Source organism: Euwallacea similis, chromosome 7 (assembly GCF_039881205.1).
Source record: "Euwallacea similis isolate ESF13 chromosome 7, ESF131.1, whole genome shotgun sequence".
Lineage (NCBI taxonomy): Eukaryota > Metazoa > Arthropoda > Insecta > Coleoptera > Curculionidae > Euwallacea > Euwallacea similis.
The window spans coordinates 817,896-888,482 of NC_089615.1; the positions used below are offsets into that span (position 1 = coordinate 817,896).

The following is a 70,587-nucleotide window of genomic DNA, read 5'->3' on the forward strand; positions in this document are numbered from 1 at the left end:
TTGTGCAAATTGAAACAAGTTGTGCGTACTACCGAAGTTATTAATAATTCACACTGCTGGAAGTATTATGTAAATAATTTGCCTGTTTACACTACTGGATTGTTCACACTAGCGCGCGCCTACTGCACTTATGTCTGAGTAGCGTTTCATTATTTTATTTATTAAAAATGTATTTTGCACTATTACGTTTGTTGTTACTACAACTGTGACCCATCATTTAATTCAGAAAATCAAAGGCTTTCTAAAAATGCAATAAAAATTTACATACGTAATTAAAGAAATGAAGTTAATGATGATTCTCAAATTTCGAAGCGTTCTATTTAAAATCTAATGACGCTATCTTATAAAGGAGCAAAAGTGCCCATGAGGAAGTAAAATTCGTAAAAAAAATCTTCAAATAACTTAAAAAAAAATAAAAGCAATTTGTGGAAATATCTTTTTTTTTTCGATTATACTCCGCGAGAAAATGACAGGACTCTTCTAAATTTTCACTGTTTCTTGAAAATAACCTGATTGACATATTATTTGAAACATTTCAACTGTTTATATGAAAAAAGGGTGCCACAAAATGATAGGAAACATATAAATAAACAATTATTTTATAATGATCGGAAAAATATTTCACACATTTTTCTTAACATTAATAACGTGCGGAGCTCCCCTTCTTCACTAGAACTTCTAACATTCGCTTAGGTAAAGATATATATAGTTTATTTATAAACGTGAGAGAGAATACATTCCAACTGTGTTCAGTTACCTTTTTAAGACCACTTATCAAATTAAACTGTCTACCACTTCGATATACATCACAGGCTAACTTCCCCATACATTTTCTATAATATTCAGATCCGGAGATCTTGCCGGCCACGATAGAATTTTAATATTGTGTCATTGAAAATAATCTTTTACCACTTTAGTCGTATACACTGCTGCATTATCCTGCAGAAAAATGAATCCGTCTCCACTAATTCACGTTGCATATTCGATATTTCTTGATCAATTAATTCAATGTAGTTCCTATTCTTCAGTTTGTTATTAATGAAACGAATATTCGTACTTCGTTGATAACCAATTCCTCCCCAAATCATAATTCCTCCACCTCTCATTTGTCGTTTTTTTCTGAACATGGGTTTTTTCCACAGGTCATGGAAATAGTACGCCCACCCATCTGATCCATCAAAAGTAAACCTCTTTTCATGTGTAAATAATACTTTTCTCCATTTTTACACCTCCTAATTCGTTTTCAGGTAAAGTTCATCCGATCATTGACATATTTCTTTGTTAATGGTGGCTTACTTTGAAGTTTTCTTCGTTTTAAATGATCAGTGTGTTGCAAAATGCGTTGTACATTCCATGTATTTGTTAAGACACCTGCCTCTTGTGCAATTTGTCGTGATATATGAATTGAATTAAACGCGATCCTGATAATTTGACGTCTATTACAGTCATTTCTAACACAAGGTCGGTCTTTACTCTTCTTCCCACCATATTATTCAGGATTGTCCGAAAAGTTTTTTATAACATTTCTACTTCTCTTTATTAGTTTCGATATTTTATTGGTATTTAAGTCATCTTTTCTTAAATTTAAGATAATTTTACATTCAGTTACATTCGGCTGAGTGCCGCGGCCCATTTTGACTTTTACATTTGAGTTTTACAGTCGCTTTTTACTAATATTAGATCACAAACCCTTTTCATCTTAAATAAACCTATCTGTCGAGAGTTATTTTAATACTATCCCATCATTTTGTCTCACCCTTTTTCATATAAACAGTTGAAATTTTTTATATAATAGTAAACTACTGACACTTTTTTATCTAAATAAGAAAGGAGCAACATTTATGGGGATAGGTACAGAATTTTTTCATTCAGATTATTTTTAAGAAACAGTGAAAATTTAGAAGTGTTCTATCATTTTGTCATTTTGAGAAGTAATCGAAATTTTCCAAATTTTAAAACAGCATTTAACAAATTTTGAAAATGCTCATCTTCGCCCCAATTTAAGCGACCTTATATCTTTTATGGTTTTCGAGATTCCAATAGTATGCAGTAAATTTGAATTACCCTGTATATTATGAAAAATTGCAAAAAAGCGCACTATTAATGTTAATAAAATGAAAAAAAAGTTAGCACCAGTAAACTAGGAAAGGAAATCATTGATAGAAAAACGTTGCTTTTCAGAAAATATTAGCTGCATATTAAATTATCAAGGTTATGAAGGGAAAAATTTATTGCATTTTTGTAAAGACAGCCCATAATGACATTGAAGAATACAAAGAAACAAACATAAAAAAGAAAGAAGAAAATAACCAGTTGCACATAAGTATTATCTTCATAAATTTCTAGAACTAGGACAGTAAACCAGTTGCCGAATTAAAATTAAAAGATATTAAAGGTTATACATATGTATATGTAAAGTGCTCCACAAAAAGATAGCTCCACCCATGTTTTTTGGTAATTTACGAAAGTGTTTAAACTTTTCTTAAGTTTTTCTTTTGTATCATGTTTGTTGACCAAAAACATTAGGCTCTGCAAAGAACCATTCATATCCGCTTCCTTATACCGTAATAAAGTATACTAAACCGAAAATCGGCTTCCACATAATGATAGCTCCACTTAGCTTTTGTAACTTATCGATGTGTTTTTGTTTATATTGTTATTTTTGACAGCGTAAAAAACTGTTTTGAAAGATCGTGTTTGGTTTGGTTCAGTATTTTTTATAATGGGACGTGGTCCGTCTTTAACTGAGGTGGAAAGAGCAGATATTTTAACTCATCATCGTTATGGACGCTCAAATCGTTGGATCGCTCGTGAAATGGGACGTAATCATCGAGTTATTAATTGTTTTTTGAAGGATCCAGTCGCTTACGGTACGAAGAAGTCCCCAGGACGGCCGAAAAAGCTTAATGCCCGTCAGAGAAGACGTATCATTAATGCAGCTTCAAATGCTACCGTATCGTGCAGCACCATCAAAAAAGATCAGGACCTTAATGTGTCAATTGAAACAGTTAGGCGTACGATTCGTCAATGTGGCTTTATTAAACGCTCAAAAATGCTCACAGCACCAGAATTGTCTGACGTTCACAAGATGCAACGTCTCGCATTTGCTCGTGCTAATGTTCGCACTGATTTTACAAATGTAAGTTTTCAATGTTACCAGCAATGTTATGTAATTATTTAACGCCTTTCATTTAGTTTATTTGGTCTGACGAGAAAAAATGGAATCTCGACGGCCCTGATGGATTCAATTCATATTGGAGAGATTTGAGGAAAGAACCTCGAATTTTTTCACGTCGAAACTTTGGTGGTGGCACACTAATGGTGTGGGCAGCGTTCAGCGTGCACGGTAAAGTGCGTTTAGCATTTCCATCCGCTAAAATGAATTCAAAAGAATATCAAGAACTGCTGGACGCATGTCTTTTGCCTTATCTTGAGGAAAATGACGGTATTGAATTCCAGTATCAGCAAGACAATGCACCAATCCATGTGTCGCAATCAACGAAAGCTTGGTTTAATGGAGCACAATTGCCACTGGTTGACTGGCCTTCCCGTTCACCGGATTTAAATGTTATCGAAAACGTTTGGGCGATACTCGTACGTCGTGTTTGCGCAAATAATCGCAAATATTGTACCATTGAGGAGCTCAAAAATTTAATTGTGCTCGAATGGGAAAATTTAGATAATAACCTTCTTGTTCGGCTTGTAGATTCTATGGACAATCGTTTATTTCAAGTAATTCAGAGGAATGGCAGTGCCACTGATTACTGAAATGTCGTCAATGTTATTATTTTATTGGTAATATGTAAATAAATTGTTGTTTTTGAAGTGGAGCTATCATTATGTGGAAGTCAGTTTTCGGTTTAGTATACTGTATTACGGTATAAGGATACGGATGTGAATAGTTCTTTGCAGAGCCTAATGTTTTTTGTCAACAAACATGATACAAAAGAAAAACTTAAAAAAAGTTTGAACACTTTCGTAAATTACCAAAAAATATGGGTGGAGCTATCTTTTTGTGGAGCAGTGTATGTACTATCGGCCACAAAAGTGGTCGACCACGCTAAGGTTCAAAATCGCTTGACGCGTATTCCGAGCGAAGGTACCTTATCAGTTCACAAAAAATGATCCACAACATAAACGTGTCTAGCGAATAAATTTAGAATTTTACATCGAATACCAAGTTTGCCGGAATATTTTCAAGATGATAATTTCAAATAAATCATTTCTGCTAGTAATTGTGTGAAAACATCACTATATTAACATTGAATTTTGTAAATTGCAAAAGTTGATATGGCTATATAATTGTTTAAGATGAAAACGAAAAAAATACATGTTAAATTCAATTATAAACAAGACCAACAATTTACAAAACACTGTAGTACAACTTACTAAACTTCAAGACTTTTATTAACAATAATATTTTGCTGGGAATTAGGAATTAACTAGTCCGACTGTTTCTTACCTCTCACTTAACAATCAAGTGATTTCTATGTCGCAAAAGTTCTTTAGACAAAAGATGACATAAACGGCGTTTTTCGTAATGCGTACGTTAAAAGGGAAAATTTCAAGACACATTTTTTTCGAAAATACAGTACGATCGAGAGAAAATAAGCTTAAAATTTATATAAATAAATGATTAAATTAAAAAATAAACAATTCTAATAGCGGGTTACTCCCCCATTGGCGTCAATGACGTCTTGTAGCCTCCGGCCCATTGAACCCACAAGGTTTTGGCACAAGAGTGAACCTCTAACCCCATTCCAAATTTGGTTGCAATGTGCCACCAAATCTTCGGTAGTACGTTCATTGTTATTGTGCCACCTTTGAACCACTAGGCCCCATAAATTTTCTATGGGGTTTAGGTCTGGTGAATATGCAGGCCAGGGAAGATTGTTTATGTCTGGATGCTCGTGATACCCGTCCCTCACGATGTTTGCGCGATGTATCCTAGAGTTGTCATCAGCATAATTGATGACAGGCATTTCTGCCACAGGATACAAAGTACGAACAGAAGGAAGCATAGCTTCGTCGAGCATCCGAACGTACTCAATAGAATTCGCCCTTGTTTCAAAACATGTTATGCAGGCAAATGAATTATCAATCAAGCTATATGATTATAAATTTTTGAGGCATAATAATTGCATTTTTTGCTTGGCACTCCAAGAGCGGCCTAGCTTATTGAGAGAAAAATGCAGAATTACTTCTTTTAAACTAAGACATAAAAAATTCTATCTTGTGATACACCGTTGTAAAGGGGTTATTAAGAACTTTTAAAAACCGCCGAAACATGCACGGGTCCGTATTTGAAAAACTCAAGTTGTTGTCTCATTATCTCAAAAGCTAAGGAACATTTAAAATGTTGAAATTTACTGGTTTGTACACATAAGAAAACTACGAAGTTCTTGTATCAAACGTTTTGATGAAAAACCTTTAGTTATCGATTCATTTAGAAAATTAAATTCGACCTAATTTTAGTTTTCTCACAGTAACTCAGAAACTAACAATCATTCGGCAACATTGTTTTCGGTTCTTAGAAGAGTATTAAATTTGGCACATTTCTTCCAATTTAACCGGCCCTGTAACTCTTCCCGTTTAAGAGATAGCAATAATAGCACATCGAATTTGGAACACCCTGTATAACACAGCCGACATCTCACAGACTTTTCGCTCAACTCAAGATGAATTTCTTGCCAGAAGTAACAATATAAACAAAAAAACGTCCCCAAATTTAAGCCAGTGATAAAATTACCTTAATTGAAAAAAAACAATGTGATTACGTACCGTAATATTCAACTCATGACTAATTTCGGAAACATTGCACCCCTGTTCATACAAAAGCACTATATTATTTTTAATGTTATTGCTCAGATTTGGAGGCATTGTAGCCGAACGATGAACTGAGAAAATACCAAAAAATAAAATTGTCTCAATGAATTGGGCCAGCAATACATGTTTTTGTGCAAAATATTGATGTATATACACAAAAAGGAGGATCCAACAAAAAGTAATATAGGTCAAGTGTGACAAAAAAAGGTATCCGACCCACAATACCGCAAGCGATTTTGATTTGAAACTGGTCGACCACTTTTGTGGCCGATGGTATATGCATCTGTTTCCGGTAGCAGACCATATTTTATACAAATATCATTGGCAACGGAACGACGGAAACATGGATGGATACAATGGCAATATTGACTTTGAACTGCAATCAGAAAAAATATATTAAATTTTAATTAAACAACAAAGAACAAGATGTTTTTTTTCTCTGAGATGCATTTAATTCAATTTAGTTTAATGTTTTTTTTTTATGAGAATATTAGTTTCATAATGAAATTTATTAAAAAATTAATTTCATTCATATCTTCAATGACTAGATAATAAATTATTTTTGATTTAAAAAAATAGATTGTTTTTCTCAAATATTTGAGAACGATTTTATTGTTGATTGAATCTTTATTGCATAATGGGGTCCAATTATAGCTACGTTTCAAAACCCAGACACTATAGTGATTCTTAGGTCTTCCAATGCATTTTTAAAAGGTCAGAAAAAATAGAATGAAATGTTCGAGCGTTTGGTTTCTAACTTGTGGGATATTTAACAATATCAAAATTATCAGATGGAGGAAGCTACTGAAATAGTATGGGTAGGAAATACTAGAGATAAAGAGCTAGAGGAACGATTGAAGGTCAGTCTTTCCTTTGTCATGGATATAAACCTCACTTTATGTGCCAGATCACACAATGTATATTATCTTAACGAATAAACTGTTACGCTTCTATAAAATCAAAAGGAAACAAACACAAAAATTGCGCACTATAGCATCTACGATGTTGCCACATTGTAAACCTTGTGGTTAGTCACGGTGAATAGTGGTGATGCCGAAGCGCTTTTCGGTTGTAATTAATGATTTGAATAACTTACTAATAAATAAAATCTATCTACCCTTGAATGATCAGCATTAGAATTGCGCATCTTCGTCATTCAAAAAAATAATCTAATCATTAGGGAACGGATCGGTAAATATCTTCATTCAGCTAGACTGATTCCTAAGGGGTCCTTGTCTGAATCTGCACCCAGGTATACACACCTGCAGACTGGATCGGGGCCTTGAGAGCAAATGGTTATATCCAGCCAACAGAAAAGCTTACGGTTGTATCCACCAGTATATCCCACATTCTCTAAAGCGGTTTTTAAGATTTTCACGTTCCCGCTATATTTAATGAAAACAATCGAGTCAACTGAACCATCCCCTTGCCAAAAATAAATAAATAAATAATTTAAAAAAAAGACCAAAATTAGTTAACGTTTGTCATTGAATTTGAGTTTAATCGTTAAATTCTTATCCAGAATTATCTATTTCATATTTGTAACTCTTAACTAAGCAGTTGTGTGCGATTTAATAATACTTCAACTAAACAGAGAGAATAAATATGCATGAAATAAATAAGAAAGAAGAAAAAAACAGGCCGCCCTATTCATTAAAGGAAGACCAAAAAATTCTGCGTTACATTCTGGATGGTAATTATCAAGACCTCATTAAAGGAGATGGACTATGGAAGAAAATGGAGATGGAAAGAATATGTGACTTCAGAAGCTGGCAGAGTATGAAAAATCGGTTTATGAGAAATATCCTAGTGAGTAAAAATAGGCCTGAATATGGCTTGACTCATGAAGAGAAATTATCCTTAAGAAATATAAATCAATTGATGGCCATACCTAACTCAAAAAAGAACTGTGTGAGTGTCTCTAGATGTGATTCTCCATTGGTTGTAAACAGGAGTGACACACAGGAAGATAGATCTGCCAAGTCTGTCTCAATACCAAGGAACATAAGAAACAATTTAATATACTCAGTCGAGGAGGATAAGAAGTTAATTAACCATCTTTTACACAATTGTACCTTCTTGCAAGAAACTCCATATGAAAATGATGGTTGGAAAACCCTTGAAGCAGAGAACGTTTGTTCAGGGCGAAGTTGGCAGAGCATGAAAAATAGGTTTCTAAGGTAAGCAAGTAAGTGGTACTAAGGTCAACAATTGTAACTTGGTTTGGAGTATAATTTTTTTTAAAATCTAATATCTGTTGCGTCTTGAGCAATCCCTAAATGAGTTAAGGACAATCCAGGAAAGGAGGTACATACACCATAACTGCAGGGAATACAGGGCCATTTTTATTTTTTTGTGATATATTTAAAATGAAACAAGATAGAGTACACATCCTATAAAGATCCATTAAAAATGAATCACCTCACAAAATATTTCCTGCATCTTAGATATTAATAGGTCTTACTATCTCTTTACAAAGAGATGCTAAATTACTATGTTCTTATTGAGTCCTTCACATGGAAGTTCTTTGTTACAGAGACATCTATCCATCAATCATCAATCCCATTTATAATCTAACTGAAGAAGAAATAGCTTGGATCACAAATTGTTTGTCTTCCAAACCAGACTCTGAATCCAACAAACATAGTTCTTTTGTGGAAATATTGAGTAGCTCCGATGAATCATTGGATGCATCACACATTGAATCAGATGCAAATGCCCGACTTGGTTCTAAACAAAGTCATGAAACCAAAGCATCTTCAACTTCAAGCACTCAATTTTGCAAAAAGTCACCACATGCACTACATAATGCAAAAGTTTTAAATCCATTTGCAAAATCAGCATCAACTTCATTGAAAAAATCCCAAAGGAATCCTCTTGCAAAAAAAGTAAAAGTGAAAAACAAAGACAATGGCAGTCAAAAGAAGTTGAAGTCAATTCATGTCGCCTCAAGTAGCAAGAGTTGGGAGCCAGTAGACTCTCTTGTTACTCCCAGTGGTACCAATGATTATGTAGAATGTAAAAAAGAAGTGGAAGTTTCGGGGGTAAGTTCCTCTGACAGTGACGAATGTAATGAAATTCCCAATGATTTTTATTCTATTGACATGAAGTGGACAGACAGTGATACATCTTAAACTCTGAAATATAATCAATCTCAAGAATAGTCGTACCTCATTAATTGTCTACTTTAAATGACGAAGATTTGTTTATTAATTACTAATAGGATAACTTATTAATAGGATGTGTAATAGAATTACAGCCCTTTAAACTCATCTAAATTTTATTACAAATAAATATGCTAATATTGCAAAAATGTAATTTTATAATAACAATTAACAGAATCGGGCTCACAAGAGTACTCATACGTACGTAAATTGCAGAAAAAACATTAAATTTAATAATAATTAATATTTGGTTGGGCCTCCTTTGGATTTTATAATACTTTTAATCGGCATACTGTTAATTATTTTTTTGTATATTCTGTTTCAGTATTGTTCCAAATATCAAGGAGTTTTTACTTTAAAGTGTCTTTGTTTTTAATCTTGTGCTTTTTTAGTTTTATTTTTCATATGTGCCTTGAGATGTCCAATGGGATTTATACCTGAAATTTGGAGAGGAATAACTAAAGTATGTACTGTAGTATACAGTTAGTAAAAAAAGTATTTGGACAAAATGATATAATGTATGTTATCACATATTAAATATTGCCTACAATAAAGTATTAACTTTTATAATATATATTTAGAAAAGTATACTCTATATGAATGTGACGTAGTATAAAAACAATGAAAAACTGATTTAAACATTAATGAAAAAATTATATTAAACAATGTCCTACAAATAAGTCACAAAAAAAAGTATTTGGACAAACAGAGAAAACAGCTTCAGTTACTTATTGAAAAAAAATTAATATTTTTTGAATTCTTTGATTCCAGCACTCAGGAGACAATTCGGCATCAAAGTAACTAACTTTTGAATTATAGATGGCTGAATATCTGCCCATTTGCGTTGTAACTGTTCAATGAACAGAGCTCTGTTAGAAATTTTGTATTTTGCCATTCTTTCTTTCAGCACTTGCCACAAATGCTCAATCGGATTAAAAACCGGTGATTATGGGGATGTTTGCAAGTATTTAGGGATGTTACACAGAATCCATTCTTTAGCAACTCCTGAAGAATACTTTGAATCGTTATCTTGCTGAAACATTCAATTATTTCCCAAATTTAATTTGGCTGCATTAGGTTTTAAATGTGATTTTAGAATGTTAATATATTGAAAACGGTCCATTATTCCATTAATGACTGCTAAATTTCCTACTCCACCAGCAGCCATACACTCCTAACAAATCATCGAATCCCCTCCATGTTTCACTGTAGGCTTCAAATTTTCTTTGTTCACTGCGGTGTTGGGCTTTCTTCAAATGCGGCAGTTTCCATCACTTCCAAAAAGATTTATCTTGGTTTCATCAATGAAAATTACTTTCTCCCAGAAATCCAGAGTCTTGTTTATGTAAGTTTTAGCAAAATTCAAACATTTTTGTCTATTGGTTTCACCAATAAATGGTTTTTCCTAGCTATACGTCTATGATAATCTTTTGTCTTAAAAAAATTTCGTACAGTTTGGGCGGTAACGACTACTTGAGGAGCTCTCTGACGATCAGTTGAAAGAGTTGGAGCATTAACTCGCGGATTTTTTTTACTGAGCGAAGAATAACATTTCCATCTCTTGGTGATATTTTCTTAGGTCGCCCTATACGCACTTTGTTTACTATAAGGCCTGTACTATTGTATTTTTTTATTATGTACCCAATCGTAGAACGTGGTATTCCGACAGTTTCGCCGATTTCTCTGCAGGTTTTCTTTTTTTTATGCAATTTAATTATAATTTCCCGTTCTTCAACTTTTGTTCCTCGTAATTTTTGAGTCATCACGTTAAATAAAATTATATGCTACCAGTGCAACATACACTAATAAGATTATGCATTGAAATAGAATTGTAAACCGTTCTACAAGTTTATGCATGTTTATGATGATTCACGTAAACTGTTTAAATACTTTTTTGCCAGCGATATTCGAGTTTTTTAAGTTTTTTTTTAATATGTTGTTAAAGAAAATATTCGATTGGATTTTTACTATTATATATTAATTTACAAAACACTTCATTAAATTTAAAGTATAAAAACCATTTGATTATAGTCGGGATTCTAGAAAACTCTACATAATACATGATAATTTATTTTGCCCAAATACTTTTTTACTAATTGTAACTAAACATCAAATATGCACAATAAAAGGGAGATCAAAAAGTTTAAAATGTTTTGCACATTACACATAACATTAAACAATTGCTTCTTATAATTATAAAAGTATGTGTTTCTAGGAAGAATGCTAATAAAATAATAAAAAGTATTCAAATATACAGGGTTCCCCATATTAGAGTATCCACTTTAAAAGTCAAATAAAAACTTTATAATTTGAATAAAGAATTTTTTTATTTGACTAATATAGAGCTAATTCTATGGGATTTATTATTAATTTAGATAACTATTCAATTTTTAAAAATCATGTTTTTTAAATGCCCTCCATCAACTTCTTTCGTAGATCAAGATATGTATTCTTTGGGATCACATGTTACCAAGTAGGCCCCTATCTCAAAACAATAACTAGAAACACCAACGATAACTTTTCCAGTAGTTTACAACTTTTACTTAAAATCTTTCAATATTATGGATTATTCAATTCAAGAGCGTATTTTTTCCGTGGAAGTCTACATTAGAACTGGTTCAGTGAAGGAAGTTCAGCGTTCATTTCGGAGGCAATTTGGAAACAATAATAGAGGTAATGCACCAACACGTAAAACAATTTCGACATGGGTTCGTCATTGGCGTGAAAATGGCTTTGTGCAAAACATGAAAAAACCTGAAAGTCGAAGATCGGTGCGTACATCTGCAAATGTTGAACGAACGAGAGCTGCTTTCACAAGAAGTCCTAAGAGATTTGTTAATTGGCAATCGCTTGCCCTAGGAATATCGAAGGGAAGCCTCTACAGAATTCTGCACATGGATTTAAAATTTTATCCCTACAAATGCCAAATGGCACATCACCTTAGCAATTTAGATAACGAAAGGAGGTTAACATTTTGTGAAGAATTTTTAAATCAGCGTCGAGAAGACAGATAATTTGCTAATGAGCGACGAAGTAAATTTTTACTTGGACGGTGTTTTAACCAGCAAAATTTTAGGTGCTGAGGGTCAGAAAATCCTCGCGAACTCTTTACCAAAAAACTCCACAGTCCAAAAGTCGTTGTTTGGTATTCCCAGAGATGTTCAATCGGGTTGAGATCTGGTGACTGAGACGGCCACTCTAATACGGAGATGTTATTATCATTCAGCCAATGTTTTACTGATCGGGATGAATGTTTGGGGTCGTTGTTCTGCTGGAAACGCCAAAGTAAAGGCATATTTTCATCAGCAAATGGCAGCATATGATTCTCAAGGATGGCTTGTATTGAAACCGATCCATAATTCCCTCAATTTTGACCAATGGTCCAACGCCGGATCGAGAAAAACATCCCCATATCGTTATGCTGCCACTATCACATACAGTGGCGGCCATAGAAATAGCACACTTCAAAAATTTATTTATTTCTATCAAACTGTAAACAAACTCTTGGAATAAAGGTTTACCGAAAATGTACCAGTCAACAACAATAAAAAATACATCGCCAAAAAATAGGTATTATTGTTTATCTATTCTTAAACCTACTTTACCATTTGACCGAAGAGCACATAAATAGCACACGATATAAATTTATTGTTTAAACTTATTTTTTTGGCGTTCATTTATTTTCTCAGATAGGAAATTAATTAGTAAGTAGCTCTATTTGTTATTTAAAGCATTTAAATTGATTGTTTTTAAGTGGGTAGAAAAAAGCACTGCAGTGCCGAGAAGCGTGCATTAATAATACAATTGAAAAATGATGGAAAGAGCATAACTGAAATTAGTAAAAGTTTAAAGTGTTCAAGGAAGCTCATCTACAATGCGATAAAACTACATATGCAGATAGGCAGTACATCAAATAAAATTAGAGCAGCCCGAAAGAGAAAAACTACTGAGAAGATGGATAAAATTATCCAACGTTTAAGCAAGCTTAATCCTTTTTGGAGCGCGAAACAAATTAGGCAGGAAATTGTAACAAATTACTATATAAATATGTCAATAAGAACCATAAGACGCCGATTAAATGAAGCGAACCTTCGGGGATGTATTGCCAGAAAAAAACCGCTTGTATCTAAACGAAATCTTAAAAAGCGACTACTTTTCGCTAAAGAACATATACCAAAAAGTATAAATTTTTGGAAAAACGTGTTGTGGAGTGACGAATCTAAGTTTAACCGATTCGGAAGTGATTGTAAATCTTACATTCGTCGTCCTCCAAATACTAGTTTTCATCCTCAATACACAGTCAAAACTGTAAAGCACGGAGGGGGTTCAATCATGATTTGGGGTGCAATGTCCTGGCGAGGAGTGGGTCCTATTTACAGGATACAAGGTAATATAGACCAATTTGTGTATAGGAACATACTTGAAAATGTAATAGAACCTTATGCGGATGAGTTTCTACCGGTTTCATACAGATTTATGCATGACAACGACACAAAACACACTTTACGGCTTGTGAAATCGTGGTTCCAGAAACATGCAGTGGATGTTTTGGATTGGCCACCTCAAAGCCCGGACTTGAACCCCATTGAGAACTTATGGGAACATATAAAAACAGATCTCAAGGGGAAAAATCCATTTAATCTTAATGAATTGTGGGAAAATATCCGAAATTCCTGGTACGCTATTCCGAATAACATTTGCGAAAAATTAGTGGAATCTGTACCATTTAGACTTAAAGCTGTCATTCAAAATAAGGGTTTTGCTACGAAATATTAGTTTTTAAAGTTAATTTTTAGTTTTTTTTTCACAATTTTTCAAAGTGTGCTATTTAAATGCCTCTAGATGTTAGAAAAGATTTTGTTTTTCCTAATTTTTCATTTTTTCTGAATTTTTTTTCTTTTATAATTTCTGTATCTTTCATAGAAATATAAGTCATATTGCATTTTATTTTATTTATTTGTCTTTAACTTATTTTAAGTTTTCTATGAAGTGTGCTATTTCTATGACCGCCACTGTATATGTTAGTTTTTGATATTTGGAATCAAACCTAACCCCCGCAGGTCGATGAATATAACTTTTCCCATCAGAATTAAAAATATTAACTTTAGTTTCATCACTGAAAAGAACAGTATTCCACTTTGAAGATAACCAAAACAAATGAAGAGTACAGGCTAAAAAGGATGATGGTCACAAAATGAAAGTTTCCAGAAAAATAGATTTTTAAATTTGAAACTCTTACACACGTTATAAGGAATGATGCTGTTAATAGTAACTAATTTTTAAAATGACTGCATGTGTGTCTAAATTTTGTTAACAACTTTATTTGTGACATTTTTATGAAGTTGGAGTTAAAAAAAATTAAAAATAAAGTAAAACCCCTAAACTCAGAAAAATAAAGATGAGGGTTCTCAAAATTTTAACTGCAATAAACATTTTTTTATTTTAATGTGAGTTAGTTATATGGTAAATTTTCGAAATAGAATTGGACTTTAATACTACAGAAACATTTTAAGTCTTTTAGATTTTGATATTTTGAAGCATTGATTGTAATCCTATCCTCTTATTTTAAATTTGGGAGTTCAAACTCTCCGCAACGTAGTTCTGGTAACATCTTTTTCCTTTTTTAGAAGTTTGTTGTGTTTTCTTTGTTGGTATTACAATGCTTGAAATGAAGGCTACGTTGTAAGAGATGCGGTGATTTATCATTCTTTGTTGTTCTTTTCTTATTACTAATTCCCTAAGTGGGCGAGTCTCAAACGCACACTTTGCCACATAATAATTCTTCGGAAGATCAGTCTGACTTCGGAAAATGTTTTCTTTCTTCACAACTAATTACCTTAAAAGGGCTTGGCTTTACGTGGGCATTCCGAATTTGATCATCCCAACCAGACGGAAGTTTTGGTGTTAAAATTAAGCCCATATTAGGATCATACTCCATGTAACTGTGTCCTCGAATTGGAAAGACCATTTTTACACACTGAAGCAGGCCTAGTTTATGGACTACGTGATGAAGCATTCGAAACAATGTGTAGTTTTTATTTTGTTCGCAACAGGAATCACAAAATATAACAAGTTCTTGTACCTCCAGTTTCAATTCATTAAGAATGAAATTAAAAAGTATAGACTACTTCATCTGATTCTTTTTTAGCCACAGTTTCCATATACGTGTAAAACATTGCCTCATCACTAGCTAAAATATGATTATTCAACAGGTAAAATGATAATTGTCGATTGTAGTAAACATCATTGGTGCCAATATTTGGCAGTGGCAAGTTTTTTTGAAAATCCATCGCAATTGCTTCAACGTGATGATATTTTCGTGCTCTTTTACGTTCCAATCGTTTTCTGTCGTAAAAAGCTTCAACCCTCTTAAGGTGAAGTTTTTGATTTATATTAAGCACAGACAGATTAGAAACCTGTGCAGGATCTGTTATTTTGCTTTATGTTCATCGTAAGTGCTACACGTGTCCCTACGCGGATAGCCGAAATTAATATTAAATTTTTTTACAAAGATGGAACGATAAGTTTCATACGAAATAACTTTTGCCAGATGTAATTCCTTAAACATCATGAACATTTTCTTAACGTTCAATTCCCCTGGAAGGTAGATTTTTTTAGATTTGTGAAGGCTATAGTGTGACTGCCTCCCTTTAAAAGATTCAATATGAAACAAACTGTATCAGCTATTTCTTGCGATAGCTTATTTAGCCTATTCGAATGTAGACCCCGACCATCTTGTCCAACACGTCTATGTTTTACAAGCTTTTATTGAATATGGTAAAGGCGTTTTGCAGAAATTCCATGGAGTGACAGCATAGTCTTGTAGCAAATAGGAATTTCTTTGGTACCATTTTCCCGCATCACACGAACCTTTTAAATGAAATTTGCAATAATTAGGGATGATATTAACGATAAAATAAAAATATTATTTACCTTGTATTTGTAGGAAAAGAAATGATAATTTACATCTTCATCGTTTCCTTGTCTTCTACGATGCCTTTTAACTAATTGGGATGTGATTAGACGTGTTAAATGCAAACTCTGCTCATTGTAAGATTTCAATTCATTGAATCGTACAACAATCTCTACACGGTTTTGAAATCCAATAACTTCAAACCACCTTAGTCTTGAACATTGACAACTGTTGCCAGTTTCATGGCTTAGTAATCTTAGTTCTTTGGATGCATCAGAAACGCGCCCTAATTTTGGTCTTTTTTTAGTGCTTGGTATCACATAATTCACAAACATCTTAAGCCAAGTTAGAACACACACCTGTCATCACATAACAAAGATTTTTTTTACAGAGAAGAGAAACATTCCGAAGGTACTCGGTCTGGTTGCCTGGTGACCAGGCTATGTGGGATTCGGCCCTAACAGGGCCGCCTACCCATTAAAACCTTCCTCTCTTCACCCTGGACTCCTCCTAGAACCGTCGTATGGCACTACTTTAAGGGGGGGTTCATTCAACATTCAATCATGTAACATTTCCCTATTTTTACATAAAACTTTTTTTTTACTATTTGATTTGAGTTAAAAATTTTAAAAAATCCAAAACATACATACTTAAATTATCGTTTCACTCATGCTAGGGGTCCTATTTGAAGAAAATCATTTTTTGGCATTTTCGTATTACTCTAGTTTAATTTATTTTGCAGACCACCTTGTAGATGATTATAAAAATGGAAATGGAGAAGAATGAAGTGCAATGTTTTGACGTTTTACTGGTCAAATTTCGTTATTCTACCTTTGTTAGTTCCAATATAACAAATTGTTTTTACACAGAAGATTTTTGCCTATTTTTATCTTCGAAAGTTAATATTTTAGGGTAGCAGTATGTTATATAAAGTTGACCTGAAATTCAACGTAGAATCATAAAAAAAATAAAAAACATCATCATTCCATTTAAAATAGCGAAATTGTTATCAATTTCCGGTATTTCCGGAAGTACCGCCATTTTGAAAATATTCTTAATCAATAGATCTTGGGCTCAAATAGCTACATACCAAATTTTACCTTTTTAGCTTCCGCGGTGCTCTAAATACTTCTAATGGGCACTCAGCTAAAGACACCCTGTATACTCCATGGCATCTACGGCTGATCTTTTCTAAACCCGTATTGTTTATCGGATAAAAGGTTTGTATTTGTCAGTTCTTTCAGCAAGCGTTCGGCGATCAGTCTTTCATAGAACTTTCCTGCTGTATTGTTGAGGCAGATGGGCCGATAGTTCGGCGCATCTACAAGCAAACAAAGACTAACATGACATATTCTACCTCAAAATAAAATTTAATTGCTTTATTAAAATCTGAATTGCACAGTTAAAAATTCAGGCGCGAAACAAGTAGAATTTTGGACTCTCATCCGTTTTGTACAAAACGAGTGGAGCTTTATCTTTTTTCGCCTGTCTAACATAGAACTCTACACTGTCTAACTAGAAGGGAAGTACCGATCTTCGGCCACGATTTACTGTACATATCACAAAAGATGTTTTTTTATGGACCTTCATTCTTTTTAGCCTGTATTCTTCAAATGTTCCTAAGCAAATTTAGTTCTTGCTCTTCTGTTCTTCGTAGAAATTAAGGGTTTCTTTGCTACGATCCTTCCTACCAATCTCATTTCGCACAACCGACGACATACAGTGCGATCACTTATAATGATGTCACTATTGTCAATGATTTGTTGCTTTGTAATCCTGAAGGACTTGCCAGGATCTGCAGATATTTTTTTAATCCGTCGATCGGTAGTGGCATTCGTTTTTCTTGGACGGCCAGGTTTTAGGTCATCTTTTACATCCCCATAAGTGTTAAATTTTCTTAAAATTTTGGAGACGACCCATTGGCTGATTTTTAACATTTTTTCAATGTCTGGCTGTAACCATCTCGTGACAATTGGACTATTGAATTTCGAAAATCTTCCAAAAAATGCTTTATCTTTGGCATATTTCGTAGAAAATGCACCACACAATCGGACTGAACAACTGATAATGCCCTCGTAAACAACAAAACTACATAGTATTCCATACTTTTGTCCAACAAAAAAAATTGTATTTAAAAACAACATTCCTAAGCCAAAAATTATATCGTCAATTTAGGAACATACTTTTACCTTATCAACAAACTTTGAAGACGAAAACGAAAATGAATACCAAGAAAATGTTGTTTTAAAAACTAGTTTAAAATAGACAAAATAAACAAAAATTGTGCCAGTACATTAATTTTATTTAAATAAGTAATCATTCTGTATGAATATCCCTAATGTTTATAATAACAACGTACTGCAGAGTCAAATAAATAAAATTACTAAGGACATATAAATAAGAACAATTTCACCTACCTAACATTGTAATCTTAAAAAAGTACATTTATTTAAATGTTGTTATAACACAATAAAAATAAACTTACATTTCAATTAACATTTCGTCAGATAACTTTTACTTCTTATTACTTCATGACATCGTTGAGACAAAGACTCGATTAGCTTTGGGCATCGTTCTTGCTGTATTGTGTACCAAATTGCCTGAAGTTCTTTGCACAAATCAGATAGATTTGTTATATTTTTATTCCTGAGTGCCTGTTTTACGTCCCATTACAAATTTTTAATAGGATTCAGATCAGGACTGCAGGCAGACCACTTAATAATAGAAGTTTGATTCTTCGTCAATCAGTTTTCCATGATTTTCGCCGTATGTTTCAGGTCGTTATCGTGTTGAAATTGCCAGATAACAGGTAGGTTTTCCTCCGCATACAGTAGCATAAAGGAGGCGGTTCGCGTTGAGACCTAGACAGGAGACTGAGACATTTGTCTCGGTCTTCAGTGGTCTACTGTGTATCGAGACAGAAACGCAAAACTGCAACAATAACCATTGTTTAGTGAGTATCACGTATTAACGATTCGAGATATTCGTATATCAAAAAATTTAGTGAAATAGAAAAGTGTACAGTTATTAAGTTATTATCGGAAGAAGAAAACGATGACCTGCTATTGTATTATTGTAAAACAAAGCAAAGAATGCTTATCAACAAAATATATACAACTAGAGGCCAAGAGGGATCGTTTTCACTTTTGATTAAGAACCATTTCTTATGTGAAGAAAATATCTTCAGGATGTATTTTCGGATGAATAAAAACCAATTTGATTACGTATTGAATTTAATACAGAAGACAATATCAAAAAAAGAAAGAATAACTTTAAAGGAAAAATTAGCATTAAACTTAAGGTACGTAATATGAATTAATACTAAGTATTTATTAGAATTTTCCAAAACTTGTTAAGATGTTGATGGTAAATCATTCAAATTATTCCGAAATTGGTCATGCAAAGCGTGCCGAAACTGAATCGTCGAAACTTCCTGCAATTCGTGAGAAGTTGATGATAGATTCATCAAAACGTTCTCAAATTGTCGTAAATCAGACGGACCTTCCGATAAGGAGTTGGAAATAGATACGGTACTTAGCGGAGAATATGGAGTGTTCGATAAAGAATTTGAACAATAGGAACGTCCACTTTCTTCATCGATGTCTATTATCTCGTATTTGGTAATTATATTAAATATTTTACTTTTGGTCAATGACCTTGAGCGCGTGCTCAATTTCCTGAGGGACACTTCAATATTTTTCGAAAATGATGATATAGTAATCCCTCATTATCCGCAGGAGTTACGTTCTTATTAAAATGGCGGATAATGAGGCTAGAGATTAGACACCAAAAGAATCAAATTTTTAAAGAATTCAAACTAATATGAACATACATATAAGAATATGTAAACATTATGTAAGTATATACATATATGTTATTTTATTAGTAAAAACATAAATATTGATGCAAACATAAAATTCGTTACACAGAATGACATAGATATGCACTGTATACATTTGTATATGTATATAATACATATGTATATACATACATAAAATATAATTATTATTATGCAGAAAAAAACCCGAGTTATGCAAGTTTGTTTTCTTTTTTGTTCAAGTTCCTTTTTAATTTCTTTGTAAGGTCCCAACAAATGATTTATTCCCTTCTTGAAATTTAGTCCTCTTTCTACACTTGGATCTAACTCGACAACGACACTAGTTAGCTGTTCTGCTAATAAAAAGACATCGTTAAGTGATTTCATTGAGAAATCTGGTTTAGAAATTTCTTTTTCCTCTTGATCTTCGACTCTTGATTCGTCAGGTATTGAGATAATGTCTTCTAGTTCTTTCAAAATTAGTTCTTGTTGCTGATCATGATATAAGACCATTTCTTCTATGTCGGATTTATTACTATCATCAAAACCTTCGCCTTCTATATTTTGTACTACGATTACTACGTCAGCTATCACCCCGTTTATATCTAATGACTCACCGTCAGCTACAATTTCTGGCCGTAGTTTTTTCCAACAAGCATTTATGGTAGACGGCTGAATTTTATTTAAGTACTCCTTGATATTATAAATGCATTCGGAAATATAATTTTTCCAGCTTTGGGCTACTGTTAATTGACTGATCTTCCATATTCTTTAAGAAATTCCTAAAAGTTCTTCACGCGTAGTAAGCCTTAAATACTGCGATTACGCCTTGATCAAGTGGTTGCAAAAGTAAAGTGGTGGTAGATGGTAAAAACATCACTTCAACATTTGAGTGATCCAATTTTATGGACTGGGGATGTCCTGGAGCATTATCAGTAAACAGTAAAATTTTAAAAGATATGCTTTAGATTTTAAATAAGCCTGCGTTTCCGAAATGAAACACATTTTGAACCAATCGTTAAAGATTTCTGCGGTAACCCATGCTTTGTTATTAGCCCTCCAAACACTAGCAAGTTGTTCTTGTTCTTATCTTTTAAAGCTGAAGAATTTAATGATTTGTATACAAGTAAAGACTTGATCATGTAGCATTGGCACAAAGTAACAGGGTGAATCTGTCTTTGGCAGCTTTAAACTCAGGTGCGCTTCTTTCATTTTTTGATACGAATGTTCTTGAAAGCATCTTCTTCCAAAATAAACCACTTTCGTCAGCATTAAACACTTGTTCTGGCAGATATCCTCTTTCCTCTATAAAACGGCTGAACTCGGTAGAAAAACTGTTGACTGCAACGTGGTCAGAGGAACCTGATTCATCCACAAGTTTAACATTATAAAGGGAAAAAGGTTTTTTTATCATTTTCAAACCAGCTTTTGCTCGCAAGAAATTATGAATTATTACTGTTTTCACCAAAAAATTGTTTAAAATGTTCATAGAGATGCTTAGCTTTTTCTCGGATGATAAGGGAACTTAGAGGAACGTGTTTTCTTATTTGATCTTTGATCCATATATTTAATACCTTCTCGGTTTTCTGCAGCCTAATGTCCCGCGATGTAGTACAAATTTTAGTGATCATCGGAGCATTTTCTATTATACTATGGCGTATTTTCTCTTCACACTTTTTTTATTTTACGAATACTAGTATTGGATTTATTTCACAACCGTTTAAGTAAAACTAGGGTTTTATAAAAATAGCATGTATTCTCTGCCACTCTTCTCATACAACACAGTCCCTTTTCCTATTTTATCCCCGGTCACGAGCACTATCCCTCAACTAACACCTCTTCCCGGCTATCTACCACTTAATTTATGGTATTATGATATTTGCCGTGGTCGAGCCTTCCAAGAATTCATGGTTATAGTATAATTGTCCTCTTGTTCTTTCTACCCAGATGTTATATACTATGTCCCTAACACTAGATTCATTCATGCTATAACTCCTAGCAACGGATGCTATACTTTCTCTTTTTCTTAGTTTGTCTAACATTTCAATATTTTTTAATAATGTTAAGACATTTTTCTTTCTTTTTATACCCTTTTTTAATTGAGACAACATTAACGTAAAACGAAGTAAAAAGTCTAAATAACGTGAAAAAAATCTTTAACTAATCGAATGTAAAACGCACACTAATTTAACTAACTTATCTTAACCTGCTACAGCTATTACTAACAAGCAGCAACTGGCAAAGGAAGGAAAAGTATCAGAAAACACCGAAAAGGAGCGACGCAGGGTTCAAATATTATAGCATTGTGGAGCGGGGCATTTGAAAATAATGTCGGGGAGGCACACAAATTATTCGATTTTTCCATTATTCTTTTAGTAGTTTATTATTTAAATATTAAAACCAGAACAAGACACTAAACACTAAACTATAACTAAGATACCGACGAATTCACGGGCTTCGATCATCCGTCTAGACCAGTACCTTTCCCTTTTTCCACTGCCCTCGCTAGGCCCCGTGACTACGTCCTGCAATTCTAAAGTTATCCCGATTGCGGTACCTTCACCCCAATACGTAAACAAATAATCCTAAAGAGTAGGCGTAAACATAAACATTATCATTCACCGACATATACAATAGTACATAATACATTTTTATTTTACTTCACCACGCTGCCGCGGATAACGAGGGATTATTGTAATTTCTCTCCACGCAAAATTCTTGACACGGTAGACTTGCTGATTTCAGAAGCACTTTCACTTCTCTTAGTACTTAACTGAAGATTTTCTACTATCCATACTAAAACTTCATCCTCTTAATCTTCCGATATAATCCTTGGTCGTCCGCCTTCATTTTTTGCATAGAATGATCCCGTTCCACCTAACCTTCTGTGTATTGTTTGAAAAAACTTGCGTTCTGAAACCACTCTATTACGATACAGTTCAGAATATCTTCTTGCCGCCGATCGAGCATTATAATTGTTGGAGTCTTTAGGAAAAGACGTTCTGACACAAGGTACTACTTTATACGTGGATACCGCCACGAAAAATCAGGATGGTAGTCGATAAAAAAACACTACCGTTAACGTTAATAAAGTCTATAATTAGAATGAATGATGGCTTTATCTGTACATGAGGCGTTCGAACATGAAGTTAAAGTATTATTCGAATTTGGAGGAATATTGAACCTAAGTTTACACCTCGACTTCCATTCTAAATCTGCCAAAAAAAAGGAAAACAGGGAAAATAAGTAGAATTTGGTATTTGCCCATTTTGTTCTGATTGACCAATCAGAACACAGATTGGGCAGGTTCCCACGAATTTGGGATTTTTAAATTAAATGAAAAAAAACGGACCATTAAAGGTTTTTACAATTAACGTCTTAACATATGCGACTCTGCGAAGGGCCAAATTACTGATAATGATTGATGAATGGCGACCGTCACGGTGTGTTAAAAGTACTCAAGAATATTTTTACCTATTGGTTCTCACGGTCAAACCAAAACATCCCTCAAGTTGAGCGATTTATGTACACATGTTGGTTATCAGTTAGATTCGAATGAGGCATAACAGCTCGTTTGGATGGGTATCAAACATAATTGGTTTGTGCAGAAACATAAATCATGTCTCTTAACTCACAATTACCATCGTGCCATTTTTAAAAAAGAAAGCTTGCTGCAAAAAATAATGGTAACATTTATGCGACATGTTGCATGTAGGTGATGCCCCCTTGATGCTACATCAAAACCGATGATTACATTTTGTGTATAGTATAAAAATATGCAAGTCCACAAAATTTCAATAATTTATCTTAAATGATTCTCAAATAATTTATGATTTTCCAAAAAAAAACATTTTTTTGTGCACTTTATATTTTCTTAACTAGCAATATTTGATACAGTCAAGTTGGTGCCAAATGTCTAATTTTTACATGTACGATCTCCACCAGCTCTGTGTGTGTTATGGGACATCCTGTAGAGGTTTCACGAGGCGAATAACAGTTTGTGATGGCTTGCTAAGTTTTTTTCTTCGTTAGCTAAACCGAATCTGGTCGAATTTCTCCCTACATACAGATATGCGTTAGACATGTAACTTGTCCTAGTATCTGTCAGACACATTATCTTTAGGCCGTATTTACAGAGTTTATTTGGAATAAACATTTTAAAAGTACATCTTCCACGAAATCCCACAAGCATTTCATCGACACAAACTGATATTTCAATGGAGTATGAATTTTGAATGTTACTTATGAATAACTGAAACAGTTCCTGTATTCCTGCACCGGCGTATAAAGTTTTCCTTTCATTTCTGGTGTTAGGATTATCAAACTGAAACACTATTAAAATCACAAGAAATTGTTGCAGGAACATAATTGCTCTAAAGACATCCCTTCCTTTATCATTGGTATCAAAAGACTGCGCGCATTTTCATGGTTGGATTTGAATATTGAGGTATACAACAATAATCCTAAAAAAAATTTCAACTCTATTTCGTCGATGTCAACTAATTCTCGTTTATTATTTCGACTGTATTTCCTCCTCATGCTGCTCAACTTATGGTTTGTTCAGGTTATGATCAGATCACACATATTTTGAAAAAGTATCTTTTCAAAATCTTTCTAAGGATTGCTTGTGTCTTCAATACCAAGACGAGTCGCCGGTGTACGTAGAATATTATGTTGAGGTGTTCGAACATTTCTAACTGGTCCTGTTTTGCTCCACTTGAATCAATTTTTTCCATAATAAAATACCTTTTATCTTTTTTTATTATTTAAGTCACTGGCAGATGATATTGCTCTCAAATTTTCCTCTTCAGAATCTGATTTTTGCAGGTCTTTTTCTACAGCAACCTCATCTGAGTCGCCCCCTTGTTCGCTGCCCGTCTCATGATCGCTAGGTACAAGAGCCTCCTCATTTACCTCTAAGTTACTAACGTCACTGTTTTCTTCTTCGCACCACTTATTACAAAGTTCTTCAAAATTTGGATCATAAATGTTAGTGGATTATCTAGAACTAGCCATAACGAGTTAAACCACTTTTATACCACACACAATGACATGGAGTCTCATAGACTTCAAGAAACTCGTAGCTCGAAATTCGAAAGCGGCGTGGCGTCACCCATCTGGTTGATAAAAGTATATTAAAACCTAGGAAGGTTCTGAAGGGGGCAGCTCTGGAAAAAAATAATGTTGGGGGTTATGTCATAAATTATAATGTGTAGAGTCTCAGACTCCATGTCAGCAGCTAAAGGTTAATATCGCTACATCAAAAACCATTAAACTTCGTACTTGAATTACAATCCCTGGCCCTCCAATTTTTGGTAAAGATGTCTGAATTATAGTAAAGGCAGTAGTAACCATCTCCCAGCAATATTTTACGCGAGCAGTTATTGTTGATAACGAAAGTCTTTTAAATTTCTTACACCAACGGAAATCCGTTCATACGAATGTCTATGAGGAAATCCAAAGAGTACCCTATAGTATAGAGTAAACAATAATAATGTGTGAATGAGTAATTAAAAAAACATTTACTTAAACTTCTTGTCTGGGGAAAAGTAACTGTTTTCAAACCATGTTCCTTTCGCAACAGAAAAACTAGAACGACATTGTTGTCGTTTAGAGTATCTATACATTTTCAAATCGGTGTCAGAAACATAATAATACGAAAATATTTCAAAATGACTTTGATGGCCTTTACATTTTACCCTGCAATAACGAGGTCGCGGTATCAAACCTTCATTTTTCGTAAACTCATAGACTTCGCGCCTAGTTTTTAGAAGATCCCATTCTTTTATAGCACCACAAAACATTATTGACTGGCACACTGTTTATTTATTATAAATTATTCGCACACTATTAATTAACTAAATATTTTCAACATTATATTTCTACACTCAACGAAAGTAACGCAAAAATTAAATTTTTTTATAAAAAATATGTTATGTACATATAGCAATAGAAAATTCGAGGCAACAGTTTTTTTACTTCCAACAAAAATATTTCCCATTTTAATTTGTAAACAAGCGAAATAGTATACGCGTATACATAAAATAATAATAAACCAATAAAACTTTCTGAACCTGAACTTATTTTTGTACTTACCTATCTATTCACCAAGTTCGAATAGATTAAGGAATCGTCGCCCTTAAAAAGTATAAAAATTGTAAATTATCCGTAATAGAAGATTTCAGTAAAAAACCTATATTTCAATTTTTTTTAAAGGTTTCATTTAAACGAAAGTTTGAAAAAACTGGAAATTCTCCGTAATGGAACAGTTCCGTACAATGAGAATATCACTCTTGTGCTAGTATAAGGATTCCTAATAAAACTATATAAATTATTTTTTAAAGCAAGGTTCCATCTAAACTAAAGTTGAGCCTGGAGGCTAACGAAACAGGTGTTACCATTTTATCAATATTTCCCCTTAATTGTGAGCACAATGCTTATACAGCGACAAGTGACGGGTCAAAAAAATTCATTTTCAAAAAAACAAGTCTTTCCATTAAAAAAAAAATTCATGCACTCCAAATGTGGAAAATTTGGATATTTTTTTCATACCCTGTATAAAATTTCTCGACAATTAAAAATTTATTCTAGTAGAACGACACTTTGTTTTAACTGAACAAGTTTTCAAATTATTCAATTAATACTATGTGAATTTATTGAGAATTTAAAAAAACTTATTTTTTTCCACATGTTACTTTAAATTGAATTAACTTATAAACTGCAAAGATTCTTTATATTTTGTAATAAAAAAAAATACTCATAGAAGCAAAATTAGTATCCATAACAAGATATGGGGCATTTTCAATTTAAAAAAATGCATTTTTGTCACGTCATGATTTTATGAACAACCCTGTAACTTCGAAAATAAAAAAAAAGAAATCCATGAAAACTTTTATGTTAAACTTTTTTCTACACCTTTCAGCTTTTGAAATAAGGTATTGGACCATCTTACGTAGCCCACCTTATACAACTCATTGTAAATTAACTTTTTTACCTGTAGAATACAAATCTGGGGTCTCGAGAGTACCTGAATAACAAGTTAATAAATAAGATTTTAAACAAAAAAAAAGAATTAAAAACATTTAACACATTAAGAATCACCGATCCTGGATGAATTATTTCGATGAATTCTACGTTCGGTTCAAGTATCAGTTCTGGTTCAGACGAATCGACCTTAATTAAAATTTAGAAATAATGTTAGTTATTATTAACATTTGATAGTTTAGCATTTTTTTTAGAATTTAAGTGTTCTTGTTCACTATTTAGTTGTAAGTACTGTAGTTTATAAATATCACATTTTTCTGTTGAATTTTTGTTCAATAAAGTTACATTAGTTAGGTTTTCAATAAATCTTTAATTTTTGCTAATACAGTACAACTCTAATAATCCAGATCAATAAAAACCAAGGCAATCCGAATTATCGCAAACTTCAGAATAGCAAACAAGACAATAATGGATCTACAAACACATTTATTATACAGGGTTGCTCATTAGTGCGTCAAAGTGCGATATCTCAGTAAATATACATTTTGGAAGGAAATGTGTCTTAGTAAAGTTTTTGGGGAATAAAAGGCACGCATTTTTAAATTATTTTCAAATGTACAGGGTCTGTCATAAAAGTGTGGTAGTACCAAATTATTTTTTTTCAAATGGAACCCCCCAATTTTTTTGCCATTTTCGGATTTATCGTCAAATTTTATGGCTAGTTTATGAAATAGGTCTTATATAAAAAATTTACCATTTTCGAGTTATTTGTGAAAATTCGAAAATTTTGATAGCTGCAAGGTCTCACGGAAATCAATGCTGTTCCCTAACCGTTGCGAATTTTGGAATCGATCTTATGAGGCTCCAAGGCGACATAATAAGCTACGTTTTGACATGTTTTAGTTTAATAAAAGTTTTCCATAACTCTCGAAATAGGCCTCCGAAGTTGCACGACTTCAATCCTCAATAACTTGCTTATTTCAAATAGAATGCCATACTTTTCTCGACGGCATCGTGATCAGAATCCAAAAACCTACAACTTTTGTTAACATTACCCTATCTTTAAACTCAACCGTTTCTGAGCTGCCGAAAATTGCCCCTTTTTTACATCTAAATTTGTATTTGAAAAGTCGCATCGGTTACGTCACCATACGCAAATTTTACGCGATGTCCGGTGACGTCCAGTGTCATTTTGACGTTTTCCATGAGTTTCGATGACTGTATTATTATTTTTATATTATTTATAACCAATTATTATTATTTATTTTTACAACATAATTTGTATCTACAATAAATTCTTAAACTGTCCTCCATTTCGATCAGAAACCAATTGAAGTCTTGCCAGGAAAGACCTATTTACTTTTTGTAACATCTCAATGCTTACGATATTTCTAAACGCATGAATTATGCGTTGTTTCATATCTTCTGCAGTAGTCGGAGTAGTTTGGTACACAACATATTTTATGTGTCCCCATAGAAAAAAATCTATTTTTGTTAAGTCTGGCGATCTTGGTGGCCAAAAAACGGGTCCGCCGCGGCCTATCCATCTACCTTCAAATTCTTGATTTAAGTACTCTCTGACATCTGCCGCAAAGTGCGCTGGAGCACCATCATGTTGGAGCCACATATTTTCCCTCAAAACTAGAGGAATATTTTGCAAAAGTTGGGGCAAATCATTTTGCAAAAAACGCAAATATTTAACACCGTTTAAATGTCCGTTAAAAAAATGTAGCCCAATTATAAAATCGCCTATAATACCATCCCAAACATTTACAGTCCACTGCCGCTGCGTATTCACTGATCTTACTATTCTTGGATTTTCCATTGAATAATAATGGAGGTTATGACGGTTTGGACTATCATTCTGAGTGAATGTTGATTCGTCGGAGAATAATACTTTTAGGAAGAAGTTAGGTGTTGTCCTTTCCATTTCTAACCCCCACTGACAAAATGTTCTTCTAATCTCCAAATCAGGCCCCAATAGTTCTTGATGGAAGGATATACTGTAGTCATGAAACTTGTTTCTTTTTCAAATTTTACTAACGGTAGATCGAGGAACATTGGTTTCCTTGGATATTGTTGTTGAACTGGTAGAAGGCTCCGAAATTACAGATAGCAAAACATTCAACTGATCTTCATCGCTTGTCCTCTTAGTCCTTTCACATTTTTCATAAGTCACATTGCCTGTTCTAATAAAACTTTCCTTAAGTTTTTCTAAACTTCTAACCGAGGGTTGCCTTCTATCAGGATATTTTTGAGCATACATCCTCTGAGTTAGTATCTACGACTTTTATGATATTTTAGAAAGAAAACACAGACATCAATAGAAATAAACAAAGCATTTGTTTTTGTTTCCATGACAACATGTAGCTGGTTAACTTGATCAAAATTTAAAAAATGACACTGGACGTCACCGGACATCGCGTAAAATTTGCGTATGGTGACGTAACCGATGCGACTTTTCAAATACAAATTTAGATGTAAAAAAGGGGCAATTTTCGGCAGCTCAGAAACGGTTGAGTTTAAAGATAGGGTAATGTTAACAAAAGTTGTAGGTTTTTGGATTCTGAACACGATGCCGTCGAGAAAAGTATGGCATTCTATTTGAAATAAGCAAGTTATTGAGGATTGAAGTCGTGCAACTTCGGAGGCCTATTTCGAGGGTTATGGAAAACTTTTATTAAACTAAAACATGTCAAAACGTAGCTTATTATGTCGCCTTGGAGCCTCATAAGATCGATTCCAAAATTCGCAACGGTTAGGGAACAGCATTGATTTCCGTGAGACCTTGCAGCTATCAAAATTTTCGAATTTTCACAAATAACTCGAAAATGGTAAATTTTTTATATAAGACCTATTTCATAAACTAGCCATAAAATTTGACGATAAATCCGAAAATGGCAAAAAAATTGGGGGGTTCCATTTGAAAAAAAATAATTTGGTACTACCACACTTTTATGACAGACCCTGTACATTTGAAAATAATTTAAAAATGCGTGCCTTTTATTCCCCAAAAACTTTACTAAGACACATTTCCTTCCAAAATGTATATTTACTGAGATATCGCACTTTGACGCACTAATGAGCAACCCTGTATACATACATATTACCTACAAAATAGAATATACATTTTCATATTATGTACATACAGAACAGTTTTATTCTGAATTAACGAAGTAATTTTCAATTTTTGTTTGCTTTACTTTCTTTTGACCAGCGAGGAAAGCCATTTCTTTTAGCTTTTGAAGAACTAAAATATCCTGTATTGAGACTTTATTTGTTTCCGCCCACTTCAAGCATATATTGAATGCTTTCACTGCTTCTTCATTTTTTACGTATTCTATCTTTGAAGTCACTTTGGTTTCGACGTCGTTCTAACTATCACTGACATTTTCTAATCCTGCTTCCTCTAGAGGCAGTAAAGCTTAATTTTCTTGAACCCATTCCATCACTTTATTATTTGTTAAAGTCTCATCACCTAACATATCCAGCATATTGGAAACAGTAGCAATTTCCTTCGAAGCATCCATAAGTTGTTATCTCAGTAACGATAATGGAACTAAATTTTCTGCTTCGTACTCCGAATCTCTGTTATCTTAGGGAAAGATTAGTTTTCACAATTCTTAATGGCTTGTGGGGACACCTTTAACCAAGCATTGTAAAGAAAACCGACAGCATTTTTAAGTGACAAGTTGTTTAAACACTGGGCTATTTCTTCATTTTCCTTTGACAAAATATGGGTCAACAAACTTTTACGGTGAAATAATTTGGCCAAATATATGGCATTTTGATCTAAGGGCTGTATTAAAGCAGTACAGTTTGGAGAAAGAAACATGACCATAAAACACCATCTTCACTTGCCATTTCTACTGCTCCATGGCTAGTTGCATTATCTACTAACAGTAGAGTTTTTTCAGGCAAATTTACTCGTTTAAGGGGATTTTTAACTTATCGAATAAATGATGTTTCGAACCATTCCTCAAGTATGCCAAATGTCATCCAGGCATTTTTGAAATGCCTATATTCAACAGGAAGTTCCGCCTTTTTACAGGCTCTGGGGTTTTTTGATTTGTCAATCGCTGCAGTTTTAGTTTATTCGTTCCGTTGGCATTTGTACAAACCAAAAAAGTTATCCGTTGTTTAGTTATCTTTCGATCAGAAGCTGTTCTTTCTTGAGAGCGTATCATTGTGTTTTCGGGTAGCATTTTCCAGAATAGAACCGATTCGTCAGCATTGTACACTTGTGACTCTCACTTAAATTCAAAGACTGCATTTTCGTTTTTAGTGTTGTGACAAATGGTTTCACTACAGCTTGGTTATTTGACAATTTCTTACCACAAACTTTCAGTACTCGCAGACCGTGGCGAGACCTAATATTTCGTATCCAACCCCTGCTTGCTGTAAAAGTATTATTTCCATAGACGTGCGTATAAAACTGTTTAGTTTTTGCAGTTAAAATTTCGTAAGAAATTGGTACATGATGTGCTCGTTGGGTGCAAAACCAAGAATAAAAAAGTTTTTCCACTTCAGGATACTCTGCTAATTTTAACGTTTTACGCTTTCCAAGGCTTGGGTTGTAAATTTTCTACAAATGTATGAAAACCAAAAAAATTAGTATGCTTACCGAAACACTTTTTACCATCCGACATCTTTTGATTTTCGCATGATTTTTCTTAATGTCGGATACTGTTGACGCACCAACGCCATACTCAAAAGCAAATTTTTTCTCGCTTTCACTTCGATTTAATCGGTTTAAAATTTCTGATTTCTCACTTAACAATAATGTTTTGTATTTGTGTGTGGACGGCATAGTGCATACATAATCGATGCATTACGCTTGATTCGATGTTGCACACTAGACATGAAGAATTAATATATATGTGAGCTTTCATATAGAAGGTGATACGGGGTTGGATATTAATTAATTTAAGGCAAGAGCAATAAACCTGTTATCTTACAAGGATGGAGCTACGTCTTATCCTTGGGCATATGTGGTATGTCACCGACACCTAAGAGTGCCCATTGGAGATTGACTAAACTTGTACTAGTTAAAGTAGATCGTTGCCTTGAAAGATAAAGAGGGTTTGTTTATCATATGGGGGTGTGAAGAGAATGACTAAGGGATGTAAGCGTGGGAAGAATGTAGAAGGTTTAGCGATTATCTTTTGAAGATAAACAGATGCGCGGGGATGTCTCCGCCACCTTGTATGAGGGGGGCATTCTTTTCCCAATCTTGGTCGAATAAAGAAGTCTTGCTTAAATTCGTGTTTTTTTTATTTTTTTAAGAAGGAAATATTTTTTTCTTACATATATATACATATATATATATGTGAGCTTTCATAAAGAAAGCCATATGGGGTTACTTATCAACCTATTCAATGTAAATGCAAAAAACATGTTGTCCCATAATATTGTAACCTATCCTTGGACATGTGCGGAATGTCACAGGCACCTACTGGTGCCCCATTGTAAATTAGAAATGGACTAAACTTGTACTAGTCAGAATAGATCATTCGTGGTAAAAGATAAAGGTCTGTTTATCATCTCGCCTAAAAACATATGGAGGTGCGAATAAGATGATTAAGGGATGTAAGTGTGGGAAGAATGTGGGAAGTATGGTGACAGGCTTTTGGAAGAAAAGCAGATGCACCTGGGGTGACTCTCACGCATCAAAAAGGGATTCATTCGATTCCCGATTCTAGAGAAATAAAGAAGTACCGCCTAAACTTGTGTTTTTGTTTCTCTACGAGTTAGGGAACTTCTGACATATATATATACAGTTATGGCCAAAAAAATAAGAGCGTCGTTTAAAAAATCTATTATAAGTAATAACATTTACAATATTTATTCTAAAAATATACAACTTGTTTCAAAATATTGTTCTTAACATCTACTTCATCTATCTACTACATCATCTTATTTGCAATACTAGACTACAATATATTACAAGACACAAGAAATTCAAGAATTTTATCGAAAATTCGAGTGGTCAAAAAAATAAGAGCGTTTAGAAATAGCTCTCAAAACTAGAAAAAAACATATAAAAGAACAATAAACTAATCAAAAATGCCGTAATTACAATATTATACTCAATATTTGGTCGGATATCCTTTCTGGGATAATACTGCAGCGCATCGTTTAGGCATGGAGTCTATCAACTTGCGGCAGATTTCTAATGGAATAGAATACCAGATTTCTTGAACATTTTTCCATAAAAGTTTCACGTTCGTTGTTTTTTTTAAAGCTACACGACTTTTAAGAATTTTCCACAAATTTTCAATCGGGTTCATGTCCGGGGACTGAGATGGCCAAGGTAAAATGTCAATACTTTGAGAATTCAACCACGCTTTAACAACTTTGGCGGTATGTTTAGGGTCGTTATCATGTTGGTAGATCCATTTCAATTGCAGATTTTCTTCGGGTAAGGCAACATAACATTTTGCAAAATATCCAAGTAAATTTCTTTTGTCATGTTTTTTTTTATCAAATAAATCGGACCAACTCCTTCATACGAGAACGAGCCCCAAACTTTAATATTGCCTCCACCATGTTTAATAGTGCAAATTGTATTTTTTGGGTTTAGTTGTTCATTTATCCGACGTCTCACAGTTACTTTCCCATCATTTCCGAACAAATTAATTTTGGTTTCGTCCGAAAAAAGAATGTTTTTCCAATGCACACGATTTAAATTATTTTTTGCAAATTCAATGCGACGTTTAAGATGTATTTTATTTAAAGAGGGCACTTTTCTCGCAATTCTACCATTATAACCGAACTGCTGCATTCGTCTTCGAATAGTTCTAGCACTAATTGGTAAGTTGAAATTTTGTTTGGCAGCTGTGGACGTCACAAAAGGATCTTTTGCCACTTCACGTATTAAACGAGCATCTTCCCTACTTGTAGTTTTACGTTTCCGGCCTCGGGACTCTGGTTTTTGCTGCATATCTTTTTCTTTTAATACTTTTGCCACAAGAGAAGGAGATCTATTAAGTGGTTCACAAATAAATTTGTAAGTTTTTCCTCGTTCACGCAACTGTAAAATTATCCGACGCTTTTCACTACTGCAATGTTGATTGCGACCCATTTTACACAATTTTTAAACACAATATTACACACGATAAAGTACTCTGCGTCTTTTATTTTCAAAGAATCTTAATTAAATAACTCTTAAAACATTCGGGTCCAGGGATTGCATCTTCGGCCATCTTTTGCTCTCGATTTTCCTGTTTTGTTTACAATCATAACTAACAAATAAATCCCTCGTACCAGACTAAATAATTCTGTAACAGGACATGAACTGGTGTCTATAATATTTGGTTAAGTTATAACAACAAACATAATTCACACACGAAACCATTAAGTGACGAATATACTTGTATTTCTGATGTGATTTATATCAAATACCCCAATATCCCTAAACGCTCTTATTTTTTTGACCACTCGAATTTTCGATAAAATTCTTGAATTTCTTGTGTCTTGTAATATATTGTAGTCTAGTATTGCAAATAAGATGATGTAGTAGATAGATGAAGTAGATGTTAAGAACAATATTTTGAAACAAGTTGTATATTTTTAGAATAAATATTGTAAATGTTATTACTTATAATAGATTTTTTAAACGACGCTCTTATTTTTTTGGCCATAACTGTATATATATATGTACATATGTTCTTCTGTATGTGTCATCGGGAATAACACATGTTTTAACCTGTTCGAATGTGCAAAAAAATAAGTCCGGACTATCAAAACAATGAAAGTCCGGATTACAACCTACGTAATGTACAAGTCAGTGCGGATTACCGAGCAATCCGGATTACTGGAGTTGTACTATAACATAAATGAAAATTACCAAACAATTACTGCACCCATTCCAACTTTGCTTGTTTGCAGCAAACTGGTCCCAAAGTATCAAATTTGTCTGTTTTAGTCTTAAGAATTTAATTGACTATCAGGTTTTTGATGAATTATAAAGGAGTTATTCCGTTATGAGTAATATAGGGAAAATATTCCTATCGGCAAGACACTTACCAGCTCGAACTTCTGGCAAGTATGCAACTTTTACCTATTAAAAATCTGTTTTGCATATATCGGGCCTGATGCCCATGAATGATCTATTCTCTATCAGTTATTAGGTTGTTTCACATGAAATGTCCGAATTTACTCGTGACTTAAGAGACTATAACTTTTTCAAAAATTATATTTAATCGAAATATGCACCATTACAATCTGCACATTTAGCCTGCCATTTAGTGACAAGTTTTGCAATTCCATTTTCATAAAAATCATTGCTTCTACTTTGAATAAACTCCTTAAAGGCACTTTCTATAGTGGCTTGATCAAGGTACCGTTTTCCGATGAGGAAGTTGTCTAGGTGTTTAAAAGTGATAATCCGTCGGTGACAAGTCCGGCGAATATGGTGGATGTGGTAGTGTTTCGTACTCCATTTCTCTGAGCTTTTTCACGGTTCTTTGCGAAACATGTGGTCGCGCGTTGCCATGAAGAAGGATTGGCCCCTTTCTATTGACTAATGACGGTTGCTTAACAGACAACTTTCGATGCATTTCGGTAAGTTCGGCACAATATTTCTCTGCCGTAATGGTTTCACCCGGTTTTAAGAAGTTGTAATGGATTATGCCCCCCATTGACCACTATACAGTAACCATAGTCTTTTTTGGGTGCAAATTCGGTTTAGGCATGTGTTTTGGATTCTCATCGGCATCTAACCATTGTGCAGAGCGTCGTCTGTTGTCATACAGCATCCATTTTTCGTCGCACATTATAATGCGATCCAAAAACGGGTCTCTGTCGTTTCGGATCAGCAGAGAATTACAAATTTCCTGGAGCGTAATTTTCTGCCGTTCATTAAACTCGTGCGGGACCCACTTATCCATCTTCTTTACTTTCCCAATCAGCTTTAGGTGCCGAGAAATTGTTGCGATGCTAACGTTTAGCTCTTCTGAAAGTTCTCGTACTGTTTGGCGGGGATTTGCCTCAACCAGCGCACCTGCAAAACTTCATCATTCAGGGCACTCTTTGGTTTACCACGGTCTTCAATTTCCAGGCTCTCGTCTCCAGATTCGAATTTGGCATACCAGCGACGAATAGTGCGTTCATTTGCAGAACCCTCCCCAAAAGCACAGTTGATATTTCAGGCAGCTTCTACGACGTTATACCCACTTTTCCACTCATACAAGTACAAGACGCGAAAATCTCTTGGATACATGTTAGACATGATCGGTTCAAAAATGTGTCAGAACTGTACACAATTCCACAAAAAAATATCAGATAAGAAACAGCACACTCTCAGGTTTGAAACGATATATTTGGCGCATAACTAGAAAAAAGTCTTGATGCAAAAAAAGACGAAAGAAAAGTTAAGGCTTAAAATCCGACATTTCATGTGAAACAGCCTAATATAAGTGTCTATTCAGGGTCTAGTTCCCCCTTTTAACATATCTCGAGGCCCAATTTTTTTTTATGAGTGACGGGTCAATAAAACTTGATCACTCTATATTTTCTCAACCAACACATTTCACGACGTTGTGGTTCAAACTTTTATAATCACGTTGTACAGGTACGTTTTGCTTAATATATTTTCTGAAACCATAATTTCATTGTAAATATTATGATGAAGGAAAACGCCCTTCCAGTAGGGAATAGAATTAAAACATTGTTTTGTGACGATTATCAAGAAATTATGTATTATGTTCATAAAATCTATATCATGCACAAACCGACAGTCTGATAACATGATTAATTCATTTCTACCCTGTTTGAAGAATACTCATTTAGATTAAATGGTACGGTTTTTTAATTAATTAAAACTCCAAAATATATAAAAATTGTGCAATACCTACTATGCAGTATGTATCGCACAATGTTCACATATTTTGCAGTTTGTACCTACCTACCTTTTCCTGAATTCGAAATGGTACGCAAAACTTGAATAATGATTTTGAAAACTAACAGACTTTTCAATAGTAATTAAGGAAACTTACTTTAGTATTAAGCTCGATACGTTCGCAGTTCCGAACTTTATAAATTATTAGGTTATAACCTTAACTACGTAATACGTACTCTTAAAACTACACTAGATGAAAAACATCTAATTGGCATAAACGTTGAAATTTTTATTTCAACGTTTATACCAATTTACTTTATTTTTAAAGTAAATGCACATAAAAAATATATCTCCTAACGTTACACTTAAAAAAAAAAATCACTAACAAATTAAGTCAGCTAACAGTCGTCAAGCTGCAATAGTGCAACTTGACGAACGAAACAAAGACCTATGGGTCTATTATGTTGTAAGGCCGAGTGGGAAAAAAATTGATATTACTAGACTCGGATCTATAAAAAGCAGTCAACTGGCCCTATAAATTTTATTTGTTTTATGTATAATTAAATTTAACAGAATATGGTTTAAACAACCAAATTGTTTAAACCATTTTCTGTGGGTAGTTAAATGTCTAAACATTTAAAGTTGTTTCAAAAATCTAAAAAGATTTTTTTCAATCGTTCCAATTATGCTACTAAAAATAATAGCATAATTGAACCGACAAGTTGACTGATTTTTAGCTGACTTGCGTTTGATAACTGACTTGAGTTTTCCTACAAATCAGTGTCATACCACGCGGCCACTTGACTATTGTCCTGTGGCGGGGTGGGTAATTGGTCCATGGTCACGTCCATGGCGTCCATTGGCGATCCAATGTCCATTGCTTGGACACTTAAGTGTATCTGGTCATAGCCTGCAAAAAGTTTTTATTATATATCCTGTATTATAACTTTTTGTTATAAATGAGTGTTATGTAACCTTGGTCCAAAAAAATTATTAATTTTTAACTGAGCTATCGTTCGTAATTTCGAAATTTAAAAATGTAGCGCGAAAAGACTAAAATTACCAATCAGCAATACCAAAAAATTCATATCTACACATAGGTATTTAAGTATCCTACTTCTTTCCTACTTGATGACCAAGCAATATACAAACTACTAAATATTTCTATAATAAAAAAAAAGAAAAAATAATGACCCACTTAGGACATTTAATAACGTATTCTGACAATAACACACGGATAATACTATAAGGAGATAAATTATTCATTAAAACAGATATAGGTTGGCCATTAATATACAGGGTGTCCCAAAAATCAATGTCAAAAATGGTATCACGAGATTATTTGGGTCCAAACATTAAGATTTAGGTCAAAAGTTATTTGAAAAAAGTTTCTCGTTTAGATGCTATTGGTGGTCAAAGTTCTTGAAAAAAACCATACTTTTTGCTATATCTCGAGAATGCTTTAATAGATTTTAATGAATCCTATTGTGCATTTATTCATTAGTACAGAGATTATTTTCATGTAACATTCATGTATTTTCGCAATGTGAAAGTGGTAAATTCTTAGCCATCTTCGTACAAAAATTATTAGAACTTTTCATTGGGTAGTTGCATCGTATCGTTTTTTTTCTGATGATACATTAGCCCTTCTCCAACTTTTTTATCTCTTGAAAATTTCTTGTACGGTTAACATTTCACGTCGAAGAAAATTATTTTCTTTTCTTATATAGAACATCAACTTGCCATTCCTTCGATAATTATCGACACTTGTTGATGTGAACGCTGACATCACTTATGGAAAATGTAATAAAAATTAATCGAAATTTTTTGTCGTTTCTTTTAAGAACAATAATGGTGTTTTCTAATGAAGAAATGACTGATTTGGTAAAAATTATTTTCTTTTACCGTTGGCGCACGATTTTATACTAAAAAAACAAGTGTCAATTTAAAGAAAAAAACTATTAGAACAATTTAAACCATAATTTTTTTTTTACATTTTAAGAAAGAGTATCGTCAGAAATCCCCTGATGTATAATTTTATATTTTTTTTTTATATTTATTTAAATAGAAAAAAAATATCTTTTCAATTTGTATAGGAATAATTTCATTGCAAATAATTTCAATCCTTTTTTTAACCCCAAAAATTAATATTAATTCAACAAGTAGGGTCTTAGCAACCTCAGACATCAGCTAACTATAATTACTTTATTATTTTCAGTTTAAGGAACAAGATAGAGCGCTGAACATCCACGGTTCAATCCCTGCTACCTTTATTACCTTTTTTACATTTTTTTGTTAATGATAGCTCTACTTGCTTTAATATAAAATAATTGGAAATAATAAAAATAATGTATTTGACGCATATTATAATTATTTAATGCTAGTAACAAAAGAATTTAAATGACTTTCATATTAAATTAAGGATTTTCACTTAAAATTTCATATTTCAAAGACGGTCGGTCCTATTTCAATAAAACTGTACATCAGAAAGTTCCGACGATGCTCTTTCATAAACTGTAAAAAAATTGTTGTTAAAATTACCCTAATAGTGTTTTCGTAAAATTGACACGTATTTTTTAATATAAAAAAATACACCAATGATGAAAGAAAATGATCTTAACTAAATCACAATTGCAATTTAAAGACACTCAAATGACCCAAATTTGAAATAAATCGCTTAAGTGGTTCCTAATATATGAGAGTAGTTCCTTGAATCATGAAACACACTGTATATAGAGAGTTGGATTTTAATCATTTTGGAATGGATTCTCATCTGAGACCCCCTTAGCAGGCACTAACAAAGATTTAGCCCCAAAAAGGTTTTCTTAGCCACCCTGATTACCGTTAAAAATTAGTCTTTTTTTATTTGAAATTCTTTCAATTACCTTGTTGTTGGTACGCCCTGCCGGCGTGGCTACTAACGCTCGGGGGCCCTTGGGTTTGGGTATACATATTCTCATAGGGGTCAGGACTCAAAATATCCTAGAAGGGCCAAACAAAAATATGCAACAAAAACAAAAATAAAATCATATAAGTACGACAATTAAAAGCAAATCTAAAAATGATGCATTGTACAAGCAATAATAAGTTGCAGTTTATCTACATTGTATCCAAAATGCATGGAAATCTGTATACACTTTTAATTTTGAAACGCCTTTATTTTAACCACACAAGACATGATTTCCTTCATATTATTACATAGTAAGTCAAAAGATAATAATTGAGGATTTCTTCTCAAACCTAAATTCTTTTTGAACACGTTATAGAATAATAAATACATATAATAATAAAATATAAAAGAAATTAAAGAAATAATTACTAACACAGGAATAATAAATGAATTAATATGCTCTAGACTTACCTGAAAATCGGCACCAACCAAATCAGGATTCCACAACTCCTCTCTGAAGAGGGAACTGGATAGTTCCATACTCAGTCGTTTCTTATAGTCTTGCGGTTTATCTTCCGACATGCGGAAGAGCACAGCAGCAGCGTAAGTTGCCACACCTATGAACATTTTATAAGTCTACAGAATATAGTACGCGTAAAGCTGACTGGGTCAATTTCAAGAAAAGGATGCATAGAGATATTTCCTTCTCTCACATCATATGATACGAAATGCAGAAGGAACGATTTAATCGGTAAGGTCAGTCCTATGTAGTAATTAATTATCAATCTATAGGACACACTGTGTAGATTCACTTAATAGCTCGCAACAAAACTCGTAAACCTCATACAAACTGTATTTTCTTCTTACAATTTAGTTTTCGACGTATAAAAATAAATTGTTTTATACGTGCTCAGAGATTAGCTCTTTTACTTACTTCATATTTTTATAAATTGCATTTATTTTTAAATAGTATTTTATGGAATGTTCATATGCAGTGTTGACACTAGGCATATGTCTTTAAAAAGAAAAAAAAATTCCATACATCACTTGCTCAAATTATGGTCATTTTATTGAAAATGACAATCATATAGCTCTAATCTAAATATAAAATTTCTTTACTTCTTTTTTTGTCATTATTAGAGGTAGATTAAAGATAGGTGGACGTACGTGGTGTTTATAGTCATGAATTTCACTATCAAGAAAAAGTACCAAATTGTAATGTGATACCACAGTGGGGTGTCTGAAACACTAATTATTACACTGTTCGTGGACACGTTTCTGAATCGACCGTTACCAATAAGAAAAATAATCCACACAATTATTAAGAATCTTCGGACTTATGGATGCTTTTCAAGGGAATGGCATAAGATGGAAGGAATTTGACAACCAGATCCAGATCATGAGTTACGTGATATAATAGTTTGTGTGAACATAGAACAAAATGCGACCAGGTCCATAACGGATATTACTACCAAATTTGGCATATCGGTATCGACCGTGTGCAACATCTCGAAAACGAATGTTCATTGACCTTTTTCATTACAAAGGTCTAATGAGCTTTGGCCTGATGACAACCAAACAACAACAAAAATCAAGTCATTTCAGCCACTCGTGCTCTTAGTGTTAATTGAGAAACAATTTGGTTCCAGCAAGATGGATGCTTAGCGCACAATTCCGTGTTAGTCAGGGAATATTTAAATGATACATTTCTAAGACGGTCGATTGCTGGCTTTCATAACATATGAGAGGACAATGGAGATGGTTTAAGATATTCCCTGTAACGCATTGCCTCTAGATCTATCTTCCTGTGACTTTTTCTTATAGGGTTATGTCAAATTCTAAATTTATGAATTTCAAGAACGAACCAGAATCATTGAGGAATTGCAAGATGTAATTTACAATGCGATGGCTCATGTTACTTCTGAAATGCTTACGTTAGGAGTAGTTTTTACAATAGACTCGAACATTGTTCATTTATTGGTGGCGGTTGATTCAAACATTTTTTTGTAAATATTAGTTTAGATGCGCACTTATCTTTACACCTCGGAAACTAAATTGCTGTAAGAAAAAAAAAGATTGTACGAGTTTTACGAGTTTCGATGCGAGCTATTCAATGAATTTGCACAGCCTGTCCTATTATTTACCACCTAAGTACTAAATAGGACTGACCTTACCAATTAAATCATCCCCATCACATTGCGCATATCATGTGAGAGAGAGAAATCTCTCTGTACACCCTTTTCTCGACATTTGCCCAATTAGTCTTACGCATATTGCATACCGTCTTTGCAAAAAAAAAAACAAGAAAACGTAGAAATGTCTACTATTTTATGAAAGTCCATGTTGGATTTCTGATACAATTATTCCCATTCAAACTTCAATAGTCTTTATGTTCTCAAATTTATTGCCTGTAAGAGTCAAGTTTGTTCTATTTATGACTTTTTCTTAAAACAGAAGAAAGAAGAAGATATGGATTCTTGGGTTTTTTGTCACTTGAAGTTAATATTTCACCCATGTAAAGACCAGATGACCGGGACAATAAATCAAGAGAATGGTTCCAGTGTTTGACCTTTTTAATACAGATGAGTGGTAAAAGTGTGAGTCTTTAGTAGTTAGTTCGTTACACATCTTTTGACCGTTAACACGTGCCTTCTGACTGTAATAAAGAAATTAAGAGTTCTAACAGAAGCGTCCTGTCTTAGATTCTTTTATTTCTATACCCTATAATCCAATAGTTCATTCCACTATGGAGCCTTTTACAGACAGACGAAAGGAATAACTTACCTTCATTTCTAGAATGTAACAGTTCTGTCAATGGGGCAGTTGCGCCCTCTTGCTCAATTAAATCGGCGCCTTCTTTGTCTGCTGCCAATTCGCAAAGTACCCCTGCGGCCACGCGCTGAATATTTTCTATGTCATTAAAGAGAAGCTGCACGAATATAGGAATGACGCCTTGCTGGCGGATCTGTTCACGGTTATAGAATTCCCTGGCAAGAATATGCAAAGCCCCGACGGTTCCTAATAGAACGAGAAATTTGTTATACAATGTAAAAACAAATAGGAAAGCAATTATACAAAGAGTATGTTGCGGTTGTATTGGCTGCTTACAACTTGCATAATTTGGAATTTAAATTCAATATACCTTCAATGATTTCTTCCATTCGCACTCCGTCGGCATATGTTCCAGCCTGTTGACTGCCACCGCTTGCCAAGCTAGCTCGCTAAAATATCATTATTTTTGTTTGAAAAATTCGAAGCACTACAATGACTAATTATTACCCTTTGAGTGTCGTTGTAAGCTCTCGTTAGCAGCTGTACCAAGTAATTTATGGCACAGGATTCTCTGAGTGGTGCGAAATTATCCTGGCACAAGGCAAGATTTCTGATCAGACCTATCACTGCCTTGACAAGGGGCCAACGGGATGGCGGATTCAACAAGCGCACAATAACAGGAATTCCCCCAACAACTCTAAAGAAACGTCAAATAAAAATAATAATGTAAATTTCCATCTATATTTACCCCAACATACAACATCATTAGAGTAGGAATAATACATACCTAACTTGATTTTGAGCGAATTCCGACTTGTCATGTCTTGAAGTCAAGTGCCTCAAAGCGCAAACGGCCGGTTCAGTGATCTCTTCCCGATCACCTGCGTTCATTATAGTTCGCACCAGAGCTGAAATGCCATCATACTGGCACACCGTTTCTTTGTTAAACTGGTTGTTGCAGGTCAAATTTGACAAAATTCCTAGTAATTTTAATTGTGTGAAATAATATTAATTATTTTTAGACCGCAAAACACTTGAAAGTTTAAGGTTTACCTTCTAGTGAGTTTGCGAAAAACTTACTCAAATGGCCCTTAAGAGCTCAATGTAAAAAAGAATTACAAAGACAACGCACCTGCTGCGCACGTGACAACATTGACATCAGATGACCCTAAAACTTGTACTAGGGATGACAATAAAGAATCTAAACCATTGACTTTTGTAGCAGCATCAGAGAGATTTCTCAGAGTCCATAAACAGTTCTGTACGAGACGCTGGCTAGAATTGCCTAGGTGCATCGCCAAAGCTTGCATTCCTCCAGCTTCCACAATAGCAGGCTTATTGCTGGAGCATACAGATAACACCTATAAAAATTTCAAATCATAAAAATAACACTTGACTTAGTCATAAAAAAACATACCTTCAAAACTCGAGAAGTTGTCCATAAAAGTTTTTCATAATTGTAGGACCTCATGATCCTGACCAACTCAATGGGCCCCTGGGAAGCAAGAATAATCAGCTTGCTTTCTTGGTTGCCATAAGCTAAAATCTGCAGGCAGTCAGTTACAATAGCCAAAAACTTGGTGTTGTTCCTCTGTAGCAGAGCCACCATCTTTTGCAATCCTCCAGCAAGTCGTACAGCCATTTTTGATCCATCTTGATGAAGCAACAAGTTATGCAAGGTAGTAATGGCATAAAACAATACACTTTCAACTGGGGAACTAAGCAGTTTAACCAAAGCTGGAATTCCGCCGCTCTTGAAGATAGCCAATAAACCTTGTCTGTGGTGTGACAACTTGTGGAGAGTGCCCACAGCTCCCTTAGTGGTTTCAAGATCGTTGGAGTTCGATATGGCACGTACTAAGGCGGCGACCATTTGAGGGCTGTTCATAATAGCATGCCTTGAGGCTTCTTTCTTGGATAGTTGGTGTACCATCATGGCCGCCTGAGAAACCACAACTTGGTCTTCGTCATTTAGAAGCTTAATTAATTCAGGAATCGCTCGAGTGGCCAATTCCGCGTCATCTTGATAGTTAATAAGATTCACTACTGCATGTTTCAGCATTTGACTAGGTTCGGCCAGACGTTGAACGGCAGTTTGATGTCCAGGATCAAATTGGGTGGATGGAATTTCAATTCCTGGTTAGTAATGAAATGTTTTATATTACAAAAGAGTGTTAACAAATAAATAAATTTGTATTTCATAAATATATTGAATAAAGTTGTGTTTAACCTTTTCATACCTTCTTCAAGTGTCTCTGGAAACATCGCCGCTCTGACTCGATGTGATCTCGTTTGGTTTAGTTGATTGTTCATATCATCAACTTGATCTTGGGTGAAACCTTGGTATCCCTAGGGTGCAAAATAAAAAATAATCAATTTTCAATATTTCCTCTAGCTCTTGTCAACCAAAAATGCAAAAAAAACTTGCCTGATCTAAATCAAAAAGATCCATATCTTCCTCTTCTTTGCCACTCAAAGAGGGGACTTGTGTTTGGGCGCCAGAATGGATTCCTGAGTCGCCCATGTAATTGCTTTGTTGCCAAGACATCACTGTTTGATCTTTGGGCATATCACCAGACCCTTGGTAGGGCACTAAACATAATCAAATTACCATGTAGATTTCTAGTAGATTAACGATTAAATAGGAATATTTAACAAATAATAATAGTAACTGACTTGTCATCAGTAGCTGAACCGGTTTAACTCAGCAAATTTTTGGGTGACCTTTTGCTTCCTTAAACAAATTTTAATAGGTAGCAAGTACAAAGTTATTCCTTAGGAATTAAAATTTAAAAATATTATTTTTTTAAGTTACCTAATGAGGTCACATGCAACTGTGTTTTCAAAAGCAATGAGGGCAAATCTGTGAACTAGGTAAAAATGAAATGATTCAAACTGACAACTCAATATGTTTTTTTCAAAACTTCACAAAATTTCATGAAATAGAATAATGGTGTTACAATTTTTGGTGGTTTGAAAACATGGATCTATATACAGTGATAAACATAAGTATGGGAAGATATTTTCTTTAGAAATATTTTTTTTGCTCCCTAATTAAACAACTGCTAAACAACAATAAATTATGCAATTTTTAGCAACTTAATAATTATTATGAAATAATAAGCAAAACAAAGAATCATTACTTTTCCAGAATGAATGTAAAAAATTGTCCTGGATAAAAGCATGCAAGGAAAATTTTAAAAGCCCATTTTACTGTTCTTTTCTGAAAAAATCTAATATTTTGTGGAATATTCCTTTGCTTCAAGAACTGCTCCATATCATCTGAGTATTGAATCCACAAGGTTTTGATAGACTTCTACAGAAACACTCTTTCACTCATCTTACAATATCTCCCATAAATCACACACATTGTGAATGATCCTTAATCGAATTTTATGCTCCAAGTAGTTCTACAGATGTTTTATTTGATTTGAATCTGGTGATTGGGAGATCTGTTCCAAAATATCAATGCTTTTTTTTAACTAATTTTTTATCAGACAAGAAGGATGTATAGAATCAATGTTCTGTTGAAACCTCCATATTAAAGGCACTTGTTCTTCAGCAAATGACAACATCATATTTTCCAAAATATCTCTGTAAATAAACTGATCCACTTGTTCATGCATTTTTGAATAGCATTTCTGTTCCACATTAAAAAAAGCATCCCCAGACCATTATACCACCACCTCCATGCTTCACTGTAAGCTTTTGATATTTTATATTGTATCTTCAGTGCACTAGTCTTCAAATATATGATATTCCACCTGATCCAAATATTTTAAGTTTACTTTCATCACTCCATAAAACAGTATTCCATTTTTGGATGTTTCCAAGATAAGTGCCTATTTGAAAATTGAATTCTGTTCTTACAATTTTTTTTAAAGCAAGAGTTTCTTCACTACAACTTTTCCCAAAAGACCATCTTTACAAAGGCTTTATCTCACAGGACAGTTAATTACATTTAAATTTTTATCTAATTTCCCAAGATTTATCTGTCGAGATGAATTGTGTGGATTTCTTACTCATATTTTCTTAATACACTTTTGTACATAAGAGCAAGTTTTTCTAGGTCACCAGATTCTAAATGATTTATTACAGTGTCTAAAATTTAATTTTAAAAAAATTTTTGGAAATGCACTTTCTGATATTCTTAAAATTTTTACAATCATGCACTGTTTCAATTCTTATCTATTTAACTCAACAACTTTGTTCCACAAGTCTTCTGAGAAATAATTGTTTTTACTTATTTCTAATAATGTGTTACTACAAGCCAAAAGACAGTAGACAAAGTAATGACTATAATAACAAAGATTTGAAATAATTAACTTCCTTTCCATACTTTTGACTAAGATCTAAATAAGAAAATGCTGATAAGAAATATATATGGTCAAAAATATATATAGCTAAAAATATTTAGTGCCCATCTTAATTGTTGTAACAAATAACAAATTTCTTTTTTATTAACCTTGCTTGAATAAAATGCAAAATGAAAATCTTTCCATACTTATATCCACCACTGTAGATATAAAAAAATGACAACTTTAATCCAGCATTACCCCTATGTGCATTCCATATTTTGCAGAGGACTATGAAAAATAGTTTTTTATTTCTTTCATAAGTCTTGCTATTACACTGAACAATTAATCTAATTTCACTCATATTTATTTGAAATGATACTTACTTGCCCTGCTCTGGTAGCTGCTCATGATTAGTCACACCTAAAACCAATCCAAGTTCTTAGAAATGAGGTAATGTATGACTGAAATGATTTGTAAATTGATTCATCTTGTAATATTATTAGAGATCAGAGATTTGCCAATGAAACCACATATCTAATAAAGGAATTTTTGAATACTAACGCGAAATCTACCATATTTTGACAAGAAAAGCCACAAAAACAGGAAACACGCAAAGGAATGTTATAAAAACTGCATCCCAGGCACAAAGAGATAAAGAAACCTCCATTTTGAGATTGTACACAATCAATGTCCACAATTTTTAATGCAATTTCACCTGGAATCCGAGTTTATAATTGAAAATATTACTGCTACGGAATTACTTAATTGTTCTTACCCTTTTAGTCAATGTTTTGTGTATATTTCAGTAGGTTTGAAGACAAAACTTTCACAAATTTGGATTTTATGAAAAATGTTAATACCGCACCCGTACTCCAGGTTTCTCGTTTTTCGATGTTGCGCACGCGTCACGCAGGGCTGCCAGATTTCTTCAAACCCAGACTCCAAGTCGCCAAATACAATCTTAAAGCAGTCAAATGTCGCTAGTCTCTAAAGTACCCAAATTGTCGTCAGTAATCAGTAATATAATAACAAAATAGGCGTAATGTTACGTGACTAGTTTCACAATGGACCAATGTTAATAATAAAAAATTGGTGTTATAAGGTACTGGGAATTTAGAACAAAGTCAATGAAAAATGTTTAAGTAAATATATATACTTGCCGAAATAGCGCCAATGGCAACTTATCTAAAAGCGAATAAAACATCTATAAGTAGACAATTTAGTAACTAGACCAATTTTTCAGCACTACTCTTACTAAGAGATAGTCAATGTAGCGGAAACTTGACAAATCTGGCAATCCTGCGCCACCTGCTGGGAATTAGCTAGACTTTATGACGTTAATAAAGTCAATGTCAACTCATGAGAATAGTTCTTTGAGAAGAACAAAGAATGCGACATAATCTGTGACCTATTCTGTCTCTTGCATTTCTTAGAAGTTTGAGAAATTTGACAGGCAACCAGATATACAGCGCGAGATGCGGCGATAATTTTCAATGTTATTACACAAGATGATTTAAAATAAGCTCTTGCAGTTTTAGAAATAAAATGCACCAACACATTTATATATACAATGTAGGTTAATTTTTTATTATTTAATAAAACGATGTATGTGGTACACATAAGAATAATATTAATTTAACAAAATAATTATTGATTTAAGATAGTACATTGTTCATTTTCTTCGGGGCCGAAATTCTGGACGAATTTTTGCCCTCTTTCGTATTTTTTTCTATTTCTTCGGATAATTTTAATTTATTTTTCTCTATCAACTGGTTCCGACGATATTGATCTAAATAAATTAAAAATTCCCTGAAAGTGAAGTAGGTCTTGTCTGGGCCATTCCAGTTGCGAGCTGCTGGCTCCTCTAATGCCAGAACCATATTCCAATGCTGGAAATCTTCAGTTTCCTGTCCGTACCAATATTTTATAATGACGTATCTAAATACCCAATTCCAAATCAAATCCTGAACAAGCAACTGCTTATCACCTCTTACGCGAGTCCGTCATCAATCATCTTGCAGATCCTTATGTCTTTAGTCAACTCCATAAAGTCAGGATTTTCTGGATTCCTTTTAATGTCCACCAGTTGCCAGGGTGCTATGTTGCCGAAACGTACGCAATCCAGAACTTCATATTTGTGTGCGTCTCTGTTTTCAAAATCGTACTTCAACCAACGCACTGCTGCCATGAATATTTCCATTTCACTATAAACAAAAAAAATCAGGATTGTGCAATCAATTCCAATTCTAATTGCGACATACCAATTAACAGCAATGTAATTGGAATTCAAAAAGTTTTTAACATCGTCAACTTCTAATTCCAACCAATCGTGAGAGCTAACTAGCATGAGGAAGAATAACTGAATCCTTGGAAGCATTAGCTCTTTGACTTCAGGCAAATTTCGCCGTTTGGCGTCCATGTAGAGTAAAAACGCTGTATCTTCATTAAACACTTCAACGTTGTCGATAAATGACCAACATTGTTCTGTTAAATCTAAATATGTATATATATGAGCAAACTTCTGCTTTGCTGATATAACGTGTTATTCTTCAGGAGCATGCTCGATATCAATGAAGAGTCGTACTAGACTCTTGTCAGAGTTCTGTCAGGGTTTTGTCAAAGTTATACTCTGTCAGGTCCTTGTTATAGTCCTGTCCTGCCAGGATTTTGTCGAAGTTCTGCCCTTGTCAGGGTCTTGTCAGATGCCCCATCATATTAGTTGCAAACATTTAAACCAGATCGTTCTATTGCACGCCTCCTAAAGATATCGAACGCACCCCAGGCAAGTGGTGCCGTACCTTTGATTCTCAAGTATTTGGCCGAGATAAAAATATCGAGGACGTTTTCCCTACTTAGCTGGACATACGAGGGCTCTGCTGTTATCATCCAGTCGTAGATGAAGGAAAATGCTGTTACGCTGCATTTATCCTTAAGAAGAAAATGTATTTAGTTACATACATACATATATGTATAGTATACAGATATCACCACTTCGAGTGGAAGCATAGGGTTTGTGCAAATGGGAAAAGGATCGCACGAGATTAAATATATTGCTGACAAAGACCAACAAAGTAGGCGGAGTCAGTCCAGTGTCCGGATCTCTCATCTTTTTAGAATTTTTACTAATATCAGTTCTAGTGGTGAATGAATCTTTTTTTTCATATAGCTTCAATTTGCTCCGATATTTTTCAAAAATTCGCATCTCCGCGAAAGCAACGAAATCGATACTAACTTAAACATCGAAGTAGATACTTCGGCCGGATTGACTCCACCCACGTCGTTGTTGGTCTTTCTCAGGAGCAAAGTAAATCTTGTGCGATCTTTCTCCCACTTGCACAATTCCTATGTTCCGACTTTAAGTGGTGATACTTGTAGGTATGCAGGCAGATGGAACATCGCTGAGTAAATCGCAAATTCGCAATATTCTGCCACTATAAAGCGCATTCCTCAGTTAAATCGTCTTACCGAAGGCAGCTCTACTTTCTTAACAGCAACGTAAGCATCAAATAACTCCGAATAGCATTGTAAAACTATCAAATGGCAGCTAAACTCCTCGTTATCAATGTAGACCCTGCAATCAGCATTCCTACAAAAGCGTCATTAAGTTCCAATTTTTCAACTTTGGAAAGACCAAATCAACTCACGTATTCTTCATAATACGATGATACAGCTCCAGATATAAATTGTGCTTCTCGGGTAACTTCACCTTGTCCCAGTTAATCGAGCCTGACTTACCATAACCCAATCTACCCAAATCCAGCTCCGGATCCAAGATCTCACTGGTTTGTCTGCTTTCGTATTCCGCTGCCTCCTTTGTCTGTTTGCGGATGGGAGAGGTTCCGATCAAAGATCCGAGGGAGGAGAACCCCCCCGTCTTCAATAAACTTTCTATACAGTAAACTTACTTAATCGCTTTTGTCTAAGTGCGCACCTGACTCATTAAAGTTTCCATTGGAGACCGAGGACTATGAGCAAATTCTTGCTGGTTGTGAAGAGCTATCTCCAGAGATGGTTTCACGATTAGAGGTTCTCGGCATATATTCACCTGGGTATTCTTAGGGTCCGCTACTAGCACACTCAGTTTTTTAGAGGCAAAAATGACCTGAAATTGTTCGGTCATGACCCTGAGCTAAGTTGCCTTGTTGAGAGTATTTTACTTGAGATGATTCGACCTTAAGGTTACCACTAGGGGTGACCTTAAATGGGAAGTTGCTAGATGAGTCTCCGGCGTCAGTTCTACAGTTGCCGTACATGAAGCAGTGGATAAAATGATTATTTGAGGGTATCTATGTATGTGCCTTACAACAGATTTTTATTGAGAGCTTCACAAGCTTGCACACTCTCTTCAGGCCTGACTTTCTTCTTTGAAGGATACATAAAACGGTCTAATTTAATGTCACTTTGAATAATCTTCTTAGTACTGTCGTTCGAATAAATCAACACAATTTCCTCTGAAGATAACCGATGCGATTTTCGGTATTTCGGTCGAGCACCATAACCTTGAGGGTTCTTGTTTAAATTTGGCTTCAGTTCGTAGGGGATGTCGCTACTTTGAAGTGGGTGATGACCCTGAATTTGGAGTTTTTGGTAGTATGCCTTAATATATGATGAAACAAATTCTTACGCGATCAGAAGGGTATGGATCCTTTAAACTTCTCTCAAACGCCCTAGGGGAGTCTTTCCTTTCAGACGGCAAGTTGAGCCTTGAAGCAACAGTTATATTACAACTGTTAAATCATGTCTTATATCGCTGAGTTACCGTAAATTCAGTAGGTCTATATTTCCCACGGAGTATTGCTCGTTTTCCTGATTCCTCCTATATGTCTGCAAAATCCAAAAAGATGCTTGCAGAGTGTTATCCAAAAGTTGGATTTAACTTACTCTCTCAGAAGAGGAAAAACCTCTTCTCATGCTATGGGGGAAATACGGGAAATTTGTATGCTTTATCGAATATAAGCAAATGAGAGCGACTTGTAAAGATGTAAAATAATTTGTTAAAAAATGAAAGTTATCCTAACAATAGACGTTGCTGACTGATGCCTTCTGGAACAGGCTATTAGGTGTGAAATAGGTAGGTGATACACCAGTTGAATAGGTAAATAAGGCACACAAACGATACCATAGCCATTTGGTGCCAGGAAGATTTTCTGTTGGTTCTAATTGAAAATTTTGAAAAAGGGTGCAATCGCGGGGTAAAACCCGCCCCGGAAACGATAACTGCAAAGCTTCTCAAATGAGCAAACAAACCGTTGAAATTCAATAAGAGACTAGGAAAACGAATTTCTTGGGCGCGCGGCAATTTAATTACCACTTTAAAACTAAAAGTATAAAGCAGATTATCTCTGAGGGGAGCGGGATGCGAAAATCGGTGATGTTTATGCTTTGGAGTTTTCAGTCAAAATCGCAAATATTTTTCTTTTCAAAAATTAGCAAACAGCGTGTTTATCGCGCCTCACTTCTCTTCAATTCCATTTTGTTTCCTAAATGGGTAGCAGGGATTCGTATCCACTCAGTTAACCGGAAAGGAATCGAGAAGTCGCATTCGTGCAATTTCAACTGATTGCAGCATACCTTGTAAATGAACGAACGTTATTGGACACAACATAATTTTGATACTTCTTTCCGGCAGTACCAGCCTTATGGAGGTGCGAGATTGGACGACTATCAAGGGCGGCGGACTTTCCTGGTCAACGGGTTTTCTTGGGGGTAGGGGTGCGGTGATTAAAAATTTCGTCCAGGGCGCCAGACTTGCTAAAGCCCGTCCTGCTTCCTGGACTATCATAGTTTCCCTATAGTTGACAAACCGGAAATTTGAAAGAGTTCCTGATGTGAAAAAAATTACATGCTAACAATCAGAATTAAAAATCATTAAATGAGATGTTACTCAACATATAGTGCCGTTTGAGATTTTAAAATTCAATGCAAACTCGCGAAGGGGGTTGTTTTAATTAATCTTCATTTAACACTAAAATGTGTCCTCCAAAAACAATATAGACGTGTCGCGGCAATTTCTAATGTTTTGATCGTAGTTCTAAATAAACTGCAAATGCAAAGTATACACCTTGTATGCTGTTAAGAAATTGTGTGAATACAATTGTCCTGGACACTACTGTTTTCGCAATAAAGAAATTTGTTAGTGATTTTTTTTTAATCTAAAATTTTTGGTAAAAAAATGTAATAATGCGCATTTCACCTCAAAATTTGGTCTTCGCAAAATCAGTGGCGCACATCACAATTTTGCCCTAAAAATAATTAGTGAAAATTGAGTGCTCGGATTTCAGTGAGATTGGGTTCCGCAGTAGCCGTACGATATAGCTTTGATATGTCGTGGTCAAAACTGGAGTTGAACAATTTCGATTTTTGAGTTATCATATCATGGACTATGAGTCATGAATATTTTTGAACCAAAAAATAAAAATTGTCCGATTCGAATTTTAATCCCGGCACATCAAAGCTGTGTGGTACACCTATTACAGAACACAATCTCGCTGAAACCAGAGCACTTTAAATTTCAATTAATTTTTTAAGTAAAATTGTCATATGCGCCACTGGTTTGTTGAAGACTAATTTCTGGTAAAAATTATAAATTTTTGCCAAAAAAATGTTCAATTACTGTAATTTTAAAATTATTTGAGTTAAAAAGTAGAAACGTAAACATAGTTGTTCAGCAGTAGCCAAGTTAATTATTTATTTTTAAAATTGACACTCGAGGCTATAGTATATTTGGAATAACAGTGTTTCGCTCGTCCGTGACAAAAAGTTTGAGTACAAAAGAAAAAAATAACCGTCTATGAACGGCTTCGTGAGCAACACTCATTTGTATCGTGAGTGCCTGAAACTTGAAGTGGTTTATCTACAAGTTATTACGTCAAGTAGCTCTTTGTGGCGCCATTTAAGGGTGAGTAGCCAAAACGAGCATCATGCGATAGAAGGAATCTGTCTCCGTTTAGAAAATAATGTTGTAAGTGGTATTTATCTGATGTCACTAGTCGGGAAAAAACGAAGGGACATCACTAGCGACGACATACTGATTCACACCTTTTCAGGATTTATTCCATTTCTAAGAGTAGAAACTTGGTAAAAATATAATTGATATTTTTTAAGATAATTAATTAAAAACGCCATTCCGAACACGTTCTTAAAACCTTGGTTGTGTGAGCACGGCTTTTTTATTCGAACTTGTTTTCTTTAATTTCCGATAATAAAAATGAAAATATACATTTAAAGTTACTATATATAATGCACGAAGCCTCTCTTTTAAGTTATATAACAATTACTGTAAGAAATGTAATGTTGGTTCAATGGCAAAAAAAGAAAATTTGGGATGGCAAATTTCGAACATCGATTTGTCTTGAAAAGCTGAAAGCGGGAATAAGGAACACCTAGGAAAGCACTAAAATAGCTAAAAAAAGATTGGACACGTACCTATGAATTGCCAAACATTATCCATTGGTTCCCCAAAGTTCGTGCATCTCAACTCCCCTCTGCCATTATAGAACAAATCGACAATGGTTTTTAATTATTTATTTATATAAATTTGGAAAGAAACATCAAATCAACTGTTTAAAAATATTTTATAGAACATAAACGATAACTGCAAACAGGAAACAAAATCTAAACTGATCACAATCGATCACATCTTACCTAAATATAAAACTAGAAATAATTATGCGATTATAGTATAGTCTAACTATATCTGTTTAAAGTAAAATCGAGAACAGTTGGCTGCCCAGCAGGAGAGAGAGAGAGAGAGAGAGAGAGTAATAATGTGAAATTAAAATATTTAAGAGACAAATTAATGTCAACATCATAAAGAAGAATTATATACAGGATCATATACATACCAGATATTTTAGAGGGCGATAGCCTTCTGTAAAATAATAACAAACGCTAATATACCCGTGGTCAAAGTCGCAACATTTTCGATATACAGGGTAGTAAAGTTTCACATTTTTTCTTATACTTTACGTTTTTATCATGTATGCTTTAAGTTAATTTTTTAAAATTTAGTACACCTATGTTCTTTAAGACCCTTTGCAATAAAATGTCAAAATCGTCGGTAGCTATATACACGATGTTATGTTTTTTGGCAATCTATTATTTTATGCTTTATATCTTTTTCTGTATGAATTCTGATATCAAATTTAAATTCCTTCTTCAATTCTTTAGCTTTTTCGTCTTTTGCAGTATTTTCGTATCTTTCACCGTTTTCGTAGAATTTGCAATATATATCCATGCAAATTAAGAATGTAAAGGAAGTAAGAAAAAAATCATCCGGCTTAGTTATCATCTACCTGAAGCAATTCGTAACATTTAATCAAATTTCTTAAAATAAAAATAAATCTAAACGAAAACAAAATGATAAAAAATGTAAAGCTTTGCTATGCTGTATATCAAAAATGATGCATTTTTAACCATGGCTTTATTAGTATTTTTTTATTATTTTGAAGAGTACTATTGTTCCTTGAAATATCTCCATGATGACATGTTATACCCTGTGTATAGCAAGTAGGTGTCAAAATGAAATTTGCAATTATTCTGGGTGACTGACAAATAAATATCTTTAGTGTCACCACCCGGTAAAGGAACTGTGGAACTAATACTTATATCTCTTCTCTGCCAAGTTGCCGATTACACAGTATTAAGAAATAAATGATTATAAATGTTTAGAAGCTATAAATTTATAATTTAAATGCATTTTTTTATTTCACTTAAGTGAAAGTTGGACTGTTGATATGCCAGAATTAAACCTTAAGTCGATTTTTAAAGCTCAAAGTAAATAAGTGTCCGCACCATATTTATTTAATAAACTAACAAGAACATTGTATTAACCTTAAAACCTTAGAGTGGTTATAAAAGAACGAAATTCCCTAGAACTATAAATAATTATAATCTCCGAGTATGAGAAGAGATGTATGGTCTTTTACAATATATACTACACCTATCTGAAATCATAACAAATACAGTAATTAGAACTTTTCTTTATGAAATGTTACAAAAAATTATGTCAAATAGACACAACTCCAACACAAAGTTGAGCCAGAGTAATAATTATTACCTTAACCTTCTTAACTGCAGAGCTGGAAAATGCAGAACTTCATATGCGAGTCAAAGTTCTACATTTCCGACATTTATGTAGAAACCGGCAATAGAAAGAATATTTTGCCTTCTCCCAAGACTTACAGTTTCATATTGGGACATGTAAAATTTTTATAGACTTTCGTCAAAACAATACTAAAAAATTGAGGGGAATCTTTGATTATATAATTTTAAAAAGATCAGAATTGTTATCGACACAAAACAGTTAACCATAAGTCCAGGATAAAATATTACACATTAACCGATCCGGAATCAATCTGCTGAGGCAGAGAGCAAAGAGTATGGTTTTGCTTTCCGCTGCCTTCGCCGTTCCCGTCTCTCTCCCATTACTAATCTTAATTGATCTGAAACAAAGAACGTTAAGAGTCGACTTATTCATAGGAGGTAAAGCACTCCACGCGCACTATAGACGCTATGGAGCAAATGAGAAGGTGAGTGTTCCGGATTTGAAGTGACCAGAAATGTGTATAATCCGTTTCGTAGGATCGAAAAAGATGTGATTCCAACTCGAAAGACCAAAAATTTTGAATTTCGAAGACGCTATTCGGATTCAGGAATTTACCAAATTGTCACCAAATTCACTATGGACTGGATAATAACGTTCGGATTACCGGTTTCACACTGTTTCGTGCAAGAAAAAACAACAATCTTCCTAACTACATATAACTAAGGTTTAGTGGAAAAAACTAATTATTCATATGAGTTAACTCATAGTTCAGGACCGTCAATATTGTATATTCAATTAAATGCTGATTTTGCACTTAATTTTATAAAAAGCATTTAATATTTCTTATAAAAATCATTACAAGAATAAACGTAGTCAAATAGACTTAATATCGTATCCTTTTAAAAACAATCTTCACCAAAGAAGTTAAGTCATGCTAGAAGCATATAGATAAATACAAGCAAAAATGTGATGCCAACTCAGTGACTAAAAAAAAGGTGTTTATGTATGAAGTTTATTCAGCTCTATTAAGAAGTGATTCATAACGTGGTCTGCCTGTCATTTCTGAATAGCAAATAACAAGGAAAAATTGCACCACTGGTTAAATCAGTGTCCATTTTAAGTCGTCACCTGAATGTAAGAAATATTAGGTCGTGTAGTATGAAATGAGTAGATTCTCGAAATGCCACATTCAACTGCGAATAACTTCACTCTAAATCTATATTTGGACTTGACTTTTTTATGTGGAAAAGGCACATTCTTCCTCTTTCGATCAGAGTTTAAAGTGTTAAAAATTATTGAAAACTTTTATTTTTATAAAAATTTTTGTGCAGCCATGCAAAATAGTGAAATTAGAGTGTTAATGAAATATGAGTTCCACCGTGGAACCACAACAGCTCAGACGGCTCGCAATATTAATGATGTGTTTGGTACTGAAGTCACTTCACAGCAAACAGTATCTCGTTGGTTCATGAAATTTCGTTCTGGCAATTTTGACCTAACAAATGAACCACGTGGACGACCTGAAACTCAAGTGGATAACGATTATCTGAAAGCCGTGGTGGAAGCGAATCCACGTCAAAGTGTAAGCGAATTATCGTTAATATTCAGTGTAACCAAAAAAACAATATTGATTCATTTGGCTGAAATTGGTAAGGTGAAAAAGCTGGACAAGTGGGTACCGCATGAGTTGAGCGACATACAGAAAGAACGACGTCTCGAAGCTTGTTCTTTGTTGTGCCGGTATAATAACGATCCATTTTTGAATCGGATTGTTACTTGTGATGAGAAATGGATCCTATATGACAATACCAGACGTTCATCGCAGTGGTTGGATCAAGATGAACCACCAAAACATTGTGCGAAAAAAAATCTTCATCAAAAGAAGCTTATGGTGTCCGTTTGGTGGTCCAACGCAGGTGTCATCCATCACAGCTTCATGAAACCTGGTGAATCGATTATGGCTGATGTCTACTGCCGACAACTGACCGAAATGATGAGGCAACTGACGGTTAAGCAGCCAAGATTAGTCAATCGAAGCGCACCGCTATTGTTGCACGACAACGCTCGGCCACACACCGCACAAGTCACCTTGGCCAAGCTACAGGAGTTGGAATTGGAAACTCTTCGTCATCCACCGTATTCACCCGACTTAGCACCCACTGATTACCACTTCTTTCAAAATTTGGATAACTTCTTGGTAGGGAAAACATTCAACTCTGACGAGGCTGTCAAAGCTGCCTTCCAAGACTTTATCGACTCCCGGCCTGCAGGCTTTTACAGCAGGGGAATCAATGAACTTCCCGTTAAATGGCAGAAGTGTATTGATAATGGTGGTGCATATTTCGATTGACAATAAAAACATTTCATATGAAAAAAAAATGACTAAAGTTTCAATTCAATTCTACTCATTTCATACTACACGACCTAATAGGTGACTCGAATTTTGTTTTTTTATTTATTTAGTTATTTACTTACTTTTCATATCTACCAGGTGATTCTAGATAAACGGGACAAGCAAATATCTTAAAATCGAGAAGAACTACAAAAAAGTGTTCAGAAAAAGTATTTTTTAGTTTAGTCGAGGGCTCAACTTTTTATGCTGTCAATTTTTTTCGCCAAGGTCACCTTCACCTGTCTCTTGGGGTCAACTTCGTTTTTTCAAACAGAACATCTAATTTTTTTAGAGATTTAAATTCTTTGTTGAGTGAAAATGTTTTTACTTGAAACATTTTTTGCTAAAAGTGAAAACATTCATAATAATACTAGTTACAAAATAAACTCTTACCTCGGCAGTGCTACAAGTTCAATTTCGTAAAATTTTTGTTAAAACAGACAAAACCAATTGAAAATAGTTTACTATGGTCTTTCATATGACTTTTTGTACTTGGGCACAAAGAAGACTCTACAAAAAAGCATTTTTTTTTTCAAATGTGCTATTTTCGGATGAATCAAGTTTTACAAACCACGGTTAAATGAATCGCCACATGCATCATTGGTCGATTGAAAATCCGCATTGGTTGCGTGAAGAAGAAAGACAGCTACCATGGACTTTTGAACGTTTGGTATGGTATTTTAGATAGACATCTGATTAGGCTATACTTCATTGATGAGAACCTCAATGCAAAAAAATATAGGAATTTTTTGCTAGAAGATTTGCCACACCTTGAAGAAGTTCATTTAGAGTGAAGGTTGATAATGTGGTTTCACCATGATGGCTTCCCTGCTCATTATGCAAAAAATGTCAGAAAAGTTTTAAATTTATAATTAAACAAAGGTAGATTAGGCGTGGTAGTAAAGTTAACCGGTCAATTCGATTACCTGATTTACTTCACCAGATTTTTTTTGTGACGTCATTTGAAACAACATTTATAACTGAGTGCTAATTGTCGCCAAATACATGAAAATTTGAATCAGAAACGCTTGTCAAAATATCACATATGAAATGTTAGAAAATACCACACTCATTTCAAAACAGGATTGTCAGGAGTCTTAAATGGCAGGGGCACCATTTCAAACATTTGTTAGATTGATTCTTTTTTTACAATAAAGTAAAATTTACTATATAAAAAATAATAATACTTAAATACCCTAATAAGGTTTAATAAAGCGTTTATTTTGTATCTAGTATTATGAATTTTATCACTTTCAGTAAAAAATTTTTACTATCAACAAAGAATTTGAATATTCAAAAAGAACATAGGTCTTCCATTTAAAAAAACGAAGTTGGCTTCAAAAGACAGGTGAAGGTGACCTTGGGGAAAAAAATTGACAGCATAAGAAGTTGAGCTGTAGAAACCAAAAAAGACTTTATTTGAACATTTTTTTTACAGATGTCCTTAATTTTAGGATATTTGCTTGTCACATTTATCTGGAATCACCCGGTATATTATCATACAAGAAGTCGATAAGTGCCTCAATTTTTTTATTAACTAATTAAATAAATATTACAGTATAAAGTGGGTAGCTATGTCTTTTTAGTTTCCTGTATTATTTTACAATAACCCTAAAGAAATGCCAAATGCCTTGCATTCTTTTGATATTAAAGCAACAAACACTAGTTTTTAAGACTACTTACTACTATTTTAACGTTACTGTTAGAATATTCATTTATCAGATAGTTTGAAATTATTATTTAAAATGGTGTACATTTTGACTGACAAACTTTCATTAATGTTCGCAAAGAATTTGAAAATAGACTTTATTATTATCTAGAAAATAACGGGTTGCATTTTGAACATTTGATAAAATAATTTTTTCGTTGTAAAAATCGCAAAATTCAAGTGGCTGCCATTTTGGAATGGCTAAATGGAATGAGCTGAAACTTCTTAGATGAAAAGGTCTTTGGATGCCCTTTAAAATGAGGTGTCACTCGAGCCCCCATTCCATTTAAGATTTTAGGGGTGAGTCGCCCCCTGCTCAAGGGGATGAAGATAGGGGATTGGACATAAGCTCAAAAAGTTTCCCCCTCGACATCTCAATTGACGTGTTTTTGGAAATTTTAAAACAATAGATAATTCAAGAGTTGTTTAGGGTGGTTTGTTTTGAAATGAAAGCACTGTATAACTTACCAAAACACTAGAAGGAGAAAGGTTGTATCAGCAGAGGAACGTTTGTCAGTGACTAAGGTGAGAAAATGTTTAAATATAATTTATTTACTTAATTAGTTATAAATGAATTTTGAACTTAAAGAATATTCTTTGGCTTTATTCCGATACATTCTTATACATGTATGTTTAGTTTTTTGCAGTAAGACACATTATATATATACTAGTTCACAACTTTCGGATGATCTCCCAGAAGTTGCGTTGAACAACTTTGAGGATAGTGATGGCAATGAAACCGATGGGGGTTTATAATGAATAGGATTCATGGTATTCGATGAGTGCGATCCAGTATGAGAAAATGACTCTCACTGGGCAGATCATTGGGTGACATGTGGTCTGGATGAGAATTATTTTTAATTAGTGTAATGTTTTTGGCACACTTCACTACATATAATATTTCGACTTTTGCAAAATAGTTTTGGTCGTCGTTCAGTTTTTCCAACATAGGAACCAACATTAGAGTAAACTTTTTATCCTTTTCTACTTGATTCTTGCTTTTCAACACGAATATATTCAGAAGAAATTTTTCGTAAGACGTTTCTGTGTTTCTGAACTGTAGATGATTGCGCTCGTTGAAGAATTTTATTTATATCAGTATTTTCATCTTCAGTTGTTATGTTACTGCTGGTTGGTCATCCTTCCATAATGGAACCAAATTAGAAGAAAAGAAAGTAAATATACTTTCTTCTTTTCTTAACTATTTGACCAGACACTATCTTTTTACTTTCCTAGTTCTTTTGCAAAGTAATCCTTTAAATTTCTCCATTTTTTTGAATATCCTTATTTGTAAATTAAACTGTTATATTAGGAATAGAATAATTTAAGTTATTTACTTGCAGGTATCTCTCCACAGTTAATAGCTATTACTCTTTGCATTTTCAATATTTATTAGGGGTCACTACTATTTACGAAATTGTTAGAAAAATAATATAACATGTATAATGCAATATAATTTGGACTTGTGCACAACCTTTGGAGCTGCAGCAAATGATTCAGACCGGCTGGAAAAATATCTCTAAACAGTTTTAGGAACGAACAAATTTCCCTAATAGTATGGAAGCTGTCGACGGAAAACAATAAAAAATGTTAGAGCTTCAATTAAAAAACAGCAAATGCCTGCAGGTCTATGATAGTATTAATGTTCCATTTTAACTTGTGACAATCGAGACGCAACAAAATATGACGAGTTGCGATTTTTTATTAGCAAGTGCGCGCTAACCCTAATGTACCACATATTCTGTTTAATGAGACAATAAAAACTTAATGTTTTTTAATATTAACACAATTATAGTTTTATCAATTGTACCAAAAATAACAAAGGAACATAACAAAAGAGTAGCTACTTTTCTTACTACGAGTAAGAACTATTAATTCTAACAACTATAAAAAATGTTCAAACATTTCTTCGTTATGGTTGACACAAACTATAGTCATTAACAATGGACGTATAAGCACTTTTTAGCATATTTGGAAATATTTCTTAAATGGTTCACTACAATGCGAAACAACTCTGCTACTATATCATAGAATGTGCAGTAAACCTCATCTTTTACAGATCCTCAAACAAAAAAATTGAGAGGTGTCCAGTATGGATAAGTTGCAGGCTAACTGACAGGTCCTCGATGTCCAATCTAATTATTTTCACACATATCATTTAGATATTGCGTGATGGCTAATGAGTTATATGGCAGTATCTCATCCTGCTGAAACCACATGTTAACTAGTCAGAGGCAAATCTTCGATCATTTATGTGACATTCTGTTGGAGATTCTAAATATCTTTCTCCAGTAAGTGTTTCGCCAAAAATTACAAATATACATCTATTAAGAATTTCAAACCATAGATTAAAGCCCCATTTGGCTTGATGTCTCAATTTCTTGTTCATTCGTGGATTTTCATCAGCCCAATACATGTTATTTTTCATGTTAAATATTTCTCAATTTGTGAAATATGAGGATCTTCTCTAGATTTTCTCAAAAACTAATTACAAAAATGAAGTCTCCTCCCGGTATCGCCATCCCTAAGATGTTGGCTAATATGTTTTTGATAAGGTTTAAATTTATTTTTCTGTAGAACCTGATAAGCAATTGATTCATTTATACCAATATTATGTTCTATTTAACTCAGTGAGACGTGAGGGCTTCAACAACAAGATTTCCTACATTTTCATTAACTCTTAGTGTACTGATTTTCTTCTCAAACAACCCATACTTAAATAGATTCACTCTAAGTCTATTAAATATTGTATGCCCAGGTTGACATCTCTCTTGATACTTCTGAAAATATACATATGTTTTGAGCTCTATCTATATTTCTTCCACTCAAAATATAGTAGTCATTCATCTTCAACTTTTCTCAATTTAAAAATAATTCCTTATTTTTTATTATTATAAAATTTCTGGTAGTCAAAAGTGTAAAACTTTCAAATTTGACAGAATAAAAATTTATATAAAGTAAAACAACAGGGAAGAAATATTTGTTGACGCTTCACAAAAATATCTATAGTAACACTAAAATCCAGTGATACTTTTTGATTATAAAACAAAGCACTTATTTTTAAGTCTATTCAGATTAAATTTTGCTTGCTTTGTTTATTTTTTTCTATTTTGGTAGGTCCAAAAGCACCTTTCTCATTTATGGTTAAAAGGCATTTTTTTTAAACTGCCAAGTTTCATCGAATTAACTCGAACGGTTTACTCTTAATTTATGATTTTCAAAAATCAGTTTACAGTTTTTTACTTGCATCTTGACAATCTCTGTACAATTTTTAATTTTAGAACATTTTGAGAATGGACACAAAAATATGCATCGTTTTTCTAATTTAAGTCACCTTGTATCTCTTACCGTTTTTATAATCCTCATAGAACTCACTTTATTTGAGACTATGTATTCTGAATCGTTAAATTGTTATTAATTTAATTCTTTATTGAATACAAAGGGATAAAGAATACGAGCAGTGATAAAAATAAATAATCAGCTGATAAATTTGCCAATTTTTCCTCACACACAATAGTACTACTGATAAACCCTGGGAACCATTGCGCATAGATATGTATATAACAAGCACTGAAGGTGACTTTCCCACGTGCCGAACAATAAATATGTATTATTTTTGTTTGTCCAAAGTAATTCCATATTCTGCTTTGTGAATCAGATAAATTAATGATTGACTTGTATAACCACAATGGCTGATTTCTTACCTACTTTAGTCCTCGTCACTGAGTTTTGGTCCTGATTGGGTAAAGGGGAAGACGGACAACAAGGCGCTGATGAACAGCACGGTGTGGATGAGCAGCTTGGCACAGCTGAAATTCCCACATCCGTACATATATCTTCGGAATTAAAAGCTGGGTCTTCATCGCTTTCCTTAGACACATAATTCTTCTTTTACTTTCAAGCCCACTCATACTGATTTTAAAGTGAGTACCTACCCTGTTTTGTAAGCGACGAAGTTCAGGCACAGAGCATAAGAGATCATTTAGAATATGGACAATGGTGGAAACGTCTCTTCGCGGTAGTCCGCGCGAATCTTGAAGGGTAGGACTAAGTGCACCACTAAAGGTTCCTGAATAAACATTTTCTCTGTCGCTACCTACTGAGAAAATATCGACATTAATTTCCTGTCAGCTAAAGAATTGAATAAAGCAATTTCAAGATTTCACAGTTAGTGGATGCATTGATTCTCACCTCGACTACTGCTTCTACTTCTTTCTTGACCGGCAAATATGTCAGCCGATAATTTTCTTAATGTGTGCTGAAGGTTTTTACTAGCTTGTAATAAACTAGGTGATCCCGGGGATTGCATTAATGGGACGCAATTTGAGGGCCTATTTTTTTTACATTTAGTAAGTTAATTTATATTTACATTTAAGGTAGATTCAGGTGAATATTACTTACTTGTTCGAAGGCGCTACACTACTCAGTTGCAATTGAATGAGCATCATATGATCACCAAGGCGCATACTTAGATTTAGAGGAGCTTTACCACATAAAAATTCATTGACCTGAGTCTCATTTAGTGATTCCAATGCTTGCATTATTCCTACTTCAGGACGTTGATTCTGCAAATAAATATCAGTTTTATGTGGATAAAATGCAACTCTTGCACACTTTCAATTTTGCTATGTGCTAATAACATGGAGATGAATGTCAGTTCTAATCTAGGTATTCATAATTATTGCAATGACCACAAGTTAGTAATTAATGCTAAAAACACTGGAGTAATTTTTACAAATTCACAGTGTGCCATGAGATATCACCATATATTCTGAGCCTGTATATTTGTGATGTTAATCAGTCTAAGCAATAAATTGCACACTGCTTGGAAAACCACATTATGCAATCTTTTTATATAAGTGTAGTGCATACTGCAGATCAAATTGCCACAGTGATATGTTTCTATTTTCAAATCAAACATCACTTTTCCCCAGTATTTCCTTAATTTTGCATTAATCACAACAACAGTATTCAGGGTGGGCAGTTTTATATGGGGCTCACTATAGGGGGATATCTGAAATGGCGTGAGTTAAAGTGTTAATTAAATTAGGAAAAAGCTGTGCATTCTAATACTCATTATGAATACAGCTTGAAAAGGAATCAATACTCTTGAAATATCTAAAGAACAATTAACTGAAAAAATGCTAATTGAAGAAATATTGTATCAGGAACATTCCAAATCCAATTTTGAGGAAACCTGGACTTCTCACATATTTTATGATGGCACTTGAATGGCAGCGTCAGTTATTTTTTAAGTATCTACATTTTACACACCGATTTGTTTTCTTATGCACGCCATATGGAAATTACACACCATTAACTAAAGAGCAAACTTACCTTTTTAATATCCTTACCTTTCTAGTATCAGACATAGGAAAAGAAATCGGAATTGTAGTTACTTGAGCTATGTATTTTTTTAGTTTTTGATATATAATAAATTTAACCTCAGAGGAGGAATATTTGGTTTTGGACATGGCCTTTCAGTGTAACTAATATCTAACTTTTCACAAATAGGAATGACTTTGATTCATATTAATCAACTCTATATTTATTACTATTTCTGAGATCCCAGGGATGTGGCTCAAAATTGGAGTACTGATTAAATTCTTAAACTTAAACCAACACCACTAAGATTATTAGAAATAAAACAACTTACAGTAAGGCCAGTCTCCACATTTGGAAGAAGAATAATTTTAGATCCATCAGCAACGCCATAATGAAACAACTTTCCATCTTGAAGTTGCCTAAAAATAAATGGAAAAAGCATTAAGACAATATAGAATTAACTGTACTTTGGTACTAAAACCCACTTATCTCTGAACAACAAACATATCCTATCTCTTGGTAGTTTCAGTCTTTTTGATATGAGTTTTTTAAGGTGCTCTACTGTAATATCGGATGCTACGCTTATAAAAAAGTCCCCTCCCGTGGTGGGGCTCACTTGGACATTTATTCGGGTATCTGGGCCACACCCCTGGGAAATGGGGTTACTGGTAGTCTCTGGCAAGTTTTCCATTGTTTAAAATGCTAATTAATGTTAACAAAAGTCCTATGCAAGCCTCGGAAATCACTCTGCGACCCCCAAACTGCACCTACACCGAAAAATTCACGTCTTTCTCCCATCAACACATAACTGCTCTCGTTTTTTTTGCTTTTCGTTTTCCTACCTAAATACTAAAGTTTTTGCCTTTGCTTTTGGGTTTTAGTTTTGAAGTTTGAAGGTTCAAGTCAAATTGCAGTCATGTTGCAATTCGCAGATTTATAAAAGCTATGGCATATAAGATGAAAGTAGCGTTAGGAAATGATCGCCAGAACTCAGGAAATTAAGTACGAAAAAAAGTTCTGCGCATGTGTTGAACATGAGATGCTGCATTGGTACAGTGAAAAATATCACGTGATATTTTGTATTTCCTCGAATCATCAATTCGTGTGTAAGACCTCCACTGGCTATTCATATTACTTTCTATTTTAAACTCGGCAGCTACATTCGTTGACATCTCTGACAGCAATAATTCGTTTCGGCGAATATCGTTAAAGTTCGTGACGTTTATGCCTGCAGCCGAACGCGTAAGCCATGTTTAGTGATCAGCCGTGAATTTTTCTTATGTTAAGTTAGTGCAACTTTATCAAAAAGATTTTCGAGTGAAAGTTAATTGGGTAAGTGGTTTCTACAATGCAAATACGTCCTGTTTTCATTAAAGAACTAAGGAAGAGCATGTTTTTCACAAAAAAATCAATAATTGCTCCCGTATTTGCCCCGAAAAAAAACAAAGTTGCTACTGTATTTTCGGGTATTCTTTAAACAAATCTGTTTTCATTTGATAGTAAGGATGTGTAGCTAACATAGGTACTTGTTTTTAACAAGAATTTGCAGTTAAATAAAGCGGTTTTACCATCAAAGATCTGTAATAGAACCGTAGATCAAAATGGCCGACCCAGACAGGAATCAATTTTGAGACAGGAAGGGTCGTGGGTCGGTGTCGGGTCGGCTTTTTACCTGCTCTTGTTTGCGAACAAGTCTTTTTGGATTAAAATAAGTATAATAATATGACTGCAAAGTGCAAATAAGTTGCTAAACAGGTTTACTGTTAAGGTAAAATGCAAGCTCTACAGTATCTTCTATTAATTTACTACTACTTACCTATTTGATCTTGGTCTTTGTAACGTGACTATTTAAACTCGATTTATGGGCTGGTATAGTACAACAAAAGCACAATATTACAAACTTGAGAGGTACAAAATAGGTAAACCAATTTACAGATACATAAGCTGAGCCATTTGCATACCAAAGTATAACACAAAATGTGACCAAAGATCTCATCTCTTGTGCTATGGATATGACCATGGTTTATCTCTAATCCTATGTACCATTTGTCAAGTACTGTTAAATTATTTTTCAAGATAAATATGACATGTTCGAACTGGTTTGAACATGTCATGGGTCAAGTTCAAATGTACATGTCATGGGTCAAGTTCAAATGTACATTGGAACTAGTTCAAACTAGTAATAGTAACTAGAAAAGCTTAAGAAGGGTCCTGGATGTCTGTTGGCTTAATTTTTTTACCTGCTCTTGTTTGCAGCAAGGTGCAATTCAGTTACTAAACAGGTTTTCAAGTTTCTGCCAATCTAATGAAAGAAACACATTTTCAAAATATGGTTGTACTTTGCAAGATTTTTTCTGAGGCCAATGTCTATAGCTATAAGGAAAAATTTCATTAGAAAAATTGACTTGTTTTGAGGTCCTCCACACTCACCTGTTTTATATCTATCTCTTAATGTTTCAAAGGATATCCATTCATTTGTAGTAAATTTACAAGCAGATTTATGTCTTAATGTCATACAACTTGACAAAAATCTTGAATAAACTACCTGAAAAATGAAGTCAAATAAATAAACCTTTAAAATTTATGTACATACATTCCCAGAAATTGAGGAAGTAGGAATTCCTTGGCACTTTGTGAACAATAATTGATAATTTTTGGAACCCCATTTTTCTCTATAAATAACGGTCATCTAGGTTTAGCTCTGTAAATACAGTCTGTTTAGCTAAAACTCTTTGTGTATCCTTTTGTATCAATCTTCAAGTTATGTACTGAATCCTCGACCTCAACGATAACACATAACATGATGCATAAGAATTACATAGAAAGTTAAAAATATATGGCATTTCTCTGCCATTTGTTATGCATATGCTGTGCGCTGTATGAACGGTAATAGGTGTAACCATAAAGCTAATTTTCTGTGCTATGGTCTATGTGCTGTATCAACCCACATTACTTTGCATATGCGACTATGGGTAAGTTAGAAAAAAGTAACAATAAAGAAAAATGTCTGGAATATGAATGAAATGCGACGTTGTTGGTTATATAAAAAATCAACAGCAACTCTAACACACTAAGTGGGACACACCTTACATATTACTGAATTTTTAAATTGCTACTTCTTTTTGATCGCTTCTTGATTGACTGAGGAATATTTTAATTCATTTAGTTAACATATGCATGTGGCTACTTAATGGTAGGCATTCTAAGTTCTTGAATCAAATCAGTTAATTAATTATGTATCTGCTACTTTATCTTTCTCTCAGATAATGTCTGCAGCTGGTTCCAGCGGATCAGGACGAGGCAGAGGAGGACAAGCTGCAGTTGGTGATCAAAAAGAATCAAAAGAAAGTAAACCTAACCCCAAAATGTCCAAGGCACTAGGCACTTCTGCCAAACGCATCCAGAAGGAACTAGCTGAGATCACACTTGATCCTCCCCCAAATTGCAGTGCCGGCCCTAAAGGCGAAAATTTCTATGAGTGGGTGTCCACTATTTTAGGACCACCTGGTTCCGTTTATGAAGGTAAGAATACGATTTAGTAAGGTCATTAGACTTATGAACTGTCAGGAGGCATGATTATGGAATTCGGCTTTATGACATTAGCAATGATACCTTAATGAATATGTTATTTTAATATAATTGAATTTGAATTGATAATGAGTGGAGACAACTTTTTGTTTTAAAGATTTTTTATATTGAAATAATCTTGTTCAAATTCTTAGTTACTAGTATGTGTCAAGTCTCATCGAACGTAGTAAGTATATTCAAAAATATTCTTCATTATTTCTTTAAAAACAGGTGGAGTCTTTTTCCTCGACATCCACTTTTCTCCAGAATACCCATTTAAACCTCCGAAAGTAACGTTTCGCACAAGGATTTACCACTGCAACATCAACAGCCAAGGAGTAATCTGTCTTGATATTTTGAAGGACAACTGGTCTCCGGCCTTGACAATTTCCAAGGTCCTATTGTCAATTTGTTCCTTATTAACTGACTGCAATCCAGGTAAGAAATATTACCATAAGGAGGCAGCACGGAGATTAATATTTTTTTAATTCTAGCCGATCCTCTAGTGGGCAGTATAGCGACGCAATATCTTCAAAATCGAGAGGAGCATGATCGTATAGCTCGTCTGTGGACCAAGAGATATGCGACGTGATTTGACAGCTGCCGATGGTTTAAGTTGTCACTTTCCTCGCTGTGCCAGTCGGGGCAAGAAAATCTTCGTCGTAAAATTAAGCGTCGTTTAAATAGTAATGTTTTGTTAGTCTGTAATACCTTTAACGCCTATTTCAGTTTTGATTTCGATTCTTTGTATCTTTGTCTGACTGAAAGGTATTTTATCTTGCGGGAATTATTGTGGATGGTAGTCTTAACTTATACGCCCGCTTACGGGTGAAAGAAGATGTAATGAAGCAATGCAAAATGACTAGAAAAGCTTTAATAATCGTCTTATTTTTGTGGGTGATTTTTCTCTTTCAGCTGATCATTTCCAATCAAATTAACTTAAAATGCAGCTAGAAAGCATAAATGTTAAGGGTATTTGAGCCTTTAATTATCGATTTCACCAAAATTAACATTTTCAGAAAAATATTTTAATACACAAACGCTTTTCCAAATTCAAACTATTGTTTGAATCTCACTTACCGAATTTCGAACTAGCAGGAGCTGACACAAGCAAAACCTCGCTCCTCCACGCAAGTACTCTTTAAGCAACCCCGCAAGAAAACTGAATCAACTTATGATAGACTGAATTTTCCTCGTTTAGTTCCATCGAAGAATTGAGTGCTTTTGTTATACAATAAATATTCTTATAGTTGCCAAAGTTGACTACAGTCTGTATAATCGTACATGGATGTTACGTCGTTGTTTGGGCCGTCGAGGAAAGTTTTTTTCGCATCCGCGGATTGTCAGCTTGGGCATTAAATTTTATAAATTAGATTAACTTGAATTGAATTAAGTGTATTTTAAAAGCGGTATTACTGCGTACTTGTCACGACAACCGGAGCAATTGCTTTCCACTCAATCATGTCTCGGATCGGTGAACTGATGAGCTTGTTAAAATGTTAACTTATTTTTAATTAGGTTCGTATTTTATGAAGGGACTTGGCAACATTGATTGTTGCTAATTCCAACGTGAAAACTATGCTGTGAAAAGCGAAAGGAAAAATGCTGCTGAAAAAACAAAGAGAAATCTCAGAACCATAATGATTTTTGTTATGAAAATCGAAAAGAGCAACCTACAGTTCTCAACAAAAAAAAACAAATTTGAAAGGTTATTTGTTGTTGTATCCGTCGCAGTTAGGAACTCAGCCCTTACTGTTCAAAGAAATAAAGATTTATTGTCAGATCACTTAATAGAAGGTAATGGAGTTGATTTGAAGATTAAACCTCTTGAGCTCCTGTCTGCCTATTTGTGGTAAACTATATTATCAGCAGTAAGTACCTTAATTTGCAAGTATAATAATTCCTGTGCATTTATAACATATAAGATAATCACCAAAAAAACTTCAAATAGGCATTGACATATCAAAGGCATGTGGGGGATAAATTGATCTCGTAGTGTGTTATCAGATATTTGATGGTAAATAAGTTAATAAACGCCCTACGT

At 33.9% G+C, this 70,587-nt stretch overlaps 9 protein-coding genes and 1 pseudogene across 12 annotated transcripts in view; 3 read left to right on the top strand and 7 right to left on the bottom strand.

The window, feature by feature from the left end:
• Nucleotides 1–7,316: 7,316 nt before the first annotated feature.
• On the top strand, nt 7,317–9,498 carry LOC136409881 (uncharacterized). Its single transcript, XM_066391713.1, has 2 exons — nt 7,317–8,006; nt 8,363–9,498. Exons 1-2 carry the CDS (start codon nt 7,432–7,434, stop codon nt 8,958–8,960), a joined length of 1,173 nt encoding a protein of 390 aa, XP_066247810.1. The 5' UTR covers nt 7,317–7,431; the 3' UTR covers nt 8,961–9,498.
• Nucleotides 9,499–10,032: 534 nt separating this feature from the next.
• LOC136410109 (uncharacterized) lies at nt 10,033–10,847 on the bottom strand. Its single transcript, XM_066392077.1, has 4 exons — nt 10,836–10,847; nt 10,632–10,774; nt 10,359–10,524; nt 10,033–10,164 (listed from the first exon to the last, which is right to left on the bottom strand). Exons 1-4 carry the CDS (start codon nt 10,845–10,847, stop codon nt 10,033–10,035), a joined length of 453 nt encoding a protein of 150 aa, XP_066248174.1.
• A 12,499-nt stretch (nt 10,848–23,346) lies between these two features.
• LOC136410110 (piggyBac transposable element-derived protein 4-like) lies at nt 23,347–24,259 on the bottom strand. Its single transcript, XM_066392078.1, has 3 exons — nt 24,066–24,259; nt 23,704–24,024; nt 23,347–23,452 (listed from the first exon to the last, which is right to left on the bottom strand). The coding sequence occupies exons 1-3, from the start codon at nt 24,257–24,259 to the stop codon at nt 23,347–23,349; spliced, it is 621 nt and encodes a 206-aa protein (XP_066248175.1).
• Nucleotides 24,260–30,887: 6,628 nt separating this feature from the next.
• On the bottom strand, nt 30,888–31,514 carry LOC136410111 (jerky protein homolog-like). Its single transcript, XM_066392079.1, has 2 exons — nt 31,344–31,514; nt 30,888–31,289 (listed from the first exon to the last, which is right to left on the bottom strand). The coding sequence occupies exons 1-2, from the start codon at nt 31,512–31,514 to the stop codon at nt 30,888–30,890; spliced, it is 573 nt and encodes a 190-aa protein (XP_066248176.1).
• A 3,316-nt stretch (nt 31,515–34,830) lies between these two features.
• LOC136410112 (histone-lysine N-methyltransferase SETMAR-like) lies at nt 34,831–35,852 on the bottom strand (annotated as a pseudogene).
• A 522-nt stretch (nt 35,853–36,374) lies between these two features.
• arm (armadillo) lies at nt 36,375–47,427 on the bottom strand. 2 transcript variants are annotated; one of them, XM_066391576.1, is made up of 13 exons: nt 47,281–47,427; nt 46,889–46,925; nt 44,636–44,799; nt 44,448–44,556; nt 43,625–44,343; nt 43,340–43,568; nt 42,995–43,187; nt 42,715–42,904; nt 42,578–42,656; nt 42,220–42,453; nt 39,907–40,052; nt 39,431–39,527; nt 36,375–37,455 (listed from the first exon to the last, which is right to left on the bottom strand). In XM_066391576.1, exons 2-13 carry the CDS (start codon nt 46,911–46,913, stop codon nt 37,316–37,318), a joined length of 2,325 nt encoding a protein of 774 aa, XP_066247673.1. In that variant the 5' UTR covers nt 46,914–46,925; nt 47,281–47,427; the 3' UTR covers nt 36,375–37,315. The 2 variants fall into 2 exon arrangements, with proteins under 2 accessions (XP_066247673.1, XP_066247674.1); XM_066391577.1 differs by lacking the exon at nt 39,431–39,527.
• Nucleotides 47,012–51,416, bottom strand: LOC136410113 (uncharacterized). Its single transcript, XM_066392081.1, has 16 exons — nt 51,387–51,416; nt 51,265–51,329; nt 51,130–51,208; nt 50,809–51,074; nt 50,663–50,741; nt 50,437–50,607; nt 50,150–50,379; nt 49,971–50,091; nt 49,304–49,433; nt 48,767–48,998; nt 48,500–48,709; nt 48,217–48,443; nt 47,761–47,813; nt 47,662–47,709; nt 47,366–47,492; nt 47,012–47,220 (listed from the first exon to the last, which is right to left on the bottom strand). The coding sequence occupies exons 1-16, from the start codon at nt 51,414–51,416 to the stop codon at nt 47,012–47,014; spliced, it is 2,277 nt and encodes a 758-aa protein (XP_066248178.1).
• A 3,665-nt stretch (nt 51,417–55,081) lies between these two features.
• On the bottom strand, nt 55,082–65,932 carry stx (stuxnet). 3 transcript variants are annotated; one of them, XM_066392150.1, is made up of 7 exons: nt 65,462–65,932; nt 65,308–65,395; nt 64,053–64,216; nt 63,843–63,982; nt 63,587–63,747; nt 63,356–63,521; nt 55,082–55,948 (listed from the first exon to the last, which is right to left on the bottom strand). In XM_066392150.1, exons 1-7 carry the CDS (start codon nt 65,665–65,667, stop codon nt 55,857–55,859), a joined length of 1,017 nt encoding a protein of 338 aa, XP_066248247.1. In that variant the 5' UTR covers nt 65,668–65,932; the 3' UTR covers nt 55,082–55,856. The 3 variants fall into 3 exon arrangements, with proteins under 3 accessions (XP_066248247.1, XP_066248246.1, XP_066248248.1); XM_066392149.1 differs by having other exon boundaries at nt 63,587–63,750; nt 65,462–65,928; XM_066392151.1 differs by lacking the exons at nt 65,308–65,395; nt 65,462–65,932 and adding an exon at nt 65,006–65,140 and having other exon boundaries at nt 63,587–63,750.
• Nucleotides 56,885–57,971, top strand: LOC136410144 (histone-lysine N-methyltransferase SETMAR-like). The gene has a single exon (XM_066392152.1). It carries the CDS (start codon nt 56,885–56,887, stop codon nt 57,899–57,901), a length of 1,017 nt encoding a protein of 338 aa, XP_066248249.1. The 3' UTR covers nt 57,902–57,971.
• Nucleotides 65,933–66,159: 227 nt separating the features above from the next.
• The window catches only part of LOC136410147 (ubiquitin-conjugating enzyme E2-24 kDa-like), a 5,207-nt gene continuing 779 nt past the window's right edge, over nt 66,160–70,587 (top strand). Inside the window, exons 1-4 of the mRNA XM_066392153.1 lie at nt 66,160–66,308; nt 68,240–68,498; nt 68,775–68,981; nt 69,038–70,587. The exon at nt 69,038–70,587 is cut by the window's right edge and continues 779 nt beyond it. Coding sequence (XP_066248250.1) covers nt 68,243–68,498; nt 68,775–68,981; nt 69,038–69,135 — 561 coding nt within the window. The 5' untranslated portion in view covers nt 66,160–66,308; nt 68,240–68,242 and the 3' untranslated portion in view covers nt 69,136–70,587. The remainder of the gene's footprint in view (nt 66,309–68,239; nt 68,499–68,774; nt 68,982–69,037) is intronic.

Bases quoted from the DNA above. Each gene is read 5' to 3' on its own strand.
- LOC136409881 (XM_066391713.1), top strand. From the start codon at position 7,432: ATGCATGAAATAAATAAGAAAGAAGAAAAAAACAGGCCGCCCTATTCA. The intron at 8,007-8,362 runs GTAAGCAAGTAA...TCTTTGTTACAG, and splicing joins ATGAAAAATAGGTTTCTAAG to AGACATCTATCCATCAATCA.
- LOC136410109 (XM_066392077.1), bottom strand. The intron at 10,525-10,631 runs GTACATAATAAA...TTCTTCGCTCAG, and splicing joins ATACCACGTTCTACGATTGG to TAAAAAAAATCCGCGAGTTA. The intron at 10,165-10,358 runs GTTTGAATTTTG...ATGATTTGTTAG, and splicing joins TGAAACCAATAGACAAAAAT to GAGTGTATGGCTGCTGGTGG.
- LOC136410110 (XM_066392078.1), bottom strand. From the start codon at position 24,259: ATGAGGAGGAAATACAGTCGAAATAATAAACGAGAATTAGTTGACATC. The intron at 24,025-24,065 runs GTGATTTTAATA...TCCTAACACCAG, and splicing joins TGTTCCTGCAACAATTTCTT to AAATGAAAGGAAAACTTTAT. The intron at 23,453-23,703 runs GTGAAACCTCTA...GTTTTGATGTAG, and splicing joins CACAAACTGTTATTCGCCTC to CATCAAGGGGGCATCACCTA.
- LOC136410111 (XM_066392079.1), bottom strand. From the start codon at position 31,514: ATGCCGTCCACACACAAATACAAAACATTATTGTTAAGTGAGAAATCA. The intron at 31,290-31,343 runs GTAAAAAGTGTT...ATACATTTGTAG, and splicing joins AAATCAAAAGATGTCGGATG to AAAATTTACAACCCAAGCCT.
- arm (XM_066391576.1), bottom strand. From the start codon at position 46,913: ATGAGCAGCTACCAGAGCAGGGCAA. The intron at 44,800-46,888 runs GTAAGTATCATT...GATTATGTTTAG, and splicing joins CAGCTACCAGAGCAGGGCAA to TGCCCTACCAAGGGTCTGGT. The intron at 40,053-42,219 runs GTAAGTTATTCC...AAATGTTCATAG, and splicing joins GTTACATTCTAGAAATGAAG to GTGTGGCAACTTACGCTGCT.
- LOC136410113 (XM_066392081.1), bottom strand. From the start codon at position 51,416: ATGAGAAGAGGTTTTTCCTCTTCTGAGAGA. The intron at 51,330-51,386 runs GTAAGTTAAATC...TGGATTTTGCAG, and splicing joins GTTTTTCCTCTTCTGAGAGA to ACATATAGGAGGAATCAGGA. The intron at 47,493-47,661 runs GTATATATATTT...TGGGTACTTTAG, and splicing joins CATTGGCGCTATTTCGGCAA to AGACTAGCGACATTTGACTG.
- LOC136410144 (XM_066392152.1), top strand. From the start codon at position 56,885: ATGCAAAATAGTGAAATTAGAGTGTTAATGAAATATGAGTTCCACCGT.
- stx (XM_066392149.1), bottom strand. From the start codon at position 65,667: ATGGAAAACTTGCCAGAGACTACCAGTAACCCCATTTCCCAGGGGTGT. The intron at 63,522-63,586 runs GTAGGTACTCAC...TATGTGTCTAAG, and splicing joins TTCGTCGCTTACAAAACAGG to GAAAGCGATGAAGACCCAGC. The intron at 55,949-63,355 runs GTAAGAAATCAG...TCTTTGTTTCAG, and splicing joins AGTGACGAGGACTAAAGTAG to ATCAATTAAGATTAGTAATG.